Source organism: Coregonus lavaretus, assembly GCF_964263955.1.
Source record: "Coregonus lavaretus genome assembly, chromosome: 28".
In the NCBI taxonomy this organism is placed as follows: Eukaryota; Metazoa; Chordata; class Actinopteri; order Salmoniformes; family Salmonidae; genus Coregonus; species Coregonus lavaretus.
This window is the reverse complement of record NC_140015.1, coordinates 33,803,479-33,875,567: the sequence shown is the minus strand read 5'-3', so window position 1 is coordinate 33,875,567 and position 72,089 is coordinate 33,803,479. Positions and strand designations below refer to the sequence as shown.

Here is a 72,089-nt window from a genome sequence, read left to right as displayed (position 1 = left end):
TTGCAATTATTGATTTTTTAATAGAGAGACACATTTCCATTCCTCTTTCACATATAACTCATTTGGAGCCTTTTGCAATGCTTCCACAAATGCAAATTCAAGTTAGCCCCTCCCAGTTGTCCATTTGCTTCTGTTTGGTTCCTAGTGAAAACAGCCCTGATAATCCCTCTGTTGTGTTGATAGGGGACAGAATGCGGTCGGACCATCATATAATAGGCATATACATTACTCTTACTGAATTTCCACGTGGGCGAGGATATTGGAAATTTAATCAAAGCCTATTGGATGATAATTTATTCATAATTAGAACAAAGGAATTTATAACTGACTTTTTCCAACATAACATAGGTACAGCGAATCCCCTTATTGTATGGGACACCTTTAAATGTGCCTTTAGAGGCCATGCAATTCAGTACTCATCTCGAAAACAAAATCAATTTAGGTCAAAAGAGTTTATACTAAGAAAGGAAATAGAAAATCTAACAGAACAGATAGATGGCAATACAAACTGTAACATAGAGGCTCAGAATAAATGAGAGGAAAAACAAAAAGAAGTGTAATATATTATACAAATAAAGCAAACTGGATGGAATATGGGGAAAAATGCACAAAATTCTTTTTTAATCTTCAACATAGGAATGCTACCAAAAAGAACTTAATGAAACTGGTTACATTTGACAGAGACACCCATAATTCACCAAATGATATTTTGAAGGAAGAAACAAAGTACTTTAAGCATATGTTTTCTTTTCAGTCGCCTCCATCTCCTCTAACTGAAGCTAATTGTAGAGATTTTTTTTCTATTGATAATGTCAAATTAACAGCCACACAGAAAGACTCATGTGAAGGTGAAATTACAGAGGAGGAACTTCTGGATGCAATTAAAGACTTTAAGTCCGGGAAAACTCCAGGGTTGGATGGCATACCAGTCGAGGTATACCAAACCTTTTTTGATATACTAAGCGGACCGTTATTAGCATGTTTTAACCACTCCTATGTAAATGGTAGATTATCTGACACTCAAGAAGAAGGTCTGATCTCATTATTACTGAAACAGGATACAAGTGGAAAATATAAAGATCCAGTCCATTTACAAAATTGGAGGCCCCTTACACTTCAGTGTTGTGATGCAAAAATCCTAGCAAAATGTATAGCGCATAGAATTAAAAAGGTATTGTCGGATATTATTCATTCTAATCAGACAGGTTTTTTACATGGAAGATACATTGGAGATAATATAAGGCAAGTATTGGAAACAATAGAACACTATGGAAAATATGGGAAACCAGGCCTGCTATTCATAGCAGACTTCGAAAAGGCATTTGATAAAGTTCGACTGGGGTTTATATATAAATGCCTGGAGCATTTCAATTTTGGAGAATCTCTTATGAAATTGGTTAAAATCATGTATAGTAACCCTAGGTGTAAAATAGTAAATAATGGCTATTTCTCAGAAAGTTTTAAACTGTCAAGAGGAGTGAAACAAGGATGTCCACTATCGGCATATCTATTTATTGTGGCCATTAAAATCAGATCCAATAATAATATCAGAGGATTAGAAATACAGGGCTTAAAAACAAAGGTGTCATTGTACGCTGATGATTCATGTTTTCTTTTAAATCCACAACTAGAATCCCTCCACAGCCTCATAGAGGATCTAGATACATTTTCTAACCTCTCTGGATTACAACCAAATTATGACAAATGTACTATATTACGTATTGGATCACTAAAAAATACAATTTTTACATTACCATGTAGTTTACCAATAAAATGGTCTGATGGTGATGTGGATATACTCGGAATACATATCCCAAAGGAAATAAATGATCTCACTTCAATAAATTTTAATAGAAAGTTAGCAAAAATAGATAAGATCTTACTACCATGGAAAGGAAAATACCTGTCAATTTGTGGAAAAATCACCCTGATTAACTCTTTAGTATTATCCCAGTTTACCTATTTGCTTATGGTCTTGCCTACGCCTAGCGAACAGTTTTTTAAATTATATGAGAAAAAAATATTCAATTTTATTTGGAACGGCAAGCCAGACAAAATTAAAAGAGCATATTTATATAATGAATATGAATTCGGAGGACAGAAATTATTAAATATTAAAGCATTAGACCTATCACTAAAAGCTTCAGTCATACAAAAGCTATACTTAAATCCGAACTGGTTCTCAAGCAAATTAGTAAGATTGTCTCACCCAATGTTCAAGAAAGGCCTTTTTCCCTTTATTCAGATTACAACCTCTCACTTTCAGTTATTTGAAAAGGAAATAATCTCCCAAATGTCACTATTTCTAAAACAAGCCATAGAAAGTTGGTTGCAATTTCAATTTAATCCTCCAGAAACGACAGAACAAATAATGCAACAAATATTGTGGTTAAATTCAAATATACTAATTGACAAAAAACCTTTATTTTTTGACAGAATGTTTAAAAAAGGTATAATCTTCGTAAATGATATCATCGGTAGGACTGGTGGAGTTATGTCGCACATGCAGCTAATAAAAACATATGGAAATGTCTGCTCTACCCAAAATTACAACCAAATAATTGCAGCCTTACCGCAAAAGTGGAAGAGGAAAGTGGAAGGGGGAGAAAGTAAGGAACTTGTTTGTCGGCCTTGCATTAAAGAGCATAATTGGTTAAGGAAAACTGTGATAAATAAAAAAGTATATCAGTTTCACTTAAGGACCAAAGGATTGACAGCCGTCCCATATAGATTGCAAAATAGTTGGGAAGAGATCTTTGACGTACCGATCCCATGGCATAGTGTTTATGAACTGACACGCAAAACGACACCGGATTCAAAAATTAGAATCTTTCAATTTAAATTATTATATAAAAATTATTGCTACCAATAGAATGTTATTTATATGGGGGATACAATCTTCCCAGCTCTGCAGGTTTTGCTGTGAAGAGACAGAATCATTAGATCATTTGTTTTGGTTCTGTCCATTTGTAGCTTGTTTTTGGACACAGGTCCAGGAATGGCTAAAGGATTGCAATATTTACCTGGAACTAACCTTGCAGATAGCATTACTGGGTGATCTGAAAAGTCATAGTCAATCAATCAATAATATAATAATACTTTTAGCAAAAATGTTTATTTTTAATTCACAATCTGTAGAAGCAATGAGAATAGAAAGGTTCAGAATTTTTGTAAAACATCACAGTACGGTCGAAATATATATGGCAAATAGAAATCCTATATGGATGGTGTTAAGAGATAGATGGGAGGTATTGAATAGAGTTGAAGGATGGGACTAATAACAAATAACAACAAATAATAACAAAGATAGCTAATAATGTAAGCATACTGTGTCCATAATAAGTATATAGGTTGTATGTTGGGAGCTTTTGGGAAGGAGCACAGTTAGAAAGTTATGGCAAACCGGATAAATATATATTTTATAATATAAAACAGTATACTATTTAAGGATAAATTGCTTATGAAATCATAGCGTTTGGGGGAAACTGAAAGCATTAAACACAGGGGAAATTTGTGAACTCAGAGGAAAATAAAAAGGTATTTCATAAAAGACAAATACATTACTTCTTCACCAGTAAGTTCAACTATACAGTATCTTCGAATCACCGAGCTGACAAGGTAAAAATATGTCGTTCTGCCCCTGAGCAAGGCAGTTAACATTTACATCATTTAACAGAAAAACACATGTAAAATTTTTTATAAATTGATTTGCATTTTAATGAGGGAAATAAGTATTTGACCCCTCTGCAAAAAACGACTTAGTACTTGGTGGAAAACCCTTGTTGGCAATCACAGAGGTCAGACGTTTCTTGTAGTTGGCCACCAGGTTTGCACACATCTCAGGAGGGATTTTGTTCCACTCCTCTTTGCAGATCTTCTCCAAGTCATTAAGGTTTCGAGGCTGATGTTTGGCAACTCGAACTTTCAGCTCCCTCCACAGATTTTCTATGGGATTAAGGTCTGGAGACTGGCTAGGCCACTCCAGGACCTTAATGTGCTTCTTCTTGAGCCACTCCTTTGTTGCCTTGGCCGTGTGTTTTGGGTCATTGTCATGCTGGAATACCCATCCACGACCCATTTTTAACGCCCTGGCTGAGGGAAGGAGGTTCTCACCCAAGATTTGACGGTACATGGCCCCGTCCATCGTCCCTTTGATGCGGTGAAGTTGTCCTGTCCCCTTAGCAGAAAAACACCCCCAAAGCATGATGTTTCCACGTCCATGTTTGACGGTGGGGATGGTGTTCTTGGGGTCATAGGCAGCATTCCTCCTCCTCCAAACACGGCGAGTTGAGTTGATGCCAAAGAGCTCCATTTTGGTCTCATCTGATTTCTTGAGCAGGGGGACCTTGTGGGCACTGCAGGATTTCAGAACTTTACGGGGTAGTGTGTTACCAATTGTTTTCTTGGTGAATATGGTCCCAGCTGCCTTGAGATCATTGACAAGATCCTCCCGTGTAGTTCTGGGCTGATTCCTCACCATTCTCATGATCATTGCAACTCCAAGAGGTGAGATCTTGCATGGAGCCCCAGGCCGAGGGAGATTGACAGTTATTTTGTGTTTCTTCCATTTGTGAATAATCGCACCAACTCTTGTCACCTTCTCACCAAGCTGCTTGGTGATGGTCTTGTAGCCCATTGCAGCCTTGTGTAGGTCTACAATCTTGTCCCTGACATCCTTGGAGAGCTCTTTGGTCTTGGCCATGGTGGAGAGTTTGGAATCTGATTGATTGATTGCTTCTGTGGACAGGTGTCTTTTAAGAGTGTGCTCCTAATCTCAGCTCGTTACCTGTATAAAAGACACCTGGGAGCCAGAAATCTTTCTGATTGAGAGGGGGGTCAAATACTTATTTCCCTCATTAAAATGCAAATCAATTTATAACGTTTTTCTGTATTTTTTTGTTGTTATTCTGTCTCTCACTGTTCAAATAAACCTACCATTAAAATTATAGACTGATCATTTCTTTGTCGGTGGGCAAACTTACAAAATCAGCAGGGGATCAAATACTTTTTTCCCTCACTGTATATACACTACCGGTCAAAAGTTTTAGAACACCTACTCATTCAAGGGTTTTTCTTTATTTTTTACTATTTTCCACATTGTAGAATAATAGTGAAGACATCAAAACTATGAAATAACACATATACAATCAAGTAGTAACCAAAAAAGTGTTAAACAAATCAAAATATATTTTATATTTGAGATTCTTCAAATAGCCACCCTTTGCCTTGATGACAGCTTTGCACACTCTTGGCATTCTCTCAACCAGCTTCACCTGGAATTATTTTCCAACAGTCTTGAAGGAGTTCCCACATATGCTGAGCAGTTGTAGGCTACTTTTCCTTCACTCTGCCGTCCCACTCATTCCAAACCATCTCAATTTGGTTGAGGTCGGGGGATTGTGGAGGCCAGGTCATCTGATGCAGCACCATCACTCTACTTCTTGGTCAAATAGTCCTTACACAGCCTGGAGGTGTGTTGGGTCATTGTCCTGTTGAAAAACAAATGATATTCCCACTTAGCCCAAACCAGATGGGATGGCGTATCACTGCAGAATGCTGTGGTAGCCATGCTGGTTAAGTGTGCCTTGAATTCGAAGTAAATCACAGACAGTGTCACCAGCCGAGCACCCCCAGTCCATCACACCTCCTCCTCCATGCTTTACGGTGGGAAATACACATGTAGAGATCATCCTTTTACCCACACTGCATCTCACAAAGACACAGCGGTTGGAACCACAAATCTCCAATTTGGACTCACCAAAGGACAAATTTCCACCGGTCTAATGTCCATTGCTCGGGTTTCTTGGCCCCAGCAAGTCTCTTCTTCTTATTGGTGTCCTTTAGTAGTGGTTTCTTTGCTGCAATTCGACCATGAAGACCTGATTCCCACAGTCTCTGAACAGTTGATGTTGAGATGTGTCTGTTACTTGAACTCTGTGAAGCATTTATTTGGGCTGCAATTTCTGAGTCTGGTAACTCTAATGAACTTATCCTCTGCAGCAGAGGTAACTCTGGGTCTTCCATTCCTGTGGCGGTCCTCATGAGAGCCAGTTTCATAATTGATGGTTTTTGCGACTGCAGTTGAATAAACTTTCAAAGGTCTTAAAATGTTCCGTATTGACTGACCTTCATGTCTTAAAGTAATGATGGACTGTCGTTTCTCTTTGCTTATTATTATTATAGTACAAATAAAGAAAAACCTTTGAATGAGTAGTTGTTCTAAAACGTTTGACCGGTAGTGTATATACATATTTTTTAACTAATGCATCTCCCTAATGCAGCTGTTTCAGCCTCACTCAGTGCTTGTAGCGGAGGGGCTAGCCAAGGGACACAACTCCTTGATCTTCTCTGGTTGTGCGCAATTGGTTGTGCTTGACTGCTGTGTGCTCAAAGGTTCGGCTCAAGGGTTCGGATGGGTATGTGAATTCATAGGGACAGCACACAACCGCAGGGCATGCTGGTATGGTCAGGCAGCTTTAGCCCCCTTTAATGTCTATCTGCGGACTGCACTACAAGCAACGCCCCACACGAAACGTACATTGGTATTATGTCATTAAACGACCTGCCCACTCATTGACAACTGTGTATTGATCCGAGGCCAGGCTGCTTGTTGCATCGTAAGCATTTGTGGCTATTGTTAGCGGCTAACGTAGCATTTGGATCATTAACGTAGCGGTTAAGATAATTAACATAGCGGTTAGGATAATTAACATAGCGGTTAGGAGAACTAGCGTAGTGGTTAGGATAATTGACATAGTTATCCTACCATGGTTAAGGTTAGGATAGTGGTTAGGGAAAGGGTTAGCTAACATACTAAATAGTTGCGAAACACTTGTGGTTAGCTAAAGTTGCTAATTAGCTAAAATGCTACGGTTGTCCCAGATGCGATTCGAACACGCAACATTTTTTACATTTTAGTCATTTTAGCAGACGCTCTTATCCAGAGCGACTTACAGTTAGTGAGTGCATACATTTTTCATACTGGCCCCCCGTGGGAAACGAACCCACAACCCTGGCATTGCAAGCGCCATGCTCTACCAACTGAGCTACACGGTGCAACCTTTGGGCATTCCTTAAAACTCTCAGTTGGCTCTACTTTGTGGTGTTCTGTGTAGTAAGTTGTCACTACACGAAAATCCCCTATGCGACACGCGCCCAGTGTGCGAGCCGCAGATAGACCTTTCTCCTCTTGGGTGCTGCCATAGAGATACGTTAGTAGTCCTAGCCCAAGAAGACTCAATGTAATTTGCCACGGATAAATCGACGTCTTATCTCCAATAGCTTTGATTGGACTAATGTGTCAACTTCATAGTTGTTTATCATCTTCTATCTAGCTGAAAAGTCATAAATCATGTCGACTATCTCCTAGCAAATTATTTTCAAACTTCATAACGATGGAAATTGTGGGGCTCTATTTTCTCATAACTAGATGTGATGGCTAGCCTAGAAGGAATGCATTAATGATTAAACATAATGGGTTTGTACTTTACTGATATAAATTGTTTCACATAACAAGCTGTGATTCATATGAGGAACGTTAGGGGGTAGGATGAGATAAGACTTGTATTTCTCACAGACACGAACACTGCCTCTTTGTGATCTGTGAACCGTCCAAGGACGTAGGTACAAGGAGTACAGGGGAACAGTGTCTATGGGTGATGACTCTACAGGTTGTGATGATAACAACTTATGCCTGGCAACAGTGTGCAACGGTAAAGCGCCAAGGGTCTGGGACCAGCCTGTGCGCCAACAATTGGCTGAGTAAGTCTAAACCACGCTCAGTCTCTACTCTGATAGGCCCAGCAAGGAGCGGGAACTATCACTGTCAGGGTATTTAAAGAAGAGCCTGTAACAATGGATTAGTTCTCTGAGTGCCCTGCATGGTATTTCAGTGGACCCGTACATACGAACATCATATTTACCATTGAAGTGTTTTGCATTAATTAAAATACTAGTCTATTTTAGAAGACGTGTATTGACCTCTTTTGTTCCTAATAACAGATTTGAATTGACGCAACTTAACAAAATGTAGCAATAGAACGTCTCGGTGCTCATCAGCCGATGAACATTCAAATAAGGCCTCTGTTAAAAGAAAGAAAGCTGGAAAGAAGATTCAACCAATGGTTTGGATGGAAACAGCTGTTTTAATTAGCTATATGTATTGTTTTTAATGTTTGATGGGTGAATCCAATCACTTTTTGACAGCATCCCTTTTGATTTACACAAAACTTTCCAGACATGTTTGCCCATGGAAGAATTGGTCAGAAAATGACTTTTTGGAAGTGAATGCCAAAACATTCAGGAGATACCTCACCATACAATGAGACATCCATGTCTTCATCACTGGAAAAGATAAACGGTTGAGTTTGATATCAATTGTATAATTTCTTTAAAATTAAAAAAATTAAAAACACGTAAACTCAAAAAAATATCATATTCGAATACGTTTTACCTTAGACCCTAGGTTTTTATGTGGTGCCCGCCAACATGCTCTTGAATACAGGGTGGGTGTCATTTCAATCATAGAAATATAATTCCTAGAATGGACCTATCCCTTCAGACCACTGCAATTTTAGCTGGTACACCATTGAAGTTGAATAGAAATGTAAACTTATAATTACTACCACAAAGATAGCGGCCGGTCCAGCCACCGTCAAATGTCGACTTAAATGGACGTCTATTCTATTATCTATATTTCTATGATTTCAATAGGTTTCCTATTAAAGATTGACAGTAAACATTTTAACAACAGATATTCCTATTCAAGTCAACATTCTCTGATCCAAACATCTTTGTGGTACCATTTGAAAGTTGAAATTTCGATTTGATTCCCATTTTAGTACATGTATCAGCCAAAACAAGACACCCACCCTGTATTCAGGAGTACATTGTGTCTCAACCAATTATGGGCACAACACAAAAACCTCAGATAATGTAAAATTGGGTCTAAGCTACAACATATGCAAATATGAGGTTAAGCGTTTTTTGATCATTTATGTTTAAGGTTAAAGAAAATACATTTTGTATTTATTTTAATATTGTTTTTCAGGAAATTATCAAATAGTTTGACAACCCTGTTTGTAAGCTTAAAATGATATAAATCTCAACTGTTTATCTTTTCCAGTGATGAAGACATGGATGTCTCATGGTATGGTGGAGTATACAAAATAAGTAAACTTTGAGCACCTTTATCGCTTAAAAGTTTTGGCATTCAGCTCCAAAAATACACTTTCTGAGCACTTTTTACATAGGTACACCCATCTAGTACCAGGTCGGACCCCCCTTTGCCTCCAGAGCAGCGTTTCTACAAGGTGTCGGAAACGTTCCACAGGGATGTTGGTCCATGCTGACGTGATGGCATCACAAAGTTGCTGCAGATTGGACGGCAGTACATTCATGCTGCGAACAGCCCGTTCCATCTCATCCCAAAGATGTTCTATTGGGTTTGGTCAGCAACAATGTTCAGATACACTGTGGCATTCAATCATTGCTCAATTGGTATCAAGGTACCTAACGTGTGCCAGGAAAACATTCCCCACAGCATTACACCACTGCCACCAGCCTGTACTGTTGACACCAGGCAGGATGGGTCCATGGACTCATGCTGCTTACGCCAAATCCTGACTCTGCCATCAGCATGATGCAACAGGAACTGGGATTCGTCAGACCAGGCAATGTTTTTCCACTCCTCAATTGTCCAGTGTTGGTTATTGCGTGCCCAATGGAGCCGCTTCTTCTTGTTTTTAGCTGATAGGAGTGGAACCTGGTCTGGACATCTGCTGCAATAGCCCATCCGTGACAAGGATCAACGAGGTGTGCGTTCCGAGATGCCGTTCTACACACCACTGTGTTATTTGTAAGTTTGCTGCCCGCCTGTTAGCTTGCACGATTCCTGCCATTCTCCTTCAACCTCCCTCATCAACGAGCTGTTTTCACCCACAGGACTGCGGCTAATTGATGTTTTTTGTTTGTCGCAAGCATTATTCTTAACTAGAACATGACATTTATTCTGAATTAAAATAAACTTTACTCTATAAAAGTATGCTCGACTACTGTGGTCTTCCGTGCAATTAGAGCTAAAAAGATATTGGAAGTTGCCTATGAACCGATCATTAAAAAAATATATTAAGGTTTGTGTGTCGCGCAAACTCATTTCTGGGATTGGTTATTATGATGGTGCATTTAATGTATATGTATATTTTTGATTGAGTTTGCCCCACCAATATTTTATGTTAAAATCGCCACTGCTTCTCAGACCCGGCTCACAGCACAGAGCTGGTGAGGTGAAGGGTTGAGGGTGAACCCCACGGATGGTGTGAGGTCCAGATCATCCTCTGTTACTCCAGGAGGAGGAGAGAAACTAAAGTGCTGCAGGAGGGAGGTGAAGAAGAGGAAGAGCTCCATCCTGGCCAGACCCTCCCCCAGACACACCCTACGACCTGCGAGAGAGACCAAAGATATAGAAAATAGCATGAAGTCTGTCCAAAACGCTACCACAATTTCTCTACTTCTTGCAATGAAGTAATTAGCTAAATAATTAAGTTAATATACCTGCAGAAAAGGCCATGAAGGCGTCCCTCTTGACGAATCGTCCCTGCTCATCCAGAAAGTGGGAGGGGTTAAAGCAGTGGGGGCTCTCCCATTCGCTATCGTCATGTAGGACGGACGTCAATAAAGGAATCACAGACGTCCCCTGCAGTGAGAGTGAAGCGTAGGACTCCGTTATATATATAAAAGTGATGAGTGATGAAACTTTGTTTAATAAATAAAGTGCACACTCAAAAGGAGTGGATTGCAATCATTTCAGGACAACTAAAAAAAATACAAAAAATAACTATTTTGGAAAGTCAGGTATCTGACCTTCTTGATGAAATATCCCTGGAAGGTGACGTCTCGGCTGGTGGTGTGAGGGATGGACATGGGTACAATATTGGCCAGTCTCTGGATCTCATGGATCACTGCATCAGTGTAGGGCAGGTTCTTCCTGTCCTCTACCAAGGGCTGACGACTTCCTATAACCCTGCTGATCTCCTCCTGGACCCGGTCTTGAAAAAAGACAGGAAAAGTGCCACTGTTACTCTAACCCAGAGGTGAAAGGTTAATCTGAATGATAATTAACCTGGTATGTGGTTCAATCTGAGACAGAAAGGAGGGAGGGGTTGGAGTTACTGCATTGAAACTTAGAAACCTTAGTTAATGTTTAACCTTTATTAACCCAACCATCTTAATCTAGTTTCATAACCTCTGCTTCAAGTCAGCCCTTTGTCAATGTTTAGAACTTGTAACACCATGAGTGCTTTAGTGTTTTGTCTCTCTGTGTGTGTTTGTGCGTTCGCGCATCACAGGCGGTCACTGGCACCTTAATTGGGGAGGACGGGCTCATAGTAATGGCTGGAACGGAACAAATGGAATGGTATCAAACACATGCATGGGCGGCAGGTAGCTTAGCGGTTAAGAGCACTTGGCCAGTAACCGAAAGGTCACTGGTTTGAATCCCCGAGCCAACTAGGTGAAAAAAACTGTTGATATGCCCTTGAGCAAGGCATTTAACCGTAATTGCTCCTGTAAATCGCTCTGGATAAGAGCGTCTGAGAAATCAAAAAAAGATTTTAAAAAAGACTATTACATTAATTTCATTCCAGTCATTATTATGAGCCGTACTACCCTCGGCAGCCTCCTGTGGTGTGTGTGTTTATATAAATCCTTACCCTGTATGTGAGGGTACTTGGCCATTAGCAGCAGACCCCAGCGCAGGGTTGTCCCGGTGGTGTCGGTACCAGCAGAAAACAGGCTAGCAACACTAAATACCAGGTTGTTGTCATGGTAGAAAGAATCCATATTGCCAGATTCCTAACAGATACAGACCCGCAGATGACATATGAATTATGTACAACAGTTACTTAAGGAGCTGTTGTAAGTCATTCACAGATAATCTACACATTCTTTTAAAGCAGGAAATGTTTTCGTGTTTGAGTCTGTGTGAGTTTACATGAAATTCTACTGATAAGGAAAAAACTACTTCTATCCTCCCTCATCTGGCATTCAGTCATATGCATACTGGTCACACACTGGATTTCAATGAAATTACGTTGAACCAATGTCGAATACACGTTGAATTGACGTCTGTGCCCATTGGTATGTTCCTGGTGGACAACTCAAGTTAGTTGTGTTCTGCTGCAGTATCCAAGTGCACCACAGGATGGCATAATGAGTATTATAAACTGGGTACTTTGGGTCCTGGATGATGATTGGCCGGTATGATGCAAAATCACTAGTTTACCATTCTAATTATGTTAGTAACCAGTTTATAATACCAACAAGGCACCTATGGGGTTGTGGTATATGGCCAATATACCACAGCTAAGGGCTGTATCCAGGCACTGCGCCTAAGAACAGCCCTTAGCTGTGGTAAATTGGCCATATACCACACCCCCTTGGGACTTGCTTAATTATATTCTGTATAGTTATACTGAGCAATATTGATGCAACACTTTATTATGTATGCATGAGATGCAGATTCTGCATGAACTCTTCATACCTCCAGGGTCTGCTTTCGGGCGAGGAACGAGTCCACAAAGCCTCTACACATCTCAGGGTTCAGAGTCTCCTTCAGGCCTCTCACCAGCTCTGTCACCTCCATCTTCGTATCAGCAACATTTTTCTTCAGACGCGTCAGGTTCGTTATCCACGGGCCCAACCTGGGAAACATGTTGTACATCTATACAGAGATACAGGTAGAATACGCATAAAACTATATTTTAATATATTAATTATTTATAACATTATTACATTTAACATACTACACACAACACAACACATAACTATAATTATATTATTAAATATAACATTATTACATTTAACATACTACACACAACACAACACATAACTATAATTATATTATTAAATATATACATGTAAATTGAATTATAGATACATTTTATAGATAAATGAAATATATATATTCATAAATACAGTATGTAATTATTAGTGGTGGGTAACAATATTGATAATTCAATATTGATTTTTTATTTAACCTTTAACTAGGCAAGTCAGTTAAGAACAAATTCTTATTTACAATGACGGCCTACACCGGCCAAACCCGGACGACGCTGGGCCAATTATGCGCCGCCCCATGGGACTCCCAATCACGGCCGGTTGTGATACAGCCTGGAATCGAACCAGGGGGTCTGTAGTGACGCCTCAACCACTGAGATGCAGTGTCTTAGACCGCTGCACCACTCGGGAGCCCGTGATTGTTTTATATCAATATGAGCAAGGCATATTGTGATATTGGTTTATTCATCCTGTTAACCTACACTATTCTGTAAAAATAATACATTACTTTTCATTCATACACAAAACCCTCTCACAGACCTTTTCACAGGCTCTCAATTTAAACTTGTTAGGTAGGAATATGCTACCAGAGAATTCACATCTACGGGAAGTAGGGGTGCTGAGAAATATACACAACCGTTCAAAAGTTTTGTCCATTAAAATAACATCAAATTGATCAGAAATACAGTGTAGACATTGTTAATGTTGTAAATGGCTATTGTAGCTGAAAACAGCAGATTTTTTATGGAATATCTACATAGGCGTACAGAGGCCCATTATCAGCAACCATCAGTCCTGTGTTCCAATGGCACGTTGTGTTTGCTAATCCAAGGTTATCATTTTAAAAGGCTAATTGATCATTAGAAAACCCTTTTGCAATTATGTTAGCAAAGCTGAAAACTGTTGTGCTGATTAAATAAGCAATAAAATCTGGCCTTCTTGAGACTAGTTGAGTATCTGGACCATCAGCAATTGTGGGTTCCATTACAGGCTCAAAATGGCCAGAAACAAATAACTTTCTTCTGAAACTCGTCAGTCTATTCTTGTTCTGAGAAATTAAGGCTATTCCATGCGAGAAATTGCCAAGAAACTGAAGATCTTGTACAACGCTGTGTACTACTCCCTTCACAGAACAGCGCAAACTGGCTCTAACCAGAATAGAAAGAGGAGTGGGAGGCTCCGGTGCACAACTGAGCAAGACGACAAATACATTAGAGTGTCTAGTTTGAGAAAAGACGCCTCACAGGTCCTCAACTGGCAGCTTCATTCAATAGTACCCGCAAAACACCAGTCTCAACGTCAACAGTGAAGAGGCGACTCCGGGATGCTGACGTTCTAGGCAGAGTTGCAAAGAAAAAGCCATATCTCAAACTGGCCAATAAAAAGAAAAGATTACGATGGGCAAAAGAACACAGACACTGGACAGAGGAAGATTGGAAAAAGGTGTTATGGACAAACGAATCAAAGTTTGAGGTGTTCGGATCACAAAGAAGAACATTTGTGAGACGCAGACCAAATGAAAAGATGCTGGAGGAGTGCTTGATGCCATCTGTCAAGCATGGTGGAGGCAATGTGATGGTCTGGGGGTGCTTTGGTGGTGGTAAAGTGAGAGATTTGTACAGGGTAAAAGGGATATTGAAGAAGGAAGGCTATCACTCCATTTTGCAACTTCATAACCTGTGGACCGCGCTTGATTGGAGCCAATTTCCTCTTACAACAGGACAATGACCCAAAGCACAGCTCCAAACTATGCAAGAACTATTTAGGGAAGCAGCTGATATTCTGTCTATAATGGAGTGGCCAGCACAGTCACCGGATCCCAACCCTATTGAGCTGTTGTGGGAGCAGCTTGACCGTATGGTACGTAAGAAGTGCCCATCAAGCCAATCCAACTTGTGGGAGGTGCTTCAGGAAGCATGGGGTGAAATATCTTCAGATTACCTCAACAAATTGACAAATAGAATGTCAAAGGTCTGCAAGGCTGTAATTTCAGCAAATGGAGGATTCTTTGACGAAAGCAAAGTTTGAAGGACACAATTATTATTTCAATTAAAAATCATTATTTCTAACCTTGTCAATGACTACAATTCCTATTCATTTCGCTATATTTCCCATTCAAACTCATTTCATGTATGTTTTCATGGAAAACAATGAAATCTCTAAGTGACCCCAAACTTTTGAATGGTAGTGTATATTTTAAAAGTATGCCACATTTTTTCACAAAAGTAGGATACTGGGCCTTTAATAGTCCTCTATTAGCCATCTGCAGGGCAGGGGGAAATGTTTTCATTTCCCCCCCTTAGTTTTATTGATTGCCCTGAAGTTGAAGGGAGGGAATGGCCGGCAGGGGATGTAGCTCAGTTGGTAGAGCATGGCGTTTGCAACACCAGGGTTGTGGGTTCGATTCCCATGGGGGGCCAGTATAAAAAATAATGTATGCACTCACTAACTGTAAGTCGCTCTGGATAAGAGCGTCTGCTAAATGACTGTAAATGTAATTCCTAACAGGTATTCTGTTTCCTAGTTGTATTGATTGCACTGAGACAGCCATTATTTATTTAGAAAATACAGTAAAAACAGAATGGCCTGAATGAGCAGACTGTACCTGAATTGATGCGGAGCCTGCAAGGTGTATACTCTCATTGGCCCTATCTGCCATGCCTGTGAATAGGGGGTCAGTGTATTCAAACCTGCTGCCATAGACAATGGCCGAGATTATGTTGGAGACGGCATAAATCACAGGCTGGGTGGTGTCAAATGCCTGACCTGTGATAGACAAAACATTGAAATCAATTGCAAAATAAGCTTTCCAGAACCCACACGATCACATAGAAAGCCAAATAGCTGTTTACTAATAATATGGTTAAGAATAGCCAGATTTTTAACCAGGCAATTAGGCCTACACATCACCTATAAATACATCATGCTACTTCTACTACTACAGTGTAGAGATACCTATATTGCTCTTACCGTCATGTTTTTCAAACACTTCAATCAGATAAGGGATTTCCTCTAAGATTTTGTCTTCACTCCCTTTGTTGCCCATCCCAAAGTCTCTAAGGTTCGTCAGGGCAAAGCGCCTCATCTCTTTCCATGAGTCTCCATTGGCAAACAGAATCCCTGTAAAGAAGGTAGTTTGTTTCTATGACAATTTAAAGTGTAATAATATAACAATAACAATAATAAATAATATAGATATTCACAATAATATGCCATTTCATAATTAATTGATTCATTCATAATAATTAACATGTACCAAGAAAATGAATAATCTGCCAAATTATCTATGCGCCCTTTCTGGTCATGATCATCTGTAAATTCTAAGTAATCATAGACATTTATATTATTTGCAGAGGATTAGAATAAAAACCTTTGATGGACTTGTGGAACCAGGCAGATCTCTACATTCACCATTCTATTTAGCCTCAAGTATCAGTCTGCCATTCCTTCTCATTGAAACTGTTTGAACCTACAGTCTAAAATATCTATAATTCAGAACTAAATTGTTAGCGATTGGATCACTTTCAACCAATCAGAGGACAGCCTAATTCAAGCATAGTATTTGGCAACATTGGTTTTTGTCCTAAACCCAACCACTGTTTCTGAGAGGGCGCTGATTGGAAAAGTAATTTTGTCATCTATTGGAGAAAGGCCAGGCTGATACATGCAGTAAAACAGAATGGTGAATGCAGCAATCAGGCTGGTTCCACCAGGCTAGAATAAGACTTTTAAGAGCTAGTAATGCATTTCATATCCAAATAATCTCAAAGTGTCTGCAATTGATTGTGTAGCTCAATAAAGTTGCTTTAAAAAGAAATTTAAGAATGGGAAGCATAGAAATAGACCACATACAGTGGGGGAAAAAAGTATTTAGTCAGCCACCAATTGTGTAAGTTCTCCCACTTAAAAAGATGAGAGAGGCCTGTAATTTTCATCATAGGTACACACGTCAACTATGACAGACAAAATGAGAAAAAAAAAATCCAGAAAATCACATTGTAGTATTTTTAATGAATTTATTTGCAAATTATGGTGGAAAATAAGTATTTGGTCAATAACAAAAGTTTCTCAATACTTTGTTATATACCCTTTGTTGGCAATGACACAGGTCAAACGTTTTCTGTAAGTCTTCACAAGGTTTTCACACACTGTTGCTGGTATTTTGGCCCATTCCTCCATGCAGATCTCCTCTAGAGCAGTGATGTTTTGGGGCTGTCGCTGGGCAACACAGACTTTCAACTCCCTCCAAAGATTTTCTATGGGGTTGAGATCTGGAGACTGGCTAGGCCACTCCAGGACCTAGAAATGCTTCTTACGAAGCCACTCCTTCGTTGCCCGGGCGGTGTGTTTGGGATCATTGTCATGCTGAAAGATCCAGCCACGTTTCATCTTCAATGCCCTTGCTGATGGAAGGAGGTTTTCACTCAAAATCTCACGATACATGGCCCCATTCATTCTTTCCTTTACACGGATCAGTCGTCCTGGTCCCTTTGCAGAAAAACAGCCCCAAAGCATGATGTTTCCACCCCCATGCTTCACAGTAGGTATGGTGTTCTTTGGATGCAACTCAGCATTCTTTGTCCTCCAAACACGACGAGCTGAGTTTTTACCAAAAAGTTATATTTTGGTTTCATCTGACCATATGACATTCTCCCAATCCTCTTCTGGATCATCCAAATGCACTCTAGCAAACTTCAGATGGGCCTGGACATGTACTGGCTTAAGCAGGGGGACACGTCTGGCACTGCAGGATTTGAGTCCCTGGCGGCGTAGTGTGTTACTGATGGTAGGCTTTGTTACTTTGGTCCCAGCTCTCTGCAGGTCATTCACTAGGTCCCCCCGTGTGGTTCTGGGATTTTTGCTCACCGTTCTTGTGATCATTTTGACCCCACAGGGTGAGATCTTGCGTGGAGCCCCAGATCGAGGGAGATTATCAGTGGTCTTGTATGTCTTCCATTTCCTAATAATTGCTCCCACAGTTGATTTCTTCAAACCAAGCTGCTTACCTATTGCAGATTCAGTCTTCCCAGACTGGTGCAGGTCTACAATTTTGTTTCTGGTGTCCTTTGACAGCTCTTTGGTCTTGGCCATAGTGGAGTTTGGAGTGTGACTGTTTGAGGTTGTGGACAGGTGTCTTTTATACTGATAACAAGTTCAAACAGGTGCCATTAATACAGGTAACGAGTGGAGGACAGAGGAGCCTCTTAAAGAAGAAGTTACAGGTCTGTGAGAGCCAGAAATCTTGCTTGTTTGTAGGTGACCAAATACTTATTTCCCACCATAATTTGCAAATAAATTCATTAAAAATCCTACAATGTGATTTTCTGGATTTTTCTTTCTCATTTTGTCTGTCATAGTTGACGTGTACCTATGATGAAAATTACAGGCCTCTCTCATCTTTTTAAGTGGGAGAACTTGCACAATTGGTGGCTGACTAAATACTTTTTTTCCCCACTGTAGAACAGATCTACCGCTTCTTACAATTGCTTTCAACGCGAATAGCATATCTATAACTCACATTTCTATCGCCCAAAAGGTCGCCCAAAAAGTTACATATTGCAGCTTTAAAGTAACTGTCCAGTGAAAATCTCACTTTTAAAAGTTAATATTCTGTTAACTTATACCCACATAATGTTGTTGACTCCTCCTTTTGTGGCCAAACATAAATTGGAGAAAAAAACACTACAACTTTTATCTCAAACAGACTATTTAAAAAATGCTTGCTATTTCCTCATATAGGATGTCATCCTCTTGACGAGGATGAGCTGACCAATCAGTCGTCTACTCACATTAATATGTTTTAGGACTGGTATAAGCCCACACGATTCTGTTGTGGTACGCCCACACCATTCCAACACAGAAAAGCTTATTTTTAACATACTCAATTACAATTGTTTTGGAAGGAAGAATATGTCACTCATATTGTAACACATTTTCGGTTATATTTCATAGATATCTGGAAACACTGGACAATTACTTTAAGATGATTTGGACATAAAACGCAAAACAAGCTAATATGTGGGGATATTGACTTGTACTGGATTAGCTGTTAGCTGTTGTGGCCAGGTAAACAAAACTAAAGCATGGATTGTTGTCTTAGCTTGTCCATAGACTGCTTACAGGGTAAGGAAACCCAATATGATTTTGTAATTTGGGTGAACTATCCCTTTAAGAATGTGACATAGCCAGAATAAGTAATATCATTACCATGTCCATGGTTTAGTTCACTGAGCACAGGAGTGATGTCCCTGTCCCCAAAGTCCTCTGCCTGGTTGACCAGTGCCTGCTTGACCGTCTTGTATCCTGCCAGAACAACCACTTTCTTGGGTCCAAAGTGAACCGTGAAGATGGAGCCGTATTTCTTGGAAAGCTGGACAGATAAAGCATACATAAAGTATACCATAGACTCAGTTATGTCTCGTAATGATATATGAATAAGCACAAAACTGGACATCACATATGGCTTGTTAAACAAGTTTCAGTCCAGAAACAGCCTGAAAACAATGGTTTACAGTTGAGGTGAGACCTGGGTTTAAATACTGAAGGGATATTTCTAGGGTGCATCTCCAATATTCTAAAGTGGCTAAAGTGGCCTCTCATCTCTTTGCTTGCAATGCTTTGGTCACCATCACAAAGTATTTTGACCATAGCCTGGTCCCAACAAAAAACAGATATGTGACCAGGCTACTTGGGCAGGACATATCCATTGAAATACACTGAAGAATCGAACATTAAACAACATTAACCAGCTAAAAGCATGTACAATGTGCGGAAGTCCATTATATCAGTTTGCTTACTAAACTTTTCAAACCTGGTGAAATAGCAAGAAAACTATAAAAGTGAGATGAAACAGATAAAATCTCACAGATCATATCAACAACCTCAACATGGTTCTCTGAAAGCAACGCAGGACTTCTTGTTACCTCACAGAGAGTGTGATAGGGCTCCTTGAGATCCAGCTGGAGCATGTTACCAAGCAGGGGCAGTGGCCTGGGTCCTGGAGGCTCCTTCCCCTGTTCCTCAGAGTTGGAACCAGAGAAGAAGAGGTAGAGGACCAGCAGAAACAGCACAGCCCCCAGCAATGTCACCGTGCTGGGAGCCTGGAGGAGAAGATCTCCCATAAGAGCCATGGATCTCCACAAGCAGTGCTCTAAGATAAGACCGTGATGTGAAATCGGGAAGTGTGTGTGCCCCATCACAACAACTGACTTACATAAGTAGACACAGCCCTCTTTAGGGCTCAGGTTCAGCCAAAGAGGAGGGGTTAGGTATTCAGATTTTTTTTAATCATTCTAGCAGGTTTAAACAGTACAGTTCCTACAGATCATTACCACATCTAATAATGATCTATTTAACAAAACAGAGGAGCGCTTCTTTGGCAATCTAAATCAGACGATAGGTGCTCTTTGAAATTGTGATGAACAGTCAAACAAGCAACAAAGTAGATTTTGGTAGTGTGAACAGTGCATAAGCATTAGCAAAACCTTCCAAAAATATAAAGGCACTTGTGTAGAAAATGTTATACGCTTTTATTGTAACTTGGCTAATGCATGGCAAGGATTAAAAAAAAACTGAGTTGGCTACTATTAGCAACAAACATTTCCATTCCTCTCTCATAAAACCCATTTGGAGACTTTTGCAATGCTTCCACATAATTTGTTTATTTTGAATATTTTTTATTAAAGGGTAAATTGCATTATCAAAGAACATAATAACTGAAGTGAGATCAGGTCAAATGGAAAACAAGTATTTCTTATTGGACAAATTCAGGTTAGTCCCGCCCAGTTTTGGCCCGTTTGCTTCTGTTTGGTTCCTAGTAAATACAGCCCTGATAATCCCTGTGCGTTAAGTTAAATATTAGTCTACATTTTCAAATGGAGCTGTTCTTTTCATTATACAGTATCTGTGAAAAACTAAGACCACTTGAATAATTATTTATATAAAGTGCAGCATTCTTAATCTTACCTAGCCTGCACATGCAGCAGGAACTTTTAATTCATTTGTTATCTACATTTACATCATTTAGCAGACGCTCTTATCCAGAGCGACATACAAATTGGTGCATTCAACTTATGATAGCCAGTGGGACAACCACTTTTTTATCAGAGCCTAAAGGTAAGGAGGTGCCGTTCCCCTCACAGCTCCGTAGGCAAGCACCATGGTCTTGTAGTAGATGCGAGCCTCAACTGGAAGCCAGTGGAGCGTGCGGAGGAGCGGGGTGACATGAGAGAACTTAGGAAGGTCGAACACCAGACGGGCTGCGGCGTTCTGGATAAGTTGTAGGGGTTTAATTGGACAGGCAGGGAGCCCAGCCAACAGCGAGTTGCAGTAATCCAGACGGGAGATGACAAGTGCCTGGATTAGGACCTGTGCCGCTTTCTGTGTAAGGTAGGGTCGTACTCTGCGAATGTTGTAGAGCATGAACCTGCAGGATCGGGTCACTGCTTTGATGTTAGCGGAGAACGACAGGGTGTTGTCCAGGGTCACGCCAAGGTTCGTTGCACTCTGGGAGGAGGACACAATGGAGTTGTCAACCGTGATGGCGAGATGATGGAGCGGGCAGTCCTTCCCCGGGAGGAAGAGCAGCTCTGTCTTGCCGAGGTTCAGCTTGAGGTGGTGATCCGACATCCACACTGATATGTCTGCCAGACATGCAGAGATGCGATTCGCCACCTGGTTATCAGAAGGGGGAAAGGAGAAAATTAATTGTGTGTCGTCTGCGTAGCAATGATAGGAGAGACCATGTGAGGATATGACAAGAGCCAAGTGACTTGGTGTATAGAGAGAATAGGAGAGGGCCTAGAACTGAGCCCTGGGGGACACCAATGGTGAGAACACGTGGTGTGGAGACAGATTCTCGCCACGCCACCTGGTAGGAGCGACCTGTCAGGTAGGACGCAATCCAAGAGTGAGCAGCGCCGGAGATGCCCAACTCGGAGAGGGTGGAGAGGAGGATCTGATGGTTCACAGTATCAAAGGCAGCGGATAGGTCTAGAAGGATAAGAGCAGAGGAGAGAGAGTTAGCTTTAGCAGTGCGGAGAGCCTCCGTGACACAGAGAAGAGCAGTCTTGAAACCTGACTGGTTTGGATCAAGAAGGTCATTCTGAGAGAGAGCAGGAGAGTTGGCTAGAGACGGCACACTCAAGAGTTTTGGAGAGAAAATAAAGGGATACTGGTCTGTAGTTGTTGACATCGGAGGGATCGAGTGTAGGTTTTTTGAGGAGGGGTGCAACTCTCGCTCTCTTGAAGACGGAAGGGACATGGCCAGCGGTCAAGGATGAGTTGATGAGCGAGGTGAGGTAAGGGAGAAGGTCTACGGAAATGGTCTGGAGAAGAGAGGAGGGGATAGGGTCAAGCGGGCAGGTTGTTGGGCGGCCGGCCGTCACAAGTCGCAAGATTTCATCTGGAGAGAGAGGGAGAGAAAGAAGTCAAAGCATAGGGTAGGGCAGTGTGAGCAGGACCAGCGGTGTCATTTGACTTAATAAATGAGGATCGGATGTCGTCAACCTTCTTTTCAAAATGGTTGACGAAGTCATCCACAGAGAGGGAGGAGGGAGGGGGAGGATTCAGCAGGGAGGAGAAGGTGGCAAAGAGCTTTCTAGGGTTAGAGGCAGAGGCTTGAAATTTAGAGTGGTAGAAAGTGGCTTTAGCAGCGGAAACAGAGGAAGAAAATGTAGAGAGGAGGGAGTGAAAAGATGACCGGTCCGCAGGGTGTCTAGTTTTCCTCCATTTCCGCTCAGAGCCCTCTTCTGTGAGCTCGCAATGAGTCGTCAAGCCACGGAGCAGGAGGGGAGGACCGAGCCGGCCGGGAGGATAGGGGACATAGAGTCAAAAGATGCAGAAAGGGAGGAGAGGAGGGTTGAGGAGGCAGAATCAGGAGATCGGAGGGAGAAGGATTTAGCAGAGGGAAGAGATGATAGGATGGAAGAGGAGAGAGTAGCGGGAGTGTGAGAGCAAAGGTTGCGACAGCGCATTACCATCTGAGTAGGGGCAGAGTGAGTATTGTTGGAGGAGAGCGAGAGAGAAAAGGATACAAAGTAGTGGTCGGAGACTTGGAGAGGAGTTGCAGTGAGATTAGAGATTAGATTAGTAGAAGAACAGCATCTAGTAAAGATGAGGTCAAGCGTATTGCCTGCCTTGTGAGTAGGGGGGGACGGTGAGAGGGTGAGAGGGTGAGGTCAAAAGAGGAAAGGAGTGGAAAGAAGGAGGCAGAGAGAAATGAGTCAAAGGCAGACGTAGGGAGGTTAAAGTCACCCAGAACTGTGAGGGGTGAGCCATCCTCAGCAAAGGAACTTATCAAGGCGTCAAGCTCATTGATGAACTCTCCAAGGGAACCTGGAGGGCGATAAATGACAAGGATGTTAAGCTTGAATGGGCTAGTGACTGTGACAGCATGGAATTCAAATGAGGAGATAGACAGATGGGTCAGGGGGAAAAGAGAGAATGTCCACTTGGGAGAGATGAGGATTCCTTTGCGAGAACACATGGTTAGACGAGGAAAGAGCAGTAGGAGTAGCAGTGTTTTCTGTGGTAATCCATGTTTCCGTCAGCGCCAAGAAGTCGAGGGACTGGAGGGTAGCATAGGCTGAGATGAACTCTGCCTTGTTGGCCGCAGAACGGCAGTTCCAGAGGCTGCCAGAGACCTGGAACTCCACTTGGGTCGTGCGTGCAGGGACCACCAGGTTAGAGTGGCAGCAGCCACGCGGTGTGAGGCGTTTGTATGGCCTGTGCAGAGAGGAGAGAACAGGGATAGACAGACACATAGTTGACAGGCTACAGAAAAAGGCTACAATAATGCAAAGGAGATCGGAATGAACTAAACATCTGGGAATGCGAGAGAGCGGGCCTCCCTCACTTACGTTTCACTGAAACACTCAAATATAGCTCTCCCAACTTCCACTTTAGAAATTATAATTGTTGTAAACTACAGCGGTTCAATGTTTCTAGGAATAGACTAACTTAGTTTATTCAGCTAGCAACTTGGTACAGTATTCTTCCGTGAAAATCGTCCAGGGCACCGAATCCTATGACGCCAAAGCCAACTAGCATGCCAGCATCCAATAACACGGTTTAGCACCAATACACGGTTACAACAAACCATCAGTGTGTTAACACGCCAAGCAGATCATTCGTGTCTGTGTCTAACGTTGTGTCAAGTTTTGGGTTAGTTTTGACAGTTTGAGTGAGTACGTCGTCAACTTATTCCAGTTAGTTAGCTAGAATAGTTAGCATACTAGCTAGCCATTGCTCTCTGCCAACGAGCTAACCCCTCCTCCCATGGCACAAACACACAGAGAGCCAAGCTAACGTTAACTAGTCACCTATGTTACCAGTATGTAAAAACAAAACAAAAATAAATGTAGGTTATAACTTACCCTTAGTAGCTACTGTTAGCCAGTTAAGTGCAAAGCTAGCCACTGAATCGATTCAGCCAGTTCGCGTCTGTCCAAACGGAGAGAACGCGTCTCCAAATATTAAAGCTAGGTCGTTCCAGCTATTGTTTAATTAGCTATCCAGGTAGCTACATTTCGAGTACAGTAGCTACTAACTACCTAACGTTAACGCTTCAGATAATGAGGTTAGAAAAACAGCTGAATGTTAGGTAGCTAGCTGGCATAATTACAGGTACTCTTAAGCGTGAAATAACATTGGAAACAACTATCCACAGTTGCTAATAGTTACCAGTAGCTACCCACTAGCTAGCTAGCTTTATTGGTCCAGTGAGTATGTTTATCTATTTCACTCTTTAAAATGTTACTGAACTTACCTTGTCCCACTCAACTCTTCCTTGTCTCAACTCTTGAAACCAAATTCAAGTCCATCAGCAAATAGCCAACGAAAAGGGGGACTGTCCTTATTCAAAGGGAGTGTTGATTGGTTGAGGAGATATAAAGGTGAAGAGTATCTATTAAATTGACAAGAGAGCCGAATGACCGTTCTAACAATGGAAATACATGTGCTCAATTAATGACGGCAGGCGAGATCAGGTAGGACCATTCAAGCCAATTAGAGGGCAGATAAGCATTAGACAATAGACTTTGAGATATCCGAATTTACCACAGTCTGTTAACTCCAGGTCTTGTGGACAGTGGCGGCTCCTGAAAAAATTCTCAGGGGGGGCAATTTTTCTGATGATTTAGGTGACCTACACACATTTTAAAAAAGATATGTCCAGCAACAACATGAAGACAGGGGCAGCATATAAGTCAATACCAGAAGCATTTATTGACTGATCTCAAAAGTGTTGGCTTACCAGGGTTGGTGGAGCCCTCAGTTTCATCTTTGCCTCGCAAAGCTAACTCAAACACTCCGCAAAACTTCACACACTGGATTAGCCGGCTGAGGATGTGGTGGTTCTTGCTAATGTCGTAGTAAATATATTTGTTATAGTGAATATGGAATATGATATGTTGAGTAGAATGTTGTGCTAAGATCTATTTAGGTCAGGAGCTGGTTATAAGTTCTGTTCCTATCCAATAACAATGGACAAAAGGGTCCTATCTTGTCAGCCTTGTCAGCAGGTGGCCAAGGACAACACCCACGCCATAGGCCTCTCAGTTCTTCCAAATCACGAGTTCTTGCTCTGAGGACACACACACACACACACACACAAACACACACACACACACATCATCACTGTTAAACACACACACACACACACACACACACACACACACACACACACACACACACACACATCATCACTGTTAAACACACACACACACACACACACACACAAAAATCCCCTCTCTTAGGCTGAACATTTGAAGACAGAGAACCCGACTTAGAGCCAATGCAACAGTGACAGTAGCCTGGAGGGGACCTCGCCCAACTCATCAGGACCAATCAGAAGATCAGAACTACTAGATTCAACCTACTTCATTTATTGCATAAAATGTCTGCACACAATGTTTCGGGGCTCTCTTCAGATAATAATAATAATAATATGCCATTTAGCAGACGCTTTTATCCAAAGCGACTTACAGTCATGCGTGCATACATTTTTGTGTATGGGTGGTCCCGGGGATCGAACCCACTACCTTGGCGTTACAAGCGCCATGCTCTACCAGCTGAGCTACAGAAAGTGGATACTCATGGATGCGCATCGCAATTGTAAAATGTCAACACAATTGGAGACACCACGTCATTTTTGGAGACATGTTATTGACAGTAAACTATTGTAGATGCGACTGCTAACTAAATAAAACATTTTAGCTGGCTAGCTAATCATCTTAGCTAAATGTGGGGCAAACAATTCAGTTATTTACCGTTAATTTGAGGGATTGGGGTGAAAGAAATCGAGTTACATAGTGATACTTTACGATATACTGTATTGACAATATCGCAATATTTTAGCGCTAGTTGGCTGTACCTGCACCAAAACACCATTATTGTTCCTTCATAGCTTGTTCTCAATCTTTTCACATTGGGAGCCAATTTGTTTTCAGCACTTTTATTTCCATGACTGATCAAAACTCGTTCTCATGGCTTTCTGATCCCTCTGCAACAGACATATGGTGCGCAATAAAATCACAGTATCGAATCGCAATACGTATAGAATCATGAGACTCGCAATGCTGATGCATATATCTTATCGTGAGGTTCCTGGCAATTCCCAGCCCAAGTTCATTTGCCACAACAAATCTCTTCGCTAGCAAACGCGATGTCTTCTCCAAAACGGCAATGTGTCTCCAGCAATGTTTACTTTTTTGACGTTCTATGGCATCTCCACTTTCCAAGCATATATGACCACATGTAATATTTTGGTAAGTGATGCAAATAGTGAACTATGTAGGGCCAGGATGTAAAATATATGTAGCTGCAGCAATTTCTCTTATCTGATATGGTAAGTAATGGGGCTTAATTTATAGCTCCCTAAGAGTTTGACGAACGGGTCCGTGCACGCGATTCCAGATATCTTTACCTCTGAATAAACTGCCTTTATTATACCATATCCACCCTGTCCAAAGTCTCTACTTGGTCTCAGTTCTCCAGTAAACTTGTGATTATCAACACTAACCTCATCGTTGTGGCGGCGGACAGCTAGCCTGTATCCCTCATCAAGTTGAGTGGCAATGTTATTTTTCCGTTCGTACCAATTTTTGGAAAATCCTCGGGTGTAGGACTTTCCGCCTTTAGTAGAAACCTGTTGAATTATTAAATTTGGTCTGGGAGGTCCTAATTGTTTCGTTGCCAATTTATCTTCATTTGTTCGCCGACAAAAAGGAACTTCTTTCAAAGACACAATCCGCTCTTTTCTCAGTTACGTTCATGGTTACGTTACGTTACGTATGACGAAAGCGCGTAAGTGCAAGCCCTCAGACACCCATAGAGATTGTATTGAAGGCTCTGAAATTTGAAAAAAATAGATTTTACATTAGAGGCTATGAGAGACTTCTGGGCGATTTTCAACCTGACTGAAATCGCCCCAAAAGGGGGGGGAGCCATTTGAAGCACGACTTTAGCCTGATTCGACATTTAGTGGCAGTGTGGCACTGTGGCAGATCAGACGTATAGATTACAACACTGATAACTACTGTTGCCGTGATATAATTGATTAGAAAAAAAATCCCTTCCTTTTCCCGTTTGGCAGTGCGTCGCCCATATCGCCCTATTGAACAGGCCGCCCCTGCTTGTGGATATTCCTATTCAGGTGTATAAAGTCTACAAACTTATCAAATCAAATTGTATTGGCTACATGCGCCGAATACAACAGGTGCAGACATTACAGTGAAATGCTTACTTACAGCCCTTAACCAACAGTGCATTTATTTTTAATAAAAAAGTAAAATAAAACAGCAACAAAAAAGTGTTGAGAAAAAAAGAGGAGATGTAAAATAAAATAACAGTAGGGAGGCTATATATACAGGGGGGTACCGGTGCAGAGTCAATGTGCGGGGGCACCGGCTAGTTGAGGTAGTTGAAGTAATATGTACATGTGGGTAGAGTTAAAGTGACTATGCATAAATGGTCAAAGATCCATTATGTGCATGTTTTAATTATTCACATGTAAAATGTGGCCTCATCAACACTGAAAAACAAGTTATATTTTCTTTATCATTTCAACTGGAAGCAAACAGTCAATATAAATATATAATACAAAACTGGAGATCTATTACACTTCTGTGTTGTGATACAAAAATATTATCAAAATGTATAGTTCTGATATTGTCAATGTCCATAATGATCAACCAAATATCTTGCAGGGAAATAAATTGTGGATAAACTTGATATTATGTTATCATCTCCTCTTTTTTTAAGACAAAGTTATTAAACGATTTTAATAAAAAAGTAGTCCTAGCCCAATAAGGCTCAATGTCATTGGTCACGGATAAATCGATATCTTATCTCCGGCAGTAGCTGTGCGTGGGTAAAATCACTGAGGAAGCCAAGCCAAGCCAGTTAAAAAGCTACAGTGGGGGAAAAAAGTATTTAGTCAGCCACCAATTGTGCAAGTTCTCCCACTTAAAAAGATGAGAGAGGCCTGTAATTTTCATCATAGGTACACATCAACTATGACAGACAAATTGAGGAAAAAAAATCCAGAAAATCACATTGTAGGATTTTTTATGAATTTATTTGCAAATTATGGTGGAAAATAAGTATTTGGTCACCTACAAACAAGCAAGATTTCTGGCTCTCACAGACCTGTAACTTCTTCTTTAAGAGGCTCCTCTGTCCTCCACTCGTTACCTGTATTAATGGCACCTGTTTGAACTTGTTATCAGTATAAAAGACACCTGTCCACAACCTCAAACAGTCACACTCCAAACTCCACTATGGCCAAGACCAAAGAGCTGTCAAAGGATACCAGAAACAAAATTGTAGACCTGCACCAGGCTGGGAAGACTGAATCTGCAATAGGTAAGCAGCTTGGTTTGAAGAAATCAACTGTGGGAGCAATTATTAGGAAATGGAAGACATACAAGACCACATATAATCTCCCTCGATCTGGGGCAACATGCAAGATCTCCCCCTGTGGGGTCAAAATGATCACAAGAACGGTGAGCAAAAATCCCAGAACCACACGGGGGGACCTAGTGAATGACCTGCAGAGAGCTGGGACCAAAGTAACAAAGCCTACCATCAGTAACACACTACGCCGCCAGGGACTCAAATCCTGCAGTGTCCCCCTGCTTAAGCCAGTACATGTCCAGGCCCGTCTGAAGTTTGCTAGAGTGCATTTGGATGATCCAGAAGAGGATTGGGAGAATGTCATATGGTCAGATGAAACCAAAATAGAACCTTTTGGTAAAAACTCAACTCGTCGTGTTTGGAGGACAAAGAATGCTGAGTTGCATCCAAAGAACACCATACCTACTGTAAAGCATGGGGGTGGAAACATCATGCTTTGGGGCTGTTTTTCTGCAAAGGGACCAGGACGACTGATCCGTGTAAAGGAAAGAATGAATGGGGCCATGTATCGTGAGAATTTGAGTGAAAACCTCCTTCCATCAGCAAGGGCATTGAAGCCAAGCCAAGCCAGTTAAAAAGCTACAGTGGGGGAAAAAAGTATTTATACACCGCCCGGGCAACGAAGGAGTGGCTTCGTAAGAAGCATTTCAAGGTCCTGGAGTGGCCTAGCCAGTCTCCAGATCTCAACCCCATAGAAAATCTTTGGAGGGAGTTGAAAGTCCGTGTTGCCCAGCGACAGCCCCAAAACATCACTGCTCTAGAGGAGATCTGCATGGAGGAATGGGCCAAAATACCAGCAACAGTGTGTGAAAACCTTGTGAAGACTTACAGAAAACGTTTGACCTGTGTCATTGCCAACAAAGGGTATATAACAAAGTATTGAGAAACTTTTGTTATTGACCAAATACTTATTTTCCACCATAATTTGCAAATAAATTCATTAAAAATCCTACAATGTGGTTTTCTGGATTTTTTTTCCTCATTTTGTCTGTCATAGTTGACGTGTACCTATGATGAAAATTACAGGCCTCTCTCATCTTCTTAAGTGGGAGAACTTGCACAATTGGTGGCTGACTAAATACTTTTTTTCCCCCACTGTATATTAGAACCTATGTTGTGATAATTGCGTTGTTTACTCTATAACCCATTTGTTTATACACCAGCGTGATATACAATAAGGCCGTGATGACAAAAAGACAACAATCACAAAACCGAAGAGCAACATCTGTCCGGTGAAGTCCACAAAGCAAATATTGCATGTAACAAACATATCACCTGCAGCATGGTCAAGCAAGTTAATGTTTTCGACAGTTTACTAAACAAGTAGTTGTTTAGAACCACGGAGTTACCACAAGTCAGCACAAAGACAACAGGAGCAAGCACTGTCTCCGCTATTCCAGCACCATTTCAACTTAAACATTTAAACATCATCAAATCAACAAGGCTATAAGCTTAGTTTAATACACTGAAAACAAACTTAAAGATGCCAAAAACAATTTAGTCCAATCAATGTTGCTAAATATCATGTGGCTGACCATGGTACTGATTTCTGTGTGTGTGTGTGTGTGTGTGTGTGTGTGTGTGCGCGCAAGTATATATATTTTTTGGACTCATCCTACTTGTAGACTAGTTGAATGCCAAGGCCATCCTCCTCTCTTTCATGTTGGCAAAATGGTTTATGGGGCTCTGTCATTCAACACACTTTCAGTTTTTGTTGCCATAGGCTACCTAGCTAAAATGCTTGCTATCTTAACTTCCTGGCATGGGCAACAATGAACCAGCTAAGTTAGCTAGCTAGTTAACGTGAGCCTACTAGGCTACATTTAGGCTACATGTTGAACTTCAATCGTCTCAGGCCAGTGGCAAAATATATTAATTTCTGGTTAGATCAGAATCGCCGTCATAATCATTGGCAAGTCCAAATCCCCATCTCCATCCATGGCTTAGGAAAGAGCTAATTTAGCACGCTAGCTCCTGCAGGACATCAACACAAGCGGACCGGAAACATACACGTTTTTCTGAAAATTGAGTTTTGCTTAGGAAGTGATTTGATTGGTGTGAAGCCAAATCCAAACTGGCCTCCCTTGGGCGGCTTTTTGCCGCACCAGGACAACCCACGGTTGAGCTCAGCTCAACGCTGATTGGCTAATTAGTTTATAAATGTTTTTATCAAGGGAGGCCAAATGTTTGCTGGCATCAATCAATCAAATGCTACTGTGGCAACATGTTATACTCTTTTGGTCCAGTCAGCTTCAGATACATTGGCTACACGTACTGAGACACTCAGGTGATTTCTCCGATGAGATTCAGCCACTTGCAAATTGACAGAAAATTATGAAAACAGAGAGAGAGATGAAAGAGAAATTATATTAACATTTAAAAAAAAATATTGGTCAAATATTTGGGGAAGCCTGGCCACTGATCTCCGGTAGCTTTGATTGGACTAATGTATCAACTTCATAGTAGTTTATTGTCTTCTAGCTAGCTAGTTATCTAGCTGAAAAGTCATCATAAATCATGTGGACCCTCTCCTAGCAAATTATTTTCAAACTTTGCGTTATGAAGGAAATGTAGGGATAAAACGTCTGTGCTCATCAGGCCTCTGTTAAAAGAAAGAAAGTTGGAAAGAAGATTCAACCAATGGTTTGGATGGAAGCAGTGGCTAACAGCGGTTTTAACTAGCTAGGTATGACGTGTCTTGTTCTTAATGTTTGATGGGTAGATCCATTTGAATTTAATCACTTTTTGACAGCATCCCTTTTAATTTAAATAAAACAGGAAGGTACTTTTTGGACCTGAATGCCAAAATATTCAGGAGCTAAAGGTGCTTAAAGGTGCTCAAAACATCCATGTCTTCATCACTGGAAAATATAAAAGGTTGAGTTTGATACAATTTAAAAGCTTACAAACAGGGTTGTCAAACAATTGTATAATTTCTTGATTTATTTTTATTACAATTATGGATTTTATTTTACTTTAAACGTCAGTGATCTAAAAACTCCAAAAAAAATTATCCATATTCGCATATGTTGTAGCTTAGACCCTACCTTACGTCATCTGAGGTTTGTGTTGTGCCGCCATCGGTTGAGACACAACATGCTCTTGAATACAGGGTGGGTGTCATTTCAATCATAGAAATATAATTCATAGAATGGACCTATCCCTTCAGAGCACTGCAATTTAGCTCGTACACCATTGAAATTGAAATTGAATTGAAATGTTAACTTCTAATTACTATCACAAAGATGGCCGCTTGTCCATCCACCTTCAAATGTCAACTGAAATGGTCATGTCTGTTCTATTATCTATATTTCTATGATTTCCATAGGTTTCCTATTAAAGAGTGACAGTCAAATTTAAAACAACAGATATTCTCATTCAAGTCAACATTCTCTGATGTGTGGACCTCCAACCATCTTTGTGGTACCATTTGAAAGTTGAAATGTCTATTTCTTTCCCATTTTAGTACATTTATTAGCCAAAACATGACACCCACTCTGCATTCAAGAGCATGTTATGTCTCAACCAACGACGGGCACAACACAAAAACCTCAAATAATGTAAAATAGGGTCTAAGCTACAACATATGCAAATATGAAGAAAAAATATATATGTAAATAATTTATAAAGTAGTTTGAAAACCTTGTTTGTAAGCTTAAAATTATATCAATCTCAACCGTTTATCTTTTCCAATGATGAAAACATGGATTTCTCATTTTATTTATTTTATTTAACCTTTATTTTATCAGGGAGTCATACTGAGACCACGATCTCTTTTTCAGATGGGCCCTGAATTACATAAATAATAAAAAAAGAAATGAAAAAACACGTCATAAAAAACAAACACATTCATCAGTAATAAGGTCCTCAATCAGCTTTCTGAATTGCCCTAGAGGCAACAGAACATCAAATGTAAGAACATTTTGAAGATTGTTCCACAAATAAGGTGCAAGACAAGTAAAAGCTGATTTACCTAACTCAGTAGAGACCAAAGGAATTTCCAGAGTTAGCCATCCCTGAAACCGGGTGTGGTAACTCTTATGTTTAAAGTTTAGTAATGATGTTAGGTACAGTGGGACTTTTTGTAAAAGAGCTTTATAAATGAAAGCATAGCCAGGTATCAACCTACGTGACATCAAAGAGGGCCAACCAACTTGCAGTAATGGGTACTAAAATTACCACCCATAATAAAGCGCAGTGCACTATGATAAACTGCATCTAACGGCTTTAATGAAGTGGCAGCTGCGTTCATATAGATGATGTGGCCATGGTCTAGGACCGATAGGAACGTCGACTGAATAATCTGCTTTCTACTACTTAGCGCGAGGCAGGACCTATTTCTATTGAAGATGCCCATTTTTATTCTCAGCTTCTTAACTAACTCATCAATATGCTTTTTAAAAGACAGTTTTTCATCTATCCAGATGCCCAGATATTTGTAAGCAGGGACACAATCAATATGGACACCATCCAAAGTACATATGCTTAAATCATCAGACTTATTTTCATGCGCTCTAGAGAACAACATATACTTAGTTTTACCTGCATTCAATACTCATTTCAGGTCAATCGACTTTTTCTGTAATACAATGAAGGCAGACTGTAGTTCAGATAGAGCCTGGTCAACCGTGGGGGAATAGCACACACAACAGTATCATTGGCATACAAGTGCACGTTACAAGTCAATATTGTTAATATGAACAGTAAAAAGTACAGGACCTAGAATCGACCCCTGGGGGACACCTTTCATAATTTCCAGGAAACCTGATTTAACACCATCAGTAGATGTACATTGAGTTCTGTCAAGTAATTTTTAAACCAGTTACATGCAGCCAGATCTAGGCCAATTGAGGAAAGCTTCTGAATTAGTAGTGAATGATCAACAGTATCGAAAGCCTTTGGCAGGTCAATGAAGTGGGGAGCACAATGTTGCCTTTTATCCATACAGTTAACCACTTCATTTATAACTAAGGATGCAGCAGAGATACTGCTATGACCTGAGAATTGAATTAATCAAGGATTCTAATATTTTAGCTAGGCAAAAAAGTTTAGAAATAGGCCAATAATTATTTAGTTCACAAGGGTCACCACCTTTGTGAAGGGGGACTACATGGGACGCCTTCCAAACCTTTGGGATAGTACCAGATATATAATTGTCAGGTTAAAAATATGGGTTAATGATTCAGCAATCAGGAGGGAAGAGAGCTGCTGCAAAAATGGATCAAGCATATCAGCCCCAGTGGATTTTTTTACATCAATCTTAAGCGAGGCATCTAGCACATCACAAATAGTAAATTGTGTAAATGAAAACAAAGACTCACTAGAAGTTGACGGGTTAACCGTTGAGTCAGCTAGAGCCTGGCAGAGGGAAGAGCAGTCGGTTGACTGACCAGGGTCAACTACACCATCTTTTCTCTCAAATAAGAAGCCAACCAAGATAAAATGATGATTAAAAGCATCACTTATCCAATTCTTCTCAGTTATAATGCCAGAGTCAGACAGAACCTTGCTTAGGCAGGGAAGAGGAGGAATGTGTACGCTTCAGTGTATTTACTGTTTTCAGAAATTTAGAAGGATCACCAGCAGAGTCTGAGATAGAGCTTAAAAAGTAGCTTGATTTAGCTTTCTTAATCGAGATACTACATCTGTTTCTCAATTGTCTGAAAGATTGCCAGTCCACTACAGAGTCAGTTGTCCTTGCTTTGGCCCAGGCCTGATTTCTCATATGAATGAGCTCAGATAACTCAAAAGAAAACCAAGGGTTCGATCTATCTCTGACTCTGAATTGTTTAAAAGGGGCGTGTTTATCTGCTACAGGAATAAATATGGAGGAGACATTTTCTAGAGCCAACTCATGGTCAGGAATATAGGAGACAGTGGTTAAATCAGAGTAGAACATGTCATGTAAAAACCCTTAAGCAGAAAACTGCTAAATGTCTCTTCTTAATTAAATGAGGATTAGTATTTTGCTGTTTCGTACCTCTTAATACATACTATGGGACAATAATCACTGAGATCATATGCAAATACTCCACTAGACAAATATTTATGGGGGTTATTAGTAAGAATTAAATCAATCAATGAAGTGTAAACAGGGTTTTTCACGTTTAGTCATGTGGGTTTTGAGATCAATTGAGTCAGATAAAAATCAATGCATATAATCTTAAATTGATCTGAGGCTGGGGATAGCCAATCCAGAGTCAAATCCCCTAAAATGACCAACTCCGAGGACAGAAAAGGTATTAAACACTCAGATATAGCAAAAATAGCATCCGCCATGGCAGCAGGGGGGCAGTACATCCCAGCAACAAATAAATGTGTTTTCTGGTTTATCTACAACCAGGAGGTCAAATGTATTGGGAAAATATTTTAAGATTGGGACGCCATGAAAGATTTTACATATATGGCCACACCTTCCCTTACTGTAATCTGTCACATCTAAATACATTATAATAATTTACTTCAATTTCTTTATCAGAGAAAGAACCATTTAACCATGTTTCCAAGTTAACCAGAATGTCAGGACATGAGTCCTGTAACCAAATGTCAATTGTGTCCATTTTTTAAATCACACTCATGGTATGGTGGGGTATGCAAAACAGGTCAACTTTGAGCACCTTTATAAATAATAATATGCCATTTAGCAGACGCTTTTATCCAAAGCGACTTACAGTCATGCGTGCATACATTTTTGTGTATGGGTGGTCCTGGGGATCAAACCCACTACCTTGGCGTTACAAGCGCCGTGCTCTACCAGCTGAGCTACAGAGGTTTATCTCTTAAATGTTTTGTCATTCAGCTCCAAAAAGTCACTTTCTGAGCACTTTGACAATTGGCAAATATGTATGGAAGGTTTCATTCAAATCAAAAGGGGTGCTGTCAAAAAACGGATTGAATTCTAATGGATTTATCCTGATGTCAGTCTGTTTTATTAATGGTTGAAGTGAAGGAGAAGCTTTATAAACTTTGTTGCTTTATTCTTAACAGGAACATCTTGTTAGCAGACAGGCAGATGCAACTGCACTCAGAACGTGTTTGGGCTGCGCCCCAATACTCTAACAATGATTAGCAGTACTGCAGACCGATGCTGAAAATGAAGTAAAATAAACTTTACTCTAAAAAAGTATGTTCGACTACCGTGGTCTTCCATGCAATTAGATCTAAAAAGATATTGGAAGTAGCCAATGAACCGATCATAAACAAAATATAATAATGTTTGTGTGTGTCGCGCAAACTCATTTCTGGGATTGGTTATTATGATGGTGCATTTAATACAGTGGGGGAAAAAAGTATTTAGTCAGCCACCAATTGTGCAAGTTCTCCCACTTAAAAAGATGAGAGAGGCCTGTAATTTTCATCATAGGTACATGTCAACTATGACAGAGAAAATGAGGAAAAAAAATCCAGAAAATCACATTGTAGGATTGTTAATGAATTTATTTGCAAAGTATGGTGGAAAATAAGTATTTGGTCAATAACAAAAGTTTCTCAATAATTTGTTATATACCCTTTGTTGGCAATGACACAGGTCAAACGTTTTCTGTAAGTCTTCACAAGGTTTTCACACACTGTTGCTGGTATTTTGGCCCATTCCTCCATGCAGATCTCCTCTAGAGCAGTGATGTTTTGGGGCTGTCGCTGGGCAACACAGACTTTCAACTCCCTCCAAAGATTTTCTATGGGGTTGAGATCTGGAGACTGGCTAGGCCACTCCAGGACCTTGAAATGCTTCTTACGAAGCCACTCCTTCGTTGCCCGGGTGGTGTGTTTGGGATCATTGTCATGCTGAAAGACCCAGCCACGTTTCATCTTCAATGCCCTTGCTGATGGAAGGAGGTTTTCACTCAAAATCTCACGATACATGGCCCCATTCATTCTTTCCTTTACACGGATCAGTCGTCCTGGTCCCTTTGCAGAAAAACAGCCCCAAAACATGATGTTTCCACCCCCATGCTTCACAGTATGTATGGTGTTCTTTGGATGCAACTCAGCATTCTTTGTCCTCCAAACACAACGAGTTGAGTTTTTACCAAAAAGTTATATTTTGGTTTCATCTGACATTCTCCCAATCCTCTTCTGGATCATCCAAATGCACTCTAGCAAATTTCAGATGGGCCTGGACATGTACTGGCTTAAGCAGGGGGACACGTCTGGCACTGCAGGATTTGAGTCCCTGGCGGCGTAGTGTGTTACTGATGGTAGGCTTTGTTACTTTGGTCCCAGCTCTCTGCAGGTCATTCACTAGGTCCCCCCGTGTGGTTCTGGGATTTTTGTTTTTCTTGTGATCATTTTGACCCCACGGGGTGAGATCTTGCGTGGAGCTCCAGATCGAGGGAGATTATCAGTGGTCTTGTATGTCTTCCATTTCCTAATAATTGCTCCCACAGTTGATTTCTTCAAACCAAGCTGCTTACCTATTGCAGATTCACTCTTCCCAGCCTGGTGCAGGTCTACAATTTTGTTTCTGGTGTCCTTTGACAGCTCTTTGGTCTTGGCCATAGTGGAGTTTGGAGTGTGACTGTTTGAGGTTGTGGACAGGTGTCTTTTATACTGATAACAAGTTCAAACAGGTGCCATTAATACAGGTAACGAGTGGAGGACAGAGGAGCCTCTTAAAGAATAAGTTACAGGTCTGTGAGAGCCAGAACTCTTGCTTGTTTGTAGGTGACCAAATACTTATTTTCCACCATAATTTGCAAATAAATTCACAAAAATCCTACAATGTGATTTTCTGGATTTTTCTTTCTCATTTTGTCTGTCATAGTTGACGTGTACCTATGATGAAAATTACAGGCCTCTCTCATCTTTTTAAGTGGGAGAACTTGCACAATTGGTGGCTGACTAAATACTTTTTTTCCCCACTGTATGTAATGTAGTGGTTTCAATGCATATTAGCTTTTTTGTTTGTCCCACCAATATTTGTATGTTAAAATTGTCATTGCTTCTCAGACCCGGCTCACAGCACAGAGCTGGTGAGGTGAAGGATTGAGGGTGAAACCCAGTAATGGTGTGAGGTCCAGATCATCCTCTGTTACTCCAGGAGGAGGAGAGAAACTAAAGTGCTGCAGGAGGGAGGTGAAGAAGAGGAAGAGCTCCATCCTGGCCAGACCCTCCCCCTGACACACCCTACGACCTGCGAGAGAGACCAAAGATATAGAAAATAGCATGAAGTCTGTCCAAAAGGCTACCACAATTTCTCTACTTCTTGCAATGAAATAATTTGTTATATGATGAAGTTGATATACCTGCAGAAAAGGCCATGAAGGTGTCCCTCTTGACAAATCGTCCCTGCTCATCCAGAAAGTGAGAGGGGTTAAAGGTGTGGGGGCTCTCCCATTCACTATCGTCCTGTAGGACGGACGTCAGTAGCGGAATCACAGACGTCCCCTGCAGTGAGAGTGAAGCTTAGGACCCCTTATTTTCAGAGTAAAAGTGATGAGTGATGAAACTTGGTTTAATAAATGTGCACACTCAAAAGGAGTGCACACTCAAAAGGAGTGGATTGCAATTTCAGGCAAAATTATATATGTTTTTAATGGCATGCCCATATTCCTATATTTCACAATAATGTGTTGTGATCTGGAGGGCGGCTTTTTGCATCCCCCAAATTGTCCAAATGTGGTATCCGTACCCTTACCGATATCATGGACAGTAATGGTTTGAGATGCATACACATTACCAGGCAACTAACTTTTTCTATATTTATAACTATAGTCAGCTATGCTGGCCTATGGAGTCCCTTGAGAAACCCAACTACCGAACCATCCAGTGACGGGATTTATAAATAAATTATCTGGGCTCCCAAAAGGACTGATCTCTATAAACAACTTTTGGAAAGCTCATATTCTGAGATAGCCATTAAAAAAGTATGGTCCACAGATCTAATTCAATCTGAACAATCCTTTAACTGGAACAGAATAGAGAAAAATATGACCTTGGCATCCCGTAATCCGAACCATCAATTTATACAGGCGGGGTGGGAGGTATGGTTTCCAGGTGGGGAGAGAGGTTGCGGGCGGATGGATGGGGACAGAGGGGGGGAATGGGTTGGGGTTATCTTTGTATGCGTTTCTTTTATTGTTTTTTGAACCTGTAACCTCTCTTCGAAAAAAAAAAGGCAATATGGAAAAAAACGTTTGGCACAAAATAAAACAGATTTGGACAGCCAAGTATCTGACCTTTTTGATTATATATCCCTGGAAGGTGACGTCTTGGCTGGTGGTGTGAGGGATGGCCATGGGTGCAATGTTGGCCAGTCTATGGGTCTCATGGATCACTGCATCAGCGTAGGGCAGGTTCTTCCTGTCCTCTACCAAGGGCTGACGACTTCCTATAACCCTGCTGATCTCCTCCTGGACCCGGTCTGAGACAGAAAGGAGGGAGGGGTTGGAGTTACTGCAGTGAAACGTACACTGAGTATACAAAACATTAAAAACACCTGCTCTTTCCATAACATAGACTGACCAGGTGAATCCAGGTGATCAAATAATGCAACTGATATCGATATAGATTTTGTATATCGGTGCCCATCACTAGTGATTATGTAACCATATTATATAAAATATTATTTGCAATTATATAGTTTGTACATTTTATTATTTTAGTCATTTAGCAGACGCTCTTATCCAGAGTGATTCACAGTTAGTACATTCATCTTAAGATAGCTAGGTGGGACAACCCCATATCACAGGCATAGTAAGTACACTTTTCCTCAATAAAGTAGCTATCAGCAAAGTCAGAGCTAGAAAGGGGGGGGGGGGGGGGGGGGGTCAGGTGATGAGGGGGTTTATTTAAGATACTTTTTGAAGAGGAAGAGTTTCAGGTGCTTTCGGAAGATGGGCAGGGACTCTGCTGTCCTAGCTTCAGGGGAAGCTGGTCCCACCATTGGGGTGCCAGGACAGAGAAGAGCTTAGACTAGGCTATAATGATTTTATTTGATATGTTATACGTATACATAATGAATATTGTATATAATGATTTATAAGCAGCTAAGTCATGGTTTATAAACTGTCCAATAATGGTTTATAATAAGTTTACTGGCACTTCAAATAAAGTGTAACTGAGTTTGTACATTTTTATTTGTAAGAATTCCTAACAGGTATTCTGTTTCCTAGTTGTATTGATTGCACTGAGACAGCCATTATTTATTTAGAAAATACAGTAAAAACAGAATGGCCTGAATGAGCAGACAATGACTACATTTCCTATTCATTTCGCTATATTTCCTATTCAAACTCATTTCATGTATGTTTTCATGGAAAACAATGAAATCTCTAAGTGACCCCAAACTTTTGAATGGTAGTGTATATTTTAAAAGTATGCCACATTTTTTCACAAAAGTAGGATACTGGGCCTTTAATAGTCCTCTATTAGAGGACCGATGTAGCCATCTGCAGGGCAGGGGGAAATGTTTTCATTTCCCCCCCTTAGTTTTATTGATTGCCCTGAAGTTTACTGGCACTTCAAATAAAGTGTAACTGAGTTTGTACATTTTAATTTGTAAGACTTGTGCTCTCGAGTGGCGCAGTGGTCTAAGGCACTGCATCGCAGTGCTAGCTGTGCCACTAGGAATCCAGGCTCTGTCGTAGCCGGCCGCGACCGGGAGATCCATGGGGCGGCGCACAATTGGCCCAGCGTCATCCAGGGTAGGGGAGGGAATGGCCGGCAGGGGATGTAGCTCAGTTGGTAGAGCATGGCGTTTGCAACACCAGGGTTGTGGGTTCGATTCCCATGGGGGGCCAGTATAACAAAATAATGTATGCACTCACTAACTGTAAGTCGCTCTGGATAAGAGCATCTGCTAAATGACTGTAAATGTAAATGTAATTCCTAACAGGTATTCTGTTTCCTAGTTGTATTGATTGCACTGAGACAGCCATTATCTATTTAGAAAATACAGTAAAAACAGAATGGCCTGAATGAGCAGACTGTACCTGAATTGATGCGGAGCCTGCAAGGTGTATACTCTCATTGGCCCTATCTGCCATGCCTGTGAATAGGGGGTCAGTGTATTCAAACCTGCTGCCATAGACAATGGCAATGTTGGAGACGGCATAAATCACAGGCTGTGCTGTGTCAAATGCCTTACCTGCGATAGACAAAACATCTAATCAATTACAAAATAAGCTTTCCAGAACCCACACGATCACATAGAAAGCCAAATAGCTGTTTACTAATAATATGGTTAAGAATAGCCAGATTTTTAACCAGGCAATTAGGCCTACACATCACCTATAAATACATCATGCTACTTCTACTACTACAGTGTAGAGATACCTATATTGCTCTTACCGTCATGTTTTTCAAACAGATTTTGTCTTCACTCCCTTTGTCACCCATCCCAAAGTCTCTAAGGTTCGTCAGGGCAAAGCGCCTCATCTCTTTCCATGAGTCTCCATTGGCAAACAGAATCCCTGTAAAGAAGGTAGTTCGTTTCCAATTCAAAGTGTAATAATAATAATAATAATAATAATAATAATAATATAGTAATATATACATTAATAAAATATATGCCATTTACTATAATATGCCTTTTAATAATTAACATGTACCAAGAAAATGTATAATCTGCCAAATTATCTCTGCACCCTTTCTGGTCATGATCATGTAACTATTTAAGACATCATATACATGTATATTATTTGCAGAGGATTAGAAGTGTCAGTGATGCTGTAGGTGGGTGTAGTGGTGGAATCAAGCGCAGGACACCGAAGTACAGTCCAAAAGACTTTAGTGTAATTCCACAAGGGAAAAAATGAACAAACTGGCCCGAAGGCGAAACTCCGCACGTAGGCGGACAAAACAAACGGGCGCACTACACAGGTGCGTAAAACGCTCCAACACAGCGGAGAGATAGCTCAACCGAGCGAATAATGTAAACACGTCCAGTAACGCACGACAGACAATAAAGCAATCACACACAACACTGGACAAACACAACAAGTAACTTATAGGACGCTAATTAACCTAAACGATAACAGGTGTCACAACAAACAGACAAAAGCAAACGAACATAGAAACATGCAACGATGGCAGCTAGAATTCCGGAGACAACGAACGCCGAAGCCTGCCCGAACAAGGAAGAGAGGCAGCCTCGGCCGAAACCGTGACAGTGCCCCCCCCTTGACGCGCGGCTCCAGACGTGCGCCGACTCCGGCCTCGGGGACGACCAGGAGGACGCGGAGCAGGGTGCGTCGGGTGCCCACGATGGAATTCCGTCAGGAGAGACGGGTCCAAAATGTCTCTCCTCGGCACCCAGCACCGTTCCTCCGAACCGTACCCCTCCCACTCCACTAGATATTGGAGACCCCCCATCCGACGTCTCGAATCCAAGATGGACCTCACGGAGTACGCCGGTGCCCCCTCGATGTCCAATGGGGGTGGAGGAGTCTCCCTGATCTCACTTTCTTGGAGTAGGCCAGCTACCACCGGCCTGAGAAGAGACACATGGAACGAGGGGTTAATACTTTTATATTCAACAGGTAGTTGTAACTTGTAACACACCTCGTTCAACCTTCTCAGGACTTTAAATGGCCCTACAAACCGCCGACCCAGTTTCCGACAGGGCAGGCGGAGGGGCAGGTTTCTGGTAGAGAGCCAGACTCGATCACCAGGTGCGTACACCGGTCCCTCACTGCGGTGGAGATCGGCGCTCGCCTTATGACGACGGAGGGCCCGCTGCAGGTGGACGTGTGCAGCGTTCCATGTCTCCTCCGAGCACCGCGCCCACTCATCCACCGCAGGAGCCTCGATCTGGCTCTGCTGCCAAGGTGCCAGAACCGGCTGGTAACCTAACACACATTGAAAAGGGGTTAGGTTAGTGGAGGAGTGGCGTAGGGAATTCTGGGCCATCTCGGCCCAGGGAACGTACATTGCCCACTCCTCCGGCCGGTCCTGGCAGTATGTTCTAAGAAACCTACCCACATCCTGGTTCACGCGTTCCACCTGCCCATTACTCTCCGGGTGGTAACCCGAGGTGAGGCTCACCGAGACCCCCAACCGCTCCATAAAGGCTCTCCAAACCCTGGAGGTAAATTGGGGACCTCGATCAGACACAATATCCTCGGGTACCCCGTAGTGCCGGAACACATGGGTAAATAGTGCTTCGGCAGTTTGCAGGGCAGTAGGAAGGCCCGGCATGGGGAGCAGACGACAGGCCTTAGAAAACCGGTCCACAACGACCAGTATAGTGGTATTTCCCTGTGAAGGAGGAAGGTCAGTAAGGAAATCCACCGAGAGGTGAGACCATGGTCGTTGTGGAACGGGCAGGGGTAGTAACTTACCCCTAGGCAGATGTCTAGGCGCCTTACACTGGGCGCACACCGAGCAGGAGGAAACATAAACCCTCACATCCCTTGCCAACGTGGGCCACCAGTACTTGGCACTAAGACAGTGCACTGTCCGGCCGATACCAGGGTGTCCAGAGGAGGGTGACGTGTGAGCCCAATAGATCAATCGATCCCGAACCTCGAGCGGAACGTACTTCCGACCCTCCGGGCATTGCGGTGGACTAGGGTCGGTGCGTAACGCCCGCTCGAGCTCAGCTTCGACCTCCCACACTACCGGTGCCACCAGACACGACTCCGGCAGTATGGGAGTGGGCTCCACGGACCTCTCCTCCGTGTCATACCGCCGAGACAGCGCATCTGCCTTACCGTTCTGTGACCCAGGGATGTACGTGATCTTAAATGTAAACCGGGTCAAAAACATATTCCATCTTGCCTGGCGAGGGTTCAGCCTCCTCGCTGCCCGGATGTACTCCAGGTTACGGTGGTCCGTCAAAATGAGGAAAGGGTGTTGAGCCCCCTCAAGCCAGTGCCTCCACACCTTTAGGGCCTGTACCACGGCTAACAGCTCCCTGTCCCCTACGTCATAGTTTCGCTCCGCCGGACTGAGCTTCTTAGAATAAAAAGCACAGGGGCAGAGTTTAGGTGGCGCGCCTGACCGTTGTGAAAGCACGGCTCCTATACCGGCCTCAGACGCGTCCACCTCTACCTGAAATGGCAAAGAGGGATCCGGATGCGCCAGCACCGGGGCCGAGGTAAACAGGTCCTTCAGCCTCCCAAACGCCCTGTCCGCCTCGGCAGACCACTGCAGACGCACCGGACCCCCCTTCAAAAGAGACGTGATGGGAGCTGCCACCTGTCCAAAACCCCGGATAAACCTCCGGTAGTAATTCGCAAACCCCAAAAACTGCTGCACCTCCTTCACAGTGGTTGGTGTTTGCCAATTACGCACGGCTGACACCCGGTCTACCTCCATCTTCACCCCTGATGCAGACAACTGATACCCCAAAAAGGAGACCGACTCCTGGAAAAACAGACACTTCTCTGCCTTAACATACAGGTTGTGCTCCACCAGCCTCCGCAACACTCTGCGCACCAGGGCCACATGCTCGACTCGGGTAGGCGAGTACACGAGAATGTCATCTATGTACACAACCACCCCCTGCCCCTGCATGTCCCTGAAGATCTCATCCACGAATGATTGGAAAACTGACGGAGCGTTCATCAACCCGTATGGCATGACCAGATACTCGTAATGGCCCGAGGTGGTACTAAAGGCTGTCTTCCATTCATCGCCCTCCCTGATGCGCACCAAGTTGTACGCGCTCCTGAGATCTAATTTAGTGAAGAAACGCGCCCCATGCAATGACTCCGTCATGGTCGCAATCAGCGGGAGTGGATAACTGTACTTCACCGTGATCTGATTGAGACCACGGTAATCGATGCACGGGCGTAACCCACCATCCTTTTTCTTCACAAAAAAGAAACTCGAGGACGCAGGGGAAGTGGAAGGCCGTATGTATCCTTGTCTCAGAGATTCGTCTATGTAAGTCTCCATAGCTTTCTTCTCCTCCTGAGACAGAGGATACACATGGCTCCGTGGGAGCGCAGCTCCTGCCTGGAGGTCTATCGCACAATCTCCCTGCCTATGGGGCGGCAACTGCGTCGCCCTCGACTTACTAAACGCAATAGCCAAATCCCCATACTCAGGGGGAACGTGCAATGCGGGCACCTGGTTTGGACTCTCCACCGAGGTAGCCCCTACGGAAACGCCCAAACATCGACCCACACACTGGGCAGACCACTCCATCAGAGCCCTCTCCTGCCATGAAATAGATGGGTTATGGGTACTCAACCAGGGCATGCCCAGCACCACCGGATACGCAGGCAAGTCGATCAGAAATAGCTGAATCATCTCCTGATAACCCCCCTGCGCACACATCCTAAGTGGCGCAGTGACCTCCCTGATCAAGCCCGCACCCAACGGACGGCTATCTAGGGCATGAACGGGGAAAGGGACTTCAACAGGGAGACGGAGGATCCCTAAGGCTAAACAAAACGTCTTATCAACAAAATTCCCAGCCGCGCCTGAATCTACCAGCGCCTTATGCTGGGAATGAGGTGCTACCTGTGGGAAACGCACAGGTATACAGAAATGTGCAACAGAGAGCTCTGGGTGAGTGGGGCGCCTACTCACCTGGAAGGACTCCCCAGTGCGGGACCTGTCGTCCTCTCCCCTAGGAGGCCATCCCCAGCACCTAGCCGCGGTGTGTCCTCCCCGACCACAGTTGGTGCAGGAGATGAACCCCCTCGTCAGCCGACCCCTCCTCTCTCTAGCGCCAGCGCCCCCGAGCTCCATGGGGCACGGCTCGGAGGCGCTGGAGGGTGAAATGGACGGACCCCCCTCGGAACGTCCGCGGGTAGCTAGCAGGTTATCCAGCCTGATGGACATGTCGACCAACTGGTCGAACGAGAGGCTGGTGTCCCTACAGGCCAGCTCCCTACGGACGTCCTCGCGTAGACCACATCTGTAGTGATCGCTGAGAGCCCGCTCATTCCACCCTGCATCCGCCGCTAGAGTACGGAATTCTAAGGCGAACTCCTGGGCACTCCTCTTCCCCTGCCGGAGGAAGACCAGACGCTCCCCCGCCGCTTTCCCCTCCGGGGGATGGTCGAACACCGCCCTGAAGCGGCGGGAGAACTCGTCGTAGGTGATGGTGTCCGCGTCGATCCTCCTCCACTCTGCGTTGGCCCATTCCAACGCCTTCCCGGAAAGGCAGGAGATCAGGGCGGACACGCTCTCATGTCCCGAAGGCGCCGGGTGCACGGTGGCCAGGTAAAGCTCCACCTGGAGAAGGAATCCCTGACACCCGGCCGCGGTCCCATCGTAGGCCCTCGGGAGCGAGAGTCGAACTCCTCTGGCTTCCGGAGCGGGAATGGGCTGACTTGCCGATGGTGCTGGCAGAGAGGATGGCGGTGGAGGAGTCCCCCAGCCTCGGATGGTGGTGATCACCTCCTGCAGTGCGGACCCCATCTGCAGGATCTGGTCACTCTGTTCTCGGACCCTGTCCTCCAGCGTCGCCTGGGCTGCTGCGGCTCCTGCTGATTCCATTCTTGATGGTGTGTGATTTTGTCAGTGATGCTGTAGGTGGGTGTAGTGGTGGAATCAAGCGCAGGACACCGAAGTACAGTCCAAAAGACTTTAGTGTAATTCCACAAGGGAAAAAATGAACAAACTGGCCCGAAGGCGAAACTCCGCACGTAGGCGGACAAAACAAACGGGCGCACTACACAGGTGCGTAAAACGCTCCAACACAGTGGAGAGATAGCTCAACCGAGCGAATAATGTAAACACGTCCAGTAACGCACGACAGACAATAAAGCAATCACACACAACACTGGACAAACACAACGAGTAACTTATAGGACGCTAATTAACCTAAACGATAACAGGTGTCACAACAAACAGACAAAAGCAAACGAACATAGAAACATGCAACGATGGCAGCTAGAATTCCGGAGACAACGAACGCCGAAGCCTGCCCGAACAAGGAAGAGAGGCAGCCTCGGCCGAAACCGTGACAAGAAGAAGAACATTTGATGGAATTGTGGAAACAGCCTGATCTCTGCATTCACCATTCTAGTCTGAAATGTCAGAAATTTGTGGTATTATTCAAAACGAACTTGTCAGCAATTGGATCACTTTCAACAAATCAGAGGACAGCCTAATTCAAGCACAGTATTTGGCAACCTTGGTTTTTGTCCTAAACCCAACCACTGTTTCTGAGAGGGCGCTGATTGGACCAGCTATTTTCTGGTTTATTCCAAACGCCCATCTTTTCGAGAAAGAAAAGGTTAATAAATGCAGTAAAACAAAATGGTGAATGCAGCAATCAAGCTGGTTCCATCAGGCTAAAATAAGACTTTTAAGAGCTTGTAATGCATTTCATATCCAACGCATCTCAAAGTGTCTGAAATTGATTGTGTAGCTCAATAAAGTTTATTTAAAGTAAGTGTCCAGTGAAAATCTCACTTTTAAAAGTTCATATTCCGTTAACTCATACCCACATAATGTTGTTGACTCATCCTATACTCGCATTTGCGGCGCAAGCATAAATTGGAGAACAAACAAATGCATGGATTGCTGTCTTAGCTTGTTCATAGACTGCTTACAGGGTAAGGGAACCAATTAGACATGTTGTAATTTGAGTGAACTATCCCTTTAAGAATAAGAGTAAAATATCATTACCATGTCCTTGTTTGAAATCATAGAAAACAGGAGTGATATCCCTGTCCCCAAAGTCCTCTGCCTGGTTGACCAGTGCCTGCTTGACCGTCTTGTATCCAGCCAGAACAACCACTTTCTTGGGTCCAAAGTGAACCGTGAAGATGGAGCCATATTTATTGGCGAACTGGACAGATAAAGTATACCATAGACTCAGTTATGTCTCGTAATGATATATGAATAAGCACAAAACTGGCTTGTTTGACATGTTTCAGTCAAGAAACAGCGTGAAGACAGTGGTTTACAGTTGAAGTCAGACCTAGGTTCAAATACTATTCACTGTAATTTAATTACTTACAAAAACATTTAGCATTTAGACTAAGTTTCTTATTGGAAATACATTTGGAAAGTATTGGCATGTAATGTATTTTCAACTACTTGTCTTTTATTTGAAGTAGTTGTTTTCGGCTGTGTATTAGAAAATACTAAAAAACACAGAAAAGTGTCAAAAATGTATTTGAACCCAGGTCTGTTTTGTTAATAAGATCCCTGAAGGGATATTCCCAGGGTGCATCTCAATAGTCTAAAGTGGCCTCTCATCTCTTTGCTTGCAATGCTTCGATCACCGTCACAAAGTATTTTGTCCATAGCCTGGTCCCAGCAAAAAACTGATATGGGACCATGCTACTTGGGCAGGACATATCTATTGAAATACACTACAGAATAGAACATTAAACAACATTAACCAGCTAAAAGCATGTACAATGTGCGGAAGTCCATTATATCAGAAGCTTACTAAACTTTTCAAACCTGGTGAAATAGCAAGAAAACTATAAAAGTGAGATGAAACAGATAAAATCTCACAGATCATATCAACAACCTCAACATGGTTCTCTGAAAGCAACGCAGGACTTCTTCTTACCTCACAGAGAGTGTGATAGGGCTCCTTGAGATCCAGCTGGAGCATGTTGCCAAGCAGGGGCAGCGGCCTGGGTCCTGGAGGCTCCTTCCCCTGTTCCTCAGCGCTGGAACCAGAAGAACGGAGGTAGAGGACAAGGAGAAACAGCACAGCCCCCAGCAATGTCACCGTGCTTGATGTCTGGAGAAGACCTTCTATAAGAGACATCTTCAAACTGAGCTGTTAAACCTTATACTGGGCTAAAAAGACACAACACACTATGCTCTGTTATGGAACAAGTGTTTGTGCTCAGAGAACTTCCACGACAACAGATCTCCAAAGACTTCCATGACAACAACTTCCCCAAGGAATGCTATTTGTATAACCTCCCCATCCCACCCTATTGGGGCAGGATGAGAAGAGGGATGGTACAACCTCAGAGGAGGAGCTAAATATTGCAACTCCAGCAGGTCTGTCTGCATATCATATAATTGTGAAACTCACATGAACTCACCTGCAGGTCATTGACAAACTCTCCATATGATTTGTTTTCTGGTCTTTCCAAAAACTGTAATACATCGAAAAGCATTTATATGCCCGGAGAAATGGAATGAGGGAAACCATTTTTTACAATTATGCTGATAGACTAGATTGACACAACTTTATTCCATCACCAGATGGATGGTGAGGGCTATATAGGTAAAATGAGGTTAAATCTAATCATATTTGGGATTTGATTGTGTTACTAAAGATCTTCAGAAATCCCCCTCCGTTGTCCATATAATTTGAAAACTCTATAAACATCATATGAAAAAGTTAATAAATTACTGATTGACATATATTTCCATCTCCAATCATATATAATAACTTTTTAGCCACTTGAAGGTGTTCCACATTTGACGTTTTATTTGTTTAGTGTGAGTCAATGATGATCAGGTAAATGGTCTGGTAAAACTATCTGCAGTGCAGACAGTGGGAGAAAGAACAGGTCAGGCAGGAACCCGATGATCCCTCTGCCGCTTGAGGTTACAAAGGTCAGTTTACACATTCCAAAGACAGAATACATTTCCAATCTCTGTAAAAGTCTGAAAACCTCTTCTTGAATAGAGTGAAGCATAACACAAGTCACCTTAGCCCTACATATACAGATAGTTTATTAAAATACAATATTAAAAAAGTATGCTTTTTCATCATAGTCCTATATTTATTTGTATATTGCGTGTACTCTAAGGCAGAAGTCTACCCAAGAACGATTACATTTTAATTACATTTTATTTTAATTCGGATTTTTGAGGATTTCAGTGGAAATCTGCTGCCCCACCCTCCCACTCTCGATGGGTTAGTATGTCTTATCTCTCCTTAAACTTTATAAAATGAGGTTCACTACCCAAGGCGCTACTGACAAATCTAGAAAGGTATGGCAGGCTTTCATCTCATTTGTAATAAGATCCACATCTCTGGCTATTGAGTGACTATAGATAATTTAGGTTAGGAACCTAAAGGTGTCCGTGCAAATCTATAGGTGAATGAGATACATGTGTTCTTTACACAGCTAATCAGAGAAGTATTTGTGAGATTGGGGTTGTGAAAAAAAAGTATGACTGTGTATATACACTGAGTATACAAAACATTAAGAACACCTGATCTTTCCATGACATAGACTGACCAGGTGAATCCAGGTGAAAGCAATGATCCCTTATTGACTTCAAGCACTTCAATCAGTGTAGATGAAGGGGAGGAGACAGGTTAAATAAGGATTTTCAAGCCTTGAGACAATTGAGACATGGGTTGTGTATGTGTGCCATTCAGAGGGTGAATGGGCAAGACAAAATATTTAAGTGCCTTTGAATGGTGTATGGTAGTAGGTTCCAGGCACACCGGTTTGTGTCAAGAACTGCAACGCTGCTGGGTTTCCCGTGTGTATCAAGAATGGTCCACCACCCAAAGGACATCCAGCCAACTTCACACAACTGTGGGAAGCATTGGAGTCAACATGGTCCAGCATCCCTGTGGAATGCTTTCGACACCTTGTAGAGTCCATGGTCCAATGAATTTAAGCTGTTCTGAGGGCAAAACATGTTCTCTGTTTTGCTCTATGGCCTCCAGAAGCCCCACGGAACTCATCTGAAGGTAACCCATACAAATGAATGTTAGTATGGAGGTAGTTTTGTGGCAACAAAAATAAGGGGTTGAATATGTGTCAAAAAAAAACTACATTTTCCTGAGCTTTCTTATATCTCCTAGATATAGGACAGACACTTCAAAACCTTATTCCTTGTAATAAAATGTTTTGATACCTAAAGCGGTCTTAAAATTCAAAATCAAATAGCTATAGAATCCAGGTGAAAGGTATGATCTCTTATTGATGTCACTTGTCACTTTTGGAGAAATGTCCTCTGGTCTGATGAAACAAATATAGAACTGCTTGGCCATAATGACCATAGTTATGTTTGGAGGAAAACCTTGCAAGCCGAAGAACACTATACCAACCGTGAAGCACGGGGTGGCAGCATCATGCTGTGGGGGTGCTTTGCTGCAGGAGGGACTGGTGCACTTCACAAAATAGATGGCATCATGAGGAAAGAAAATTATGTGGATATATTGAAGCAACATCTCAAGACATCAGTCAGGAAGTTAAAGCTTGGTCGCAAATGGGTCTTCCAAATGGACAATGACCCCAAGCATACTTCCAAAGTTGTGGCAAAATGGCTTAAGGACAACAAAGTCAAGGTATTGGAGTGGCCATCAATAAGCCCTGACCTCAATCCTATAGAAAATGTGTGGGCAGAACTGAAAAAGCGTGTGTGAGCAAGGAAGCCTACAAACCTGATTCAGTTACACCAGCTCTGTCAGGAGGAATGGGCCAAAATTCACCCAACTTATTGTGGGAAGCTTGTGGAAGGCTACCCGAAACGTTTGACCCAAGTTAAACAATTTAAAGGCAATGCTACCAAATACTAATTGAGTGTATGTAAACTTCTGACCCACTGGGAATGTGATGAAAGAAATAACAGCTGAAATAAATCCTTCTCTCTACTATTATTCTGACATTTCACATTCTTAAAATAAAGTGGTGATCCTAACTGACCTAAGACAGGGAACTTTTACTAGGATTAAATGTCAGGAATTGTGAAAAACTAAGTTTAAATGTATTTGGCTAAGGTGGATGTAAACTTCCGACTTCAACTGTATATGATCTGTCTCAATGTAATCAAGGTATGAAATTATTATGGTATTGTCAAATATAATATCTGCTTGGGCTCACTTGCGGTCAGTGTGCAATGTAAAAATGATAACAATTATGTTCAGGCCCAATGACCATCTGCTCAAGAAAAAACCATCCTGCGGCTAAACGTAGATGCCTACCCTCCTGGTCTAACCAGTGTGGAAATACACTTTTGGCCCAAACTCTCTCCTCTGCAATATTGCCTCAAAAATTGCCGGTGTATCATGGGCTTCCGATGTGCTGCCATTATGGGTGGCTGATTAAGTCCAAACTCGGCAAACAACACACAACAGTCGAAACGTAGGTTACTTTCTGTCAAAAAGGTGTGATTGCTGAGGGTTGTGAAACAGGGTTAGTTAACATATGATGTAAAGTCTGGTTGAACCTGACCCAGGAGGCAGGACTTAAATCCTGCCTGTGATCATTGACAATTCGTAATCCTACATAGCTCCCTGTTAACCAGCAAGGGAATAGACAACTTGTCTCAAAAGAGCTAGGGGGAATTTGGAGAAGAAATGGTATAGAGGAGGTGTGTTACTTTTTGGAACAGTCTTTTCACTCACGGGGTACAGTAGATCACCCCCAGAAGCCTTTGCAAGGGTCTATCTTTTGATATCTATTAGGGCTGTCAAAAATAGCGCGTTAACGACGTTAATTAGTTGTTTGCTGTTAATTACGTCAATTTTTTTAACGCATTTCACGCATGCGCAGTGTGACAAATTATTCAGGTCAGGAAAGTGGTTGGGAGCTAGAGGCGAGATGGAGCAAGGTGAGCAAAGTGGGCCTATTGACGGATTCAAATATAAAAAGAATGATGATGGTACAGTTAACAAGTACAAGGTTATTTGCAAGATTTGTAAGAAGGAGTTTCAATTTCACCGGAGCTGTTCAAGCTTGAAGTACCATGTCAACGCCAAACATGCGTTTGCTGGGCCGTCAGATTCAGCAAGTGGTTTGCGCCAGACCACGCTGAATGTTTGCAGGCAATTAACAAAATCAACCTCAGATAATTTGACCAACACAATAGCAAAATGGATTGCAAAGGATTGTAGACCCATTAGCATTGTAGAAGACTCAGGTTTCCTTGATGTTTTGCAAGTGGCGTCTCAAGACTCATTCTATAAGCCACCGTCAAGAGCCACAGCCAAAGACAAATATTATGGTGTGTAGTTTGTTTCAGCTTGATTTAAAACACCATTATTTGGCTGTGTTAATAAACAGACATAATATGAAAATTATGTATCTGTGTCCTGTTATTTATCTTTTGGTATGCATTTCAGAAAAAAAATGGTTAGGATTCAGGTGTAATTGCAAATAGTGATTAATCATGATTAATCCACTGAAAATTCTGATTAATTTGATTAAAAATTTTAATCATTTGACAGCCCTAATATCTATATGAGCAGGGCATATCATAGCGGTTTATCCTTGCTGTTAACCTACACTATATATTACATTACTGTTCATGTAGGCACAAAACTCTCTCACAGATCTTTTCAAAGGCTCTCAACTTACTTAATTGTCTGCTGATGGTTGATATTCAAACTGGTTAGGTAGGTTTAGACTCCCAGAGTATTCACACCTGAGTAAAGCCAGTGTGTCTATGTGTGCGGGTGACTCAACACTATACACGTCAGATACTAAAACGAGTGAAATTACTACAGCACTTAACCAATAAGAGTCTAAGCCCTGCCTAAGCCGGGGGGTCTAAGCTATATGGAATTGTTTTAAGAAAGTCATACCAAAGATCATTTAGCTATTGGATTTAGAATTTTAAGACCCCTTGAAGTATCAAAAAAATATGGAAGAAAATAATTATATGAAAAGTTGTGGGGGTCTTTACTGCTATAAACCCATACAAACGCATTGAATAACAGATTCACTACATGGAACAACAGATAATCCCCCAAAAAAATCAAAAGGAAGTTTGTTCTGAAGTGTCTGTCCTATATCTGAGAGATATAAGAAAGATCAGGATTATTATTATTTTTTATTTTTTTTACATGTATTTAACCCCTTCTTTTTTGGCACTAAGCAGTGTAAGCCCTGTGTAAGGGGGGGGGGGGGGGGGTCCGTCCTAAAGGAGGTTTGTTCTGTCCTATATCTGAGAGATATAATAAAGGCCAGATGAGTTTTTTTTGTTGTTGTTTTTTAAACATTTTTGGCACTAAACAGTCTCCAGATAAACAGTGCCTTCAGAAAGTATTCATACTTATTCCACATTTTGTTGTGTTACAGCCTGAATTCAAAATTGATTAAATATTTTTTTTTTCTGACCCATCTACACACAATAACCCACAATGACAAAGTAAAAACATGTTTTTAGAAATGTTTCAAATGTATTGAAATTTAATACAAAAATATCTAATGTACATAACTATTCACACCCCTGAGTCAATACTTTGTAGAATAATAAATAATAATATGCCATTTAGCAGACGCTTTTATCCAAAGCGACTTACAGTCATGCGTGCATACATTTTTGTGTATGGGTGGTCCCGGGGATTGAACCCACTACCCTGGCGTTACAAGCGCCGTGCTCTACCAGCTGAGCTACAGAGGAAGCACCTTTGGCAGCGATTACAGCTTTCAGTCTTTCTGGGTAAATCTCTAAGGGCTTTCCACACCTGTATTGTGCAACATTAGCACATTATTATTTTAAAAATTCTTCAACTCTGTCAAATTGGTTGTTGATCATTGCTAGACAACCATTTTCAGGTCTTGCCATAGATTTTCAAGTAGATTTAAGTCAAAACTGTAACTCGGCCACTTAGGAACATTCACCGTCTTCTTGGTAAGCAACTAGGTTATTGTTCTGCTGAAAGGGGAATTCATCTCCCAGTGTCTAGTGCAAAGCAGACTGAACCAGGTTTTCCTCTAGGATTTTGCCTGTGCTTAGCTCCATTCCGTTGATTATTTATCCTGAAATACTCCCCAGTCCTTAACGATTAAAAGCATACCCATAAGATGATACAGCCACCACTATGCTTGAAAATATGGAGAGTGGTACTCAGTAATGTGTTGTATTGGATTTGCCCCAAACATGACACTTTGTATTCAGGGCAAAAAGTCAATTGTTTTGCAGTATTACTTTAGTGCCTTGTTGCACGTTTTGGAATATTTTTATTCTGTACAGGCTTCCTTATTTTCACTTTGTTAATTAGGTTAGTATTGTGGAGTAACTACAATATTGTTGATCCATCCTCAGTTTTTGCCTATCACAGCCATTAAACTCTGTAACTGTTTTAAAGTCTCCATTGGCCTCAGGGTGAAATCCGAGCAGTTTCCTTCCTCTCCAGCAACTGAGTTAGGAAGGAAGGAAGCATGTATATTTGTAGTGACTGGGTGTACTGATACACATCCAAAGTGTAATTAATAACTTCACCATGCTCAAAGGGGTATTCAATGTCTGCTTTTTTTACCCATCTACCAATAGGTGCCCTTTTTGTGAGGCATTGAAAAACTTCCCTGGTCTTTGTGGTTGAATCTGTGTTTGAAATTCACTGCTCGACTGAGGGACCTTACAGATAATTTTATGTCTAGGGTACAGAGATGAGGTAGTCATTCAAAAATCATGTTAAACACTATTATTGCACACAGAGTCCATGCAACTTATTAGGTGACTTGTTAAGGAAGTTTACTCATTTACTTATTTAAGCTTGTCATAACAAAGGGGTTGAATACTTATTGACTCAAGACATTTCAGCTTTTCATTTTTAATTCATTTGTAAAAACAAATTAAAAACATAATTCCACTTTGACATTATGGGGTATTGTGTGTAGGCCAGTGACAAAAACTCTCAATTTAATCCATTTTAAATTCAGGCTGTAACACAACAAAATGTGGAAAAAGTCAAGGGGTGTGAATACTTTTTGAAGGCACTGTACTTTTTTTCTTTTTTTCAACTGGTGACCTTCAGACGAGTCTTGTGAGGCCTGTGGGCGTCCTAGCGCAAAACAACCGACATGTACACTACCGGTCAAAAGTTTTAGAACACCTACTCATTCAAGGGTTTTTCTTAATTTTTTACAATTTTCTACATTGTAGAATAATAGTGAAAACATCAAAACTATGAAATAACACATATGGAATCATGTAGTAACCAAAAAAGTGTTAAACAAATCGAAATATATTTTAGCCACCCTTTGCCTTGATGACAGCTTTGCACACTCTTGGCATTCTCTCAACCAGCTTCATGAGTAGTCACCTGGAATGCATTTCAATTAACATGTGTGCCTTCTTAAAAGTTAATTTGTGGAATTTCTTTCTTCATCTTAATGCGTTTGAGCCAATCAGTTGTGTTGTGACAAGGTAGGTGGGGTATACAGAAGATAGCCCTATTTGATAAAATACCAAGTCCATATTATGGCAAGAACAGCTCAAATAAGCAAAGAGAAATTACAGTCCATCATGACTTTAAGACATGAAGGTCTGTCAATACGGAACATGTCAAGAACCTTCAAAGTTTCTTCAAGTGCAGTCGCAAAAACCATCAAGCGCTATGATGAAACTGGCTCTCATGAGGACCGCCACAGGAATGGAAGACCCAGAGTTTGGCCTAGAGTCATTGTCGGGCTGTCTCATGGTCTGACAAACACCATTCTAGCTCTGTCACCTTTCACCTTCGACATAAAAACAGATATCTCTAGCTTAAACTGACAGATTTCTATGGATATTTTATTTTAATGCTAATTAGATTTCCACAGGGGAGCAGACATCGACTTTAAGGTGTAAAGAGCTGCAGTCAGTTTCAGAATGGGTGGCAAGAAATAAGTTAAATATTTCAAAAACTAAAAGCATTGTATTTGGGACAAATCTTTCACTATACCCTAAACCTCAACTAAATGTTATAATGAATAATGTGAAATTGAGTAAGATGAGGTGACTAAACTGCTTGGAGTAACATTGGATTGTAAACTGTCATGGTCAAAACATGTTGATGCAACAGTAGCAACACTGAACAAAAATATAAACGCAACATGTAAAGTGTTGGTCCAATGTTTCATGAGCTGAAATAAAAGACCCCAGAAATGTTCCATACTCACAAAAAGCTTATTTCGCTCAAATTCTGTTCACTAATTAGTTTACATCCCTGTTAGTGAGCATTTCTCCTTTGCCAAGATAATCCATCCACCTGACTGGTGTGGCATATCAAGAAGCTGATTAAAAACCATTATCATTACACAGGTGCACCTTGTGCTAGGGACAATAATAATAATATGCCATTTAGCAGACGCTTTTATCCAAAGCGACTTACAGTCATGTGTGCATACATTTTTACGTATGGGTGGTCCCGGGGATCGAACCCACTACCCTGGCGTTACAAGCGCCGTGCTCTACCAATTGAGCTATAGAGGACCACCCTATAAAAGGCCACTCTAAAATGTACAGTTCTGTCACACAACACACTGCCATAGATGTCTCAAGCTTTGAGGGAGCATGCAATTGGCATGCTGACTGCAGGAATGTCCACCAGAGCTGTTGCCAGATAATTTAATGTTCAGTTCTCTCCCATCAGCCACCTCCAATGTCGTTTTAGAGAATTTGGCAGTATGTCCAATCGGCCTCACAACGGCAGACCTCGTGTAACCACTCCAGCCCAGGACCTCCACATCCGGCTTCTTCACCTGCGAGATGGTCTGAGACCAGCCATTGGACAGCTGATGAAACTGTGGGTTTGCACAACTGAAGAATTTCTGCACAAACTGTCAGAAACCGTCTCATGGAAGCTCATCCGCGTGCTCGTCGTCCTCACCAGGGTTTTGACCTGACTGCAGTTCGGCGTTGGAACCGACTTCAGTGGGCAAATGCTCACATTCGATGGCCACTGGCACTCTGGAGAAGTGTGCTCTTCATGGATGAATCCTGATTTCAACTGTATTGGGCAGATGGCAGACAGTATGGCATAGTGTGGGCGAGTGGTTTGCTGATGTTAACGTTGTGAACAGAGTGCCCCATGGTGGCGGTGGGGTTATGGTATGGGCAGGCATAAGCTACGGACAACGAACACAATTGCATTTGATCGATGGCAATTTTACTGCACAGAGATAACGTGACGAGATCCTGAGGTACATTGTCGTGCCATTCATCCGCCGGCATCACCTCATGTTTCAGCATGATAATGCACGGCCCCATGTCACAAGGATCTGTACACAATTCCTGGATGCTGAAAATGTCCCAGTTCTTCCATGGCCTTCATGCTCACCAGACATGTCACCCATTGAGCATATTTGGGATGCTCTGGATCGACGTGTATGACAGCGTGATCCAGATCCCGCCAATATCCAGCAACTTTGCACAGCCATTGAAGAGGAGTGGGACATGTGGGACTGCATGAGGCAAATGGTGATCACACCAGATACTGACTGGTTTTCTGATCCACACCCCTACTTTTTTTTTAAAGGTATCTGTGACCAACAGATGCATATCTGTATTCCCAGTCATGTGAAATCCATAGATTAGGGCCTAATGTATTTATTTTAATTGACTGATTTCCTTATGTGAACTGTTATTCAGTAAAATCTTAGAAATTGTTGGATGTTGCGTTTATATTTTTGTTCAGTGTAAGATGGGGAGGAGTCTGTCCTTAATAGAGTGCTGCTCTGCCTTCTTAACAACACTATCAACAAGGCAGGTCCTACAGGCCCTAGTTTTGTCGCACCTGAACTACTGTCCAGTCGTGTGGTCAGATGCCACAAAGAGGACTTACAATTGGCTTAGAACAGGACAGCACGGCTGGCCCTTTAATGTACACGGAGAGCTAACAAGTGGAGGAGAGATTGACTTCATCCCTACTTGTTTTTGTAAAAAGTATTGACATGCTGAATGCACCGAGCTGTTTAAACTACAGCTGGTGCACAAAATCAAATACTAAGGAAGTCTCAAGGTTTTGCTCGCCTGAGGTAGAGTATCTTATGATAAGCTGTAGACCACACCATTTACAAAGAGAGTTTTCATCTATATTTTTCATAGCTGTCTATTTACCACCACAAACCAATGCTGGCATTAAGATTGCACTCAATGAGCTGTATAAGGCCATAAGTCAACAGGAAAACGCTCATCCATAGGCAGCGCTCCTAGTAGCCAGGGACTTTAATGCAGGGAAACTTAAATCCGTTCTACCTCATTTCTACCAGCATGTTAAATGTGCAACCAGAGGAAAAAAAACTCTAGACCACCTTTACTCCACACACAGAGACGCATACAAAGCTCTCCCTCGCCCTCCAATTCGCAAATCTGACCATAACTCTATCCTCCTGATTCCTGCTTAAAAGCAAAAACTAAAGCAGGAAGCACCAGTGACTCGGTTAATAAAAAAGTGGTCGGATGACGCAGATGCTAAGCTACATGACTGTTTTGCTAGCACAGACTGGAACATGTTCCGGGATTCTTCAGATAGCATTGAGGAGTACACCACATCAGTCACTGGCTTCATCAATAAGTGCATCGATGATGTCGTCCCCACAGTGACCGTACGTACATACCCCAACCAGAAGCCATGGATTACAGGAAACATCCGCACTGAGCTAAAGGGTAGAGCTGCCGCTTTCAAGGATCGGGACTCTAACCCGGACGCTTATAAGAAATCCCGCTATGTCCTCCGACGAACCATCAAACAGGCTAAGAGTCAATACAGGACTAAGATTGAATTGTACTACACCGGCTCTGACGCTCGTCAGATGTGGCAGGGCTTGAAAACTATTACAGACTACAAAGGGAAGCACAGCCGCGAGCTGCCAGTGACACAAGACTTCCAGACGAGCTAAACCACTTCTATGCTCGCTTCGAGGCAAGCAACACTGAAGCATGCATGAGAGCACCAGCTGTTCCGGATGACTATGTGATCACGCTCTCCGTAGCCGATGTGAGTAAGACATTTAAGCAGGTCAACATTCACAAGGCCGCAGGGCCAGACGGATTACCAGGACGTGTACTCTGAGCATGTGCTGACCAACTGGCAAGTGTCTTCACTGACATTTTCAACATGTCCCTGACTAAGTCTGTAATACCAACATGTTTCAAGCAGACAACCATAGTCCCCGTGCCCAAGGACACTAAGATAACATGCCTAAATGACTACCGACCCATAGCACTGACGACTGTAGCCATGAAGTGCTTTGAAAGGCTGGTCATGGCTCACATCAACACCATTATCCCAGAAACCCTAGACCCACTCCAATTTGCATACCACCCCAACAGATCCACAGATGATGCAATCTCTATTGCACTCCACACTGCCCTTTCCCACCTGGACAAGAGGAACACCTACGTGAGAATGCTATTCATTGACTACAGCTCAGCATTCAACACCATAGTGCCCTCAAAGCTCATCACTAAGCTAAGGATCCTGGGACTAAACACCTCCCTCTGCAACTGGATCCTGGACTTCCTGACGGGCCGCCCCCAGGTGGTAAGGGTAGGTAACAACACATCTGGCACACTGATCCTCAACACGGGGGCCCCTCAGAGGTGCGTGCTCAGTCCCCTCCTGTACTCCCTGTTCACCCATGACTGCATGGCCAGGCACGACTCCAACACCATCATTAAGTTTGCCAACGACACAACAGTGGTAGGCCTGATCACCGACAACGATGAGACAGCCTATAGGGAAGAGGTCAGAGACCTTGCCGTATGGTGCCAGGATAACAACCTCTCCCTCAACGTGACCAAGACAAAGGAGATGATTGTGGACTACAGGAAAAAAAAGAGGACTGAGCACACCCCCATTCTCATCGACGGGGCTGTAGTGGAACAGGTTGAGAGCTTCAAGTTCCTTGGTGTCCACATCACCAACGAACTATCATGGTCCAAACACACCAATCTACAGATTTTCCATATCTGTCCCCATCACTAGTAAATTTCAATGTTCGCACAAACATAATAAAACTATCTAGTTTATGTTTTTTTCAGGGCCTTTACCACACTGCTGAATTTCCTATTTACTACTGAACAATCATTCAGACAAAACACGAAAGTTGTAATACAATCTGTATTGAAGTTATTCTATACTGAGAACAAGCATATACACTTTTCTGAAAGATTTTGTTGTTGCTGATGTGATAACAAAAAACAAATCTATTCTGTTTAATACATTTTTACATTGTGAAAATCTGTTGTATAATTGTAGCATTTAAGTTGTTTTTACATCATTTAGCAGACGCTCTTATCGAGAGCGAAATACAGTAGTGTGCATACATTCTTTTAAACTTTTTCATACTGGTCCCCTGTGGGAAAGAAACCCACAACTCTGGCGTTGCAAGCGCCATGCTCTACCAACTGAGCCACCTTGTTAATGTACTACCAAGCAGAATACACTTTTTTGTAGAATACACAACGTGTATTGTTATGTCAGTCACTGACAGGCACTCAATTAGCCCATGTCTGCTAACATTTTTATAGATTGCTAGGTAAGTATCATGGCCGAATTACTGACCGGGCACGCAAGGCTCTCCCATGGCAAAATGTGTAGCATTTGAGGGAATTAGCTTTAAAATTGCAACATTTTCTCTCTGCCCCCATGGAATAACATGTAGAACCAAGGCTTGATGATTATCGAGGCCGGGAGTGTTGGAAATATTTTTCAAATACTGAGAAACTATCATTCGCAATGGATGTAAAAAAACAGAATTAGTTGACTTGTGTGAGGCGAAGAAAAATGAGTGGTGTATGTTGGTGAGTTAAGACAATCAGAAATAAGACATTGCTAAATGGGCACTTTCCTACATATGCATGCATTCTAGAGAGAGACGCACATGCCATACTCTTTTGGTCCAGACAGTATCAGGTACATTGTCTACACATACTGCGACAAGAGGGGCGCTATTTCGCTCGCTCGGATGCTTTAACTGAGATCAATGCGTCTTTTTGTTGGCGAGCGTCTCAGTAAAATAAATGATCTATATTTTATTTGAACGGGCAAGGAGGTACGGTGCGATGGGCCAGGCCCCCTAAGGCCCGCCCATAACGCTTGCCCTGGATTTAATTTGTAATCAGATCCACATCTCTGGCTATTGAGTGACTATAGATTATTTAGGTTAGGAACCTAAAGGTGTACGTGCAAATCTATAGGTGAATGAGATACGTGTGTTCTTTACACAGCTAATCAGATAAGTATTTGTGAGATTGTGGTTGTGAAAAAAAAGTATGACTGTGTATATATTAAGTTATGACTACCTATATAGGATTTTTATTTGAAGACACATGGGTTTGCCCTGCCCTACAGCCACATCACCTCTGACATCTGCCTTTAACAAAATGTCTCACTGCTAGGCTATGAGGGAAATATACGCTCCCAGCCCTCTGGTCTATAACAAAACTAACATAGACATTCCATGGATGTCAGGGGACAGATGTGCCATGAGGCAGAGCATCAACGTATTTCTGAGTTTTATCATATTTGTACATATGCAAGTTTGTTTATGGCTGTATCTGTAACCTGTTTTTGCAGTCATGTTCATACTTGCTCATGGTATCAAGCGGTTGTGGATGAACCGTGATTTCAGGTATACTCTCAGAGTATAACATCCCACAGTCTATGCAGTCCCTCCAGGATTCCGTTATTCTGCGAATGCAAATTATTTTAGCAAAATCAACAATACCCTGCATATTATGCAAAATGTCAGAATTCCAGCAACAAAATCAAGCATTCTTCCCGGCAAAAAATAATAAAAATCCCAGCAAAATTCTGGAAGGATTATTATTATTATTATTATTATAATTTGGAATCAATAATATCACAATTAAGTTGACATATTAATATATTGTACGTCTACATGTTTGAGTAATGGGCAAGAAGTGCAATCACGCAATGGGGATTAAAAAAATAAAATAAAAACGAGTGACTGACTGTACACCCAAATAGGATGTTCATTGTTGGACTAAAGAAATTCAGCTCAAACTTCCTTTAATTGTCAACAGTCTTGGGGCAATTGTAGTCTTTTGACTGTAGAAAAACAGGGATGTCTAGTTGTCCCAGGTGAGGCAGGCAGCATGCAAGGGAGGGCCAACTGTGCAGGCGCCTTACCTAGTCGGTCTGCAAACAGAGATACTGGATATAATGAGGAGATGCTTGTGTCTCCGCCCTAACAATGGGATTCGTTGTCCACAGCTGGAGTATGTTACCAAGCAGGGGCAGCGGCCTGGGTCCTGGAGGCTCTTTCCCCTATTCCTCTGTTTGGATCGGTGGATACATCTCGTTATTTGAATACTTTTCTGAATATTCAATGAGGGGTGTTGACGTCAACCGCCTGTATTCAAATGATTGAGACGCTAGCCTCATGAATATGCATAGATGTCTCGAATTTCAACAGGGACAACTCTGATATAATGTGTTTTTCTCTCAAAGTTGCAGGTATGTCACGTGTATCACACTTGTATCAGTAAACTCATAGCAACCCAAGCATTGCCAAACTTCTACTTGATCAACTGTATATAAACTGTATGCCCACTGTATATTTGTATATCCACTGCTCATCCTTTTATAACTCTATTCTCACTCTACCTAGTTATATATAATGTATGTCAACTTTGTTTAAACTCCTCTGTCTGTAGTCTGTCTCTAAATGTTATCTATCATCACTAATATCACCAAGTAAAATTCTGAGTATGTGCAAATGTACTTGCTGAATAAAGGTGATTCTGATTCTGATCAAATACGCCTATCTTATCAAATAGCAAAACATTTTTATCTTGACAAAATTCGACAATCGCATTGGCCCCCATAAAAAAAAAACATCTGAGTTGCACAATGATATGCAGAAAGACCTACTGGAGATGCATTGTTTAGCTCCTCCTCTGAGGTTGTACCCTCCACCATCTCATCTTGCCCCAATAGGGCGGGGCTGGGGAGGTTACGCATTCCTTGGGCATCTGGGATGTACTCATTACGTCTTGCAACAGAAACGTTTACCGTTTAAGAACAAAACAGAAGCAAACAGAGCAAACGGAAAGAAACGGGGAGGGACCTAGCTGAATTTGTCCAATATACACTTTCGTTTTCGTTGCAAAACATTTATTTTTGCAACTGACGAAACATTTTGCAACAGAATCGGCGTAATGATGTCGTGGAAATTCTCTGAGCACAAACACTTGTTACATAAATGAGCATAGTGTGTCGTGTCTTTTTAGCCCAGTGTAAGGTTTAACAGCTCAGTTTGAAGATGTCTCTTATAGAAGGTCTTCTCCAGACATCAAGCACGGTGACATTGCTGGGGGCTGTGCTGTTTCTCCTTGTCCTCTACCTCCGTTCTTCTGGTTCCAGCTCTGAGGAACAGGGGAAAGAGCCTCCAGGACCCAGGCCGCTGCCCCTGCTTGGCAACATGCTCCAGCTGGATCTCAAGAGGCCCTACCTCACTCTCTGCGAGGTAAGATGAAGTGCTGCTTTGCTTTCAGAGAAAATCATGTTGAGGTTGTTGACATAATCTGTAAGATTGTTTTATCTGATTTATATCGTTTTCTTGCTATTTCACCAGGTTTGAAAAGTTCAGTAAGCAAACTGATATAATGAACTCAGTCCGGCACATTGTACATGCTTTTAGCTGGCAAATGTTTGGTATTTGGGATTTTATTAGGATCCCCATTAGCTGTTGCAAAAGCCGCAATACAGAACAGTAATAGATAAGAACAGATCAAGGACAGAACTACATACATTTGTTTAATGTTCTATTTTGTAGTGTATACTGTATGTCCTGGGTTCTTGTTAACAAAACAATCCTGGGTTTAAATACATAGAGTATTTTAAGTATTTGTTTTTGACTCTTTTCTGTGTTTTTTGTGTGAGTGTTTTCTAATACACAGCTGAAAACAACTACTTCAAATAGAAACATAAATAAATAAATAAAATAAAGTAGTTATACATACATCCCAATACTTTCCAAATGTATTTCCAATAAGAAACTTTGTCTAAATACTTATTTTGAAATGTTTATGTAAGTGAATAGTATTTGAACACAGGTCTGCCCTCAACTGTAACTGTAAACCACTGTCTTCAGGCTGTTTCTTGACTGAAACATGTTTAACAAGCTGTATGTGATGTCCAGTTTTGTGCTTATTCATATATCATTACGAGACATAACTGAGTCTATGGTATACTTTATGTATGCTTTATCTGTCCAGCTTTCCAAGAAATATGGCTCCATCTTCACGGTTCACTTTGGACCCAAGAAAGTGGTTGTTCTGGCTGGATACAAGACGGTCAAGCAGGCACTGGTCAACCAGGCAGAGGACTTTGGGGACAGGGACATCACTCCTGTTTTCTATGATTTCAACCAAGGACATGGTAATAATATTTTACTCTTATTCTTAAAGGGATAGTTCACTCAAATTACAACATGTCTAATTGGTTTCCTTACCATGTAAGCAGTCTATGAACAATCTAAGACAACAATCCATGCTTTGGTTTTGTTTACCTGGCCACTGTCTCCAAATACTAACTTGTCCAAAATCCAATACAAATCAATGTCATCCATATTAGCATGTTTTGCCTTTCATGTCCAAATCATCTTAAAGTAATTGTCCAGTGTTTCCAGATTTCTATGAAATATGACCTATAATTAATTACAATATGAGTGAAATAGTTTTACTTCCAAAAAATGGTAAATCATGTTAAAAAGCAGATTTTCTGTGTTGGAATGCCCCAACAAGAGAATGGTGTGAGCATGTACTGGTCATAAAAAATATTCATGTGAGTAGACCACTGATTGGCCAGTTCTTTCTCCTCAGGAGGATGACATCATCCTCTATGAGGAAATAGCAAGCATTTTTAAACGGTCTGTTTGAAAAGGGGTATTTGACGTGTTTGTTGTCCAATTTATACTTTGGCGAAAAATACGAGTATACTGTAAGATCTCAACAATATTGTGGGTATGAGTTAACAAATTATGAACTTTTAAAAGTGAGATTTTCGGCCTCCCGAGTGGCGCAGCGGTCTAAGGCACTGTATTGCAGTGCTTGAGGCATCACTACAGACCCGGGTTCAATCCTGGGCTGTGTCACAGCCGGCCGTATCCAGGAGAGCCATGAGGCGGCGCACAATTGGCCCAGCATCGTCCGGGTTAGGGAGGGTTTGGCCGGCCGGGATTTCCTTGTCCCATCGCGCTCTAGCGACTCCTGTGGCGGGCCGGGCGCATGCATGCTGACTCCGGTCGCCAGTTGTTTCCTCTGACACATTGGTGCGGCTGGCTTCCGGGTTAAGTGTACAGTGTGTCAAAAAGCAGGGTCGTGTTTCGGAGGACGCATGGCTCTCGACCTTCGCCTCTCCTGAGTCCGTACGGGAGTTGCACCGATGGGACAAGACGGTAACTACCAATTGGATATCATAAAAAGGGGTAAAAGTACCACAAAAAAAACTAAAACATTAAAGTGAGATTTTCACTGGACAGTTACTTTAAAGCAACTCTATTGAGCTACACAATATATTTTTGACAATTTGAGAGGATTTGGATATGAAATGCATTACAAGCTATTGAAAGTATTTTTCTAGCCTGATTGCTCCGTTCACCATTTTGTTTACTAATGTATCAGTTTGGACCAATAGGGTGTTTGGAATAAGCCAGAAAATGTCTGGTCCAATCAGGCCGTCCTCTGATTGGTTGAAAGTGATCCAATTGCTAACAAGTTAGTTTTGAATAATACCACAGATTTGTCACATTTGACTGTAGGCTCAAACAGTTTCAATGAGGAGGAATGCCAGAAAGATACTTGAGGTGAAATAGAATGGTGAACGCAGCGATCTGCCTGGTTCCACAATTCCAACAAATGGTCTTATTCTAATCCTCTGCAAATAATATACATGTCTATGATGACTTAACTGGTTAGATTATCATTACCAGAAAGGTTGCAGGGATCATTTGGAAAATTATGAATTTTCTTGGTACATTTTAATTATTAAATGGCATATTATAGTAAATGGCATATATTTTATTACTGTATATATTATTATTATTATTATTATTATTATTACACTTTGAATTGTCATGGAAACGAACTACCTTCTTTACAGGGATTCTGTTTGCCAATGGAGACTCATGGAAAGAGATGAGGCGCTTTGCCCTGACGAACCTTAGAGACTTTGGGATGGGCAACAAAGGGAGTGAAGACAAAATCTTAGAGGAAATCCCTTATCTGATTGAAGTGTTTGAAAAACACGACGGTAAGAGCAATATAGGTATCTCTACACTGTAGTAGTAGAAGTAGCATGATGTATTTCTAGGTGATTTATAGGTAAAAAATCTGGCTATTTAAATCATATTATTACTAAATAGCTAATTGGCTTGTTTAGTGATCGTGTGGGTTCTGGAAAGCTTGTTTTGCAATTGATTTCAATGTTTTGTCTATCACAGGTCAGGCATTTGACACCACCCAGCCTGTGATTTATGCTGTCTCCAACATAATCTCGGCCATTGTCTATGGCAGCAGGTTTGAATACACTGACCCCCTATTCACAGGCATGGCAGATAGGGCCAATAAGAGCATACGCCTTCTAGGCACCGCATCAATTCAGGTACAGTCTGCTTATTCAGGCCACTCTGTTTTGACTCCCTTTTCTCAATAAATCATGTATGTTTCAGTGTTTTTAAACTGAAATATCATAATTGGATAAGTCTCCACTCCCCTGAGGGAATACTTGGTGGCAGCCATTACAGCTGTGAATCGTTTTCATTAAGATTCTATCAACTTTGCAAGACTCTTTGGGCAACATATAGCCATCATTTCTGTCAAAATTGCTCAATATCAGTACATTTGGTTGGGGATCATTGATGGACAGCGATATTTAAACTTTGTCTCTGATTTTTTTAAAGCAGATTTAAGTCAGGACAGGCTACACCACTCAGGAACACTCGACATCTCTTGGAAAGCCATTTTGGTGTGTCATTTACATAAAAATGTGTGTAATTGTCCCTCAGAAAAATAGAACCTTAGCCCAGGGTTAGGTTTTCAGAAGACTGAGGTATTTCCTTTCATCCTAACAAACTCTCCAGACACATAACATGATGCTGCCACCACAATACTTTAAAACACAAAGGGATAACAACATTGCATTCATTCCATATTACTGGCCTGTGAAAAGAAAGAAGCCTGTGTTAAGAAAATCCACTCCAAATCATCCATTCTGTTTGCAACAAGGCTTTTAAATAACACTGCAAGACAACACGTCAAATCAATTAACTTTTTGGCCTAAATTAAAAACTACAGGGTTGGGTCAAATCCAATGCATTACAACACAGAGTGAAACCCTCTCTATTTTTAATTATTGTGTTGGCAGCATCATCCTAAAACAAATGATAGTCCCACTAAGCCCAAACCAGATGGAATGGCATATCGTTGCAGAATGCTGTGGGAGCCATGCTGGTTAAGTGTGCCTTGAATTCTAAATAAATCACAGACAGTGTCACCAGCAAAACACCCCCACACCATAACACCTCCTCCTCCATGCTTTACGGTGGGAACTACACATGCGGAGATCATCCGTTCACCCACACCGCGTCTCACAAAGACACGGCGGTTGGAACCAAAAATCTCCAATTTGGACTCCAGACCAAAGGACACATTTCCACCGGTCTAATGTCCATTGCTCGTGTTTCTTGGCCCAAGCAGGTCTCTTCTTCTTATTGGTGTCCTTTAGTAGTGGTTTCTTTGCAGCAATTCGACCATGAAGGCCTGATTCACACAGTCCCCTCTGAACAGTTGATGTTGAGTCTGTGACTTGAACTCTGTGAAGCATTTCTTTGGGCTGCAATTTCTGAGTCTGGTAACTCTAATGAACTTATCCTCTGCAGCAGAGGTAACTCTGGGTCTTCCATTCCTGTGGCGGTCCTCATGAGAGCCAGTTTCATCATAGCGCTTGATGGTTTTTGTGACTGCACTGGAAGAAACTTTGAAAGTTCTTGAAATGTTCCGTATTGTCTGACCTTCATGTCTTAAAGTAATGATGGACTGTCGTTTCTCTTTGCTTATTTGAGCTGTTCTTGCCATAATATGGACTTGGTCTTTTACCAAATAGGGCTATCTTCTGTAGACCCCCCCCCCTACCTTGTCACAACACAACTGATTGGCTGAAACGCATTAAGAAGGAAGGAAATTCCACAAATTAACTTTTAACAAGGCACACCTGTTAATTGAAATGCATTCCAGGTGACTACCTCATGAAGCTGTTTGGGAGAATGCCAAGAGTGTGCAAAGCTGTCATCAAGGCAAAGGGTGGCTATTTGAAGAATCTCAAATATAAAATATATTTTTGATATGTTTAACACTTTTTTGGTTACTACATGATTCCATATGTGTTATTTTATAGTTTTGATGTCTTCACTATTATTCTACAATGTAAAAAAATTAAGAAAAACCCTTGAATGAGAATGTGTCCAAACTTTTGACTGGTAGTGTATGTATTTAATGTAGTTTATTTATAAAATGTATATGTAATTTATATGTATATATTTAATAATATAATTATAGTTATCTGGTGTGTATAATATGTTATGTAATACTGTTATAAGTAATTTATTCAAGCAGATATTAAAATATAATGTTATGCCTATTCTACCTGTATCTCTGTATAGATGTATAACATGTTTCCCTGGTTGGGTCCATGGATAAAGAACCTGACGAGTCTGAAGGAAATTGTTGTCGATATGAAGATGGAGGTGGGAAAGCTGGTGAGGGGCCTGAAGGAGACTCTGAACCCTCAGATGTGTAGAGGCTTTGTGGACTCGTTCCTTGTCCGAAAGCAGACCCTGGAGGTATGAAGAGTTAATGCAGAATCTGCATCTCACTCATACATAACTAAGTGTTGCATCGATATTTCTCAGTAGAACTATACAGAATATTATACATTTCTATGACACCCTGTGGTGCACTTGGATACTGCAGCAGAACACAACTAACTTGAATTGTCCAGCACTAACATGTATGCATATGACTGAATGCCAGATGAGGGGGGATAGAACTAGAGTTTTCTCCTTATCATCAGAATCACATGTAAACTCACACAGTTCCTCAAGCTGCTTTAATAGAATGTGTTGATTATCTGTGAATAACGTACAACAGCTCCTTAAGCAACTGTTGTGCATAATAATATGTCATCTGAGGGTCTGTTTCTGTTAGGAATCTGGCAATATGGATTCTCTCTACCATGACAACAACCTGGTAATTAGTGTTACAAACCTGTTTGGTGCTGGTACCGACACCACCGGGACAACCCTACGCTGGGGTCTGCTGCTAATGGCCAAGTACCCTCACATACAGGGTAAGGATTTATATAAACACAAACGCACACATTCACTGAGACAAAACACTGAGGCACTCATGGTGTTACAAGTTGTAAACATTGGCAAAGGGACAACTTGAAGCAGAGGTTATGAAACTAGATTTGGATGGCTGGGTTAATAAAGGTCAAACATTAACCCAGGTTTATAAGTTTCACTGCAGTAACTCCAAACCCTCCCTCCTTTCTTCCTCAGACCGGGTCCAGGATGAGATCAACAGGGTCATAGGAAGTCGTCAGCCCTTGGTAAAGGACAGGAAGAACCTGCCCTACACTGATGCAGTGATCCATGAGATCCAGAGACTGGCCAATATTGCACCCATGGCCATCCCTCACACCACCAGCCGAGACGTTACCTTCCAGGGATATTTCATCAAGAAGGTCAGATACTGTACATGGCTGTCTAATAAAATAAATTAAATAAGGCTGAAATTATTGTAATCCACTCGTTCGGAGTGTGCACTTCATTTATGAAACAAGTTTAATCACTTTTACTCTGAATATAACAGTGTCCTACGCTTCACTCTCACTGCAGGGGACATCTGTGATTCCTCTACTGACCTCTGTCCTACAGGACGATAGCGAATGGGAGAGCCCCCAAACGTTTAACCCCGCCCACTTTCTGGATGAGCAGGGAGGATTTGTCAGGAAGGACGCCTTCATGGCCTTCTCTGCAGGTATATGAACTTCATAATTTGTATGAAAATGTATGCACTCACTAACTGTAAGTCACACTGGATAAGAGTGTCTGCTAAATGACTAAAATGTAAATCATTTAGCAAATTATTTCATTGCAAGAAGTAGAGAAATTGTGGTAGCGTTTTGGACAGACTTCATGCTATTTTCTATATCTTTGGTCTCTCTCGCAGGTCGTAGGGTGTGTCTGGGGGAGGGTCTGGCCAGGATGGAGCTCTTCCTCTTCTTCACCTCCCTCCTGCAGCACTTTAGTTTCTCTCCTCCTCCTGGAGTAACAGAGGATGATCTGGACCTCACACCATCCGTGGGGTTCACCCTCAATCCTTCCCCTCACCAGCTGTGTGCTGTCAGCCGCATCTGAGATGAGTCTGGGCTCAACGTACGTTACTAATAGACTCTCCCAGCCAGATACTAAATAGTTCATACAAAATAATAATTTGGTGAGGGCTTATATTTCTCCTGTTTCACACATACAGTGCCTTGCAAAAGTATTCATCCCCCTTGGCGTTTTTCCTATTTTGTTGCATTACAACCTGTAATTTAAATGGATTTTTATATGGATTTCATGTAATGGACACACACAAAATAGTCCAAATTGGTGAAGTGAAATGAAAACAATTACTTGTTTTTAAAAAAATCAAAAAAATAAATAACGGAAAAGTGGTGCATGCATATGTATTCACTCCCTTTGCTATGAAGCCCCTAAATAAGATCTGGTGCAACCAATTACCTTCAGAAGTCACATAATTAGTTAAATAAAGTCCACCTGTGTGCAATCTATGTGTCACATGATCTGTCACATGATCTCAGTATACAGTGGGGAGAACAAGTATTTCATACACTGCCGATTTTGCAGGTTCTCCTACTTACAAAGCATGTAGAGATCTGTAATTTTTATCATAGGTACACTTCAACTGTGAGAGACGGAATCTAAAACAAAAATCCAGAAAATCACATTGCATGATTTTTAAGTAATTAATTTGCATTTTATTGCATGACATATGTATTTGATACATCAGAAAAGCAGAACTTAATATTTGGTACAGAAACCTTTGTTTGCAATTACAGAGATCATACGTTTCCTGTAGGTCTTGACCAGGTTTGCACACACTGCAGCAGGGATTTTGGCCCACTCCTCCATACAGACCTATCAAATACTTGTTCTCCCCACTGTATATACACCTGTTCTGAAAGGCCCCAGAGTCTGCAACACCACTAAGCAAGGGGCACCACCAAGCAAGCAGCACCATGAAGACCAAGGAGCTCCCCAAACAGGTCAGGGACAAAGTTGTGGAGAAGTACAGATCAGGGTTGGGTTATAAAAAAATATCAGAAACTTTGAACATCCCACAGAGCACCATTAAATCCATTATTAGAAAATGGAAAGAATATGGCACCACAACAAACCTGCCAAGAGAGGGCCGCCCACCAAAACTCACGGACCAGGCAAGGAGGGCATTAATCAGAGAGGCAACAAAGTGACCAAAGATAACCCTGAAGGAGCTGCAAAGCTCCACAGCAGAGATTGGAGTATCTGTCCATAGGACCACTTTAAGCCGTACACTCCACAGAGCGGAGCTTTACGGAAGAGTGGCCAGAAAAAAGCCATTGCTTAAAGAAAGAAATAAGCAAACACATTTGGTGTTCGCCAAAAGGCATGTGGGAGACTCCCCAAACATATGGAAGAAGGTACTCTGGTCAGATGAGACTAAAATTGAGCTTTTTGGCCATCAAGGAAAACGTTATGTCT

The 72,089-nt window shown here is 41.8% G+C and overlaps 3 protein-coding genes across 3 annotated transcripts; 1 reads left to right on the top strand and 2 right to left on the bottom strand.

Annotated features, from left to right (window-relative positions):
* Positions 1-10,251: 10,251 nt before the first annotated feature.
* On the bottom strand, positions 10,252-20,002 carry LOC311104464 (cytochrome P450 2K1-like; the record flags this gene model as incomplete). The annotated part of the gene is made up of 9 exons (XM_084146309.1): positions 19,758-20,002; positions 19,042-19,204; positions 15,805-15,954; positions 15,440-15,600; positions 12,539-12,718; positions 11,709-11,850; positions 10,861-11,045; positions 10,552-10,693; positions 10,252-10,439 (listed from the first exon to the last, which is right to left on the bottom strand). Exons 1-9 carry the CDS (start codon positions 19,962-19,964, stop codon positions 10,252-10,254), a joined length of 1,518 nt encoding a protein of 505 aa, XP_084002435.1. The 5' UTR covers positions 19,965-20,002.
* A 17,692-nt stretch (positions 20,003-37,694) lies between these two features.
* On the bottom strand, positions 37,695-48,385 carry LOC311103237 (cytochrome P450 2K1-like; the record flags this gene model as incomplete). Its single annotated transcript, XM_084144780.1, has 7 exons — positions 37,695-37,882; positions 37,995-38,136; positions 38,928-39,112; positions 40,715-40,837; positions 41,058-41,162; positions 47,284-47,446; positions 48,182-48,385. 7 exons carry the CDS (start codon positions 48,383-48,385, stop codon positions 37,695-37,697), a joined length of 1,110 nt encoding a protein of 369 aa, XP_084000906.1.
* Positions 48,386-63,280: 14,895 nt separating this feature from the next.
* Positions 63,281-70,936, top strand: LOC311104472 (cytochrome P450 2K1). The gene is made up of 9 exons (XM_084146323.1): positions 63,281-63,746; positions 64,498-64,660; positions 66,383-66,532; positions 66,723-66,883; positions 68,940-69,119; positions 69,484-69,625; positions 69,840-70,024; positions 70,179-70,320; positions 70,513-70,936. The coding sequence occupies exons 1-9, from the start codon at positions 63,543-63,545 to the stop codon at positions 70,698-70,700; spliced, it is 1,515 nt and encodes a 504-aa protein (XP_084002449.1). The 5' UTR covers positions 63,281-63,542; the 3' UTR covers positions 70,701-70,936.
* The last annotated feature ends 1,153 nt before the right edge of the window (positions 70,937-72,089 follow it).

Bases quoted from the DNA above. Each gene is read 5' to 3' on its own strand.
- LOC311104472 (XM_084146323.1), top strand. From the start codon at position 63,543: ATGTCTCTTATAGAAGGTCTTCTCCAGACATCAAGCACGGTGACATTG. The intron at 70,025-70,178 runs GTCAGATACTGT...CTCTCACTGCAG, and splicing joins AGGGATATTTCATCAAGAAG to GGGACATCTGTGATTCCTCT. The intron at 70,321-70,512 runs GTATATGAACTT...TCTCTCTCGCAG, and splicing joins CTTCATGGCCTTCTCTGCAG to GTCGTAGGGTGTGTCTGGGG.